General features: G+C 39.8%; 1 protein-coding gene across 1 annotated transcript; it reads right to left on the reverse strand.

The window, feature by feature from the left end:
* Positions 1–338: 338 nt before the first annotated feature.
* kitlga (kit ligand a) lies at positions 339–41,523 on the reverse strand. Its single transcript, XM_051952638.1, has 10 exons — positions 41,173–41,523; positions 14,844–14,954; positions 13,659–13,715; positions 13,282–13,434; positions 12,745–12,925; positions 8,697–8,750; positions 7,519–7,616; positions 7,233–7,342; positions 4,092–4,156; positions 339–3,970 (listed from the first exon to the last, which is right to left on the reverse strand). Exons 1-9 carry the CDS (start codon positions 41,185–41,187, stop codon positions 4,126–4,128), a joined length of 810 nt encoding a protein of 269 aa, XP_051808598.1. The 5' UTR covers positions 41,188–41,523; the 3' UTR covers positions 339–3,970; positions 4,092–4,125.
* Between the last annotated feature and the right edge of the window lie 30,566 nt (positions 41,524–72,089).

The raw sequence follows: 72,089 nt of genomic DNA on the forward strand, positions 1-72,089 counted from the left end.
GCAGCTTTAAATACTTTCATGACTGAATTTGATCTAGTAGTGACATGTGGCAAACATATATAACTGTGTGCAAGAAATGAGCAACCAAACAAATAAAGCTAAATACTGCTTTTTCTTGAAGGAATGTGAAATGGTTTGCCTTCAAATGTCTATGCAGTTTGAAACTTGTAAATTTCTTTTCCCCCGTGTAAGCCAATAATCATTCACAGCTAAGCTATTCCACCTGAAGCCAAGTTGCATCCCTCTGGGTCACATTTCTGCTGACACGCCCAGTTTTAAGAAACTATGCACAGAAGCTTCATTTGGATTCATGAACAAAAGCAAACAAAATCAATAAATAACAGTTGGATACGTGTACTTTATTCATATTTCATATATGTTTGTTTACATTTATACAAAAATACAGAATACAGTAGAGTTTTCACCCAGAATACCAACCGGGCAGTAATTACATTTGCTTTTTGGCACCCAGACTTATTTCCTGCCTAGAGCCATTTGATTCACCCACCGGAGTGGGATGGATTGGATCACTCGTGCCGGAAAGCACTGTTCAAAATGCAGCTCTGCTTATTCTGAGACCTAACAACCCACATAGGAACAGTATTTAAGGGCAGTCATTCTCTCGACTAATGCATGAAAATGCTTGTTGTCTGGCTTCCATGCATCCGACACACCAACTGCTTCTGGCTCTCGCACAGACAGGAAAATGGGAGACCATGTTATTTTTTTTGTTTTGTTCACAGCTTAGACCTGTTGCAGCTCATTATATTTATAGACTATGTATAAAAAGCAATCTTTGACATAGTATACCTTGTTTGTTAGTTTGTGGCTAACCTGTGACTCTGTCACAATACTGGGCACTGCATATAATAGTCTTCATGTAGAGAAGCACAACCTAAAGAGAAGTCTCAGGCCTAAACTGCCATAGATAGTATTTTTCAATATTGTTCAAAAATGCATCTTTGAATGGAAATAAATGCTTAAAAGCTTGGAAATTAAAGTACTTTGCCACATTACTAATTTGTGATATACCTGCTAAAAGTACTGTTGTGCTGGACCATATGGACACCAATAAGGTTTACTTACACAGATTAGCTCTAAACTGCCATAGAAATATGGCAAAAGTGATACGTCCCCATTATTAGTGTTCCCAAAAATGCATTTTTGAATGAATAAAGTTGTCTTGCAGTTCAACACAACAAACAATACTTCACCACACCAAAGAATGCCAGCTATTGATGCTGAAAGGTACTGTTGATCTGAACTATATGAACACCAATGTGGTATACGTTTTTTTTGTTTCATTTTTGCACAACATACTCTTGTCTTCTATAAAAAAATATCCCAACATATAATCCCCAATACACAGGAACTGTTTCCTAAAGGTTACAAAGGCTAGAATGTAACATGTGGAGAGAAATGTTGCAACCACTGCAGCTTTGTTTTGATATAAGTTTCACATACCGAAGCACTGCATTACCAGAAAACTGAGTTCCAAACCAAAACTGGGCACAAGTCAAGCCAAAAAAACTCTTACTCAAAAAGGAGAGCGACTAGGAATCGCGTCTATTGGGTTATTGAGGTGAGATTATTCTAAACTGCCCTGTAATGATCTCCCCACTTTCTGCTACCACACAGAAATATAGACAGGCCTTTGACATTTACACGAGTCAGTCACACTAATCAAACAAGGCACAAACCCAAAAAAAAGGACATTATACAACATAAGACCACAAATATGATAGAAATACTCCAACCAGACACAGAAACAGATGTTTCTGTCCTGTCACTTCTGTCGTGTTCAGCTAGTTGCCTGATGGGAAAGGTCACAGCCAGCGTGTCCTATTCACACTCCTACCTCTTTAGTGATTGTCATTAAGACTGATAAGCATCTTCATACCCCAAATCCAATAATGGTCTACTTTGTTAGACTGTTTGGGCCAGGCTTTGTGGGAGTCAACTGCCTTTTTAGATAGTGTTAACCCTGCCACCTTTCTCTTCATAGCCCCGATAAGACCTGTAATTACAGAGGAAGGGAGCACTTCCAGTTTGTAACTTATCCAGTCTCAGAGAGCAACAAGTTAAAGGAGTGCAGGGAGGAGCCCATTAGAATAGGCCTGAGGGCAACTACTAGAGCTAAATACATGTGCATTTAACAACCTCAATGTCAACTGTTTCCTACTGACCTCAAATATGTGAATGATTTCTGGCCCGTCACATGGATTTCAAACACTGGGAGAGACAGCTCTGTAACTTACCATATTTTTATTTAAAAAAGGAAAAACTTTTTGAAAGTCACACCATTGTGCTACAGTTCAGTATGTGAACGAGATGACATTGCACGTCCTTTAACGTGTGTTATGACGCAACTTTAAGGCAAAGTTGATGTTTAGGTTTGCATGGCATTCCCATGTGGCGAGCATTGTGGATTGTGAGGTAACCAAGGTGCATCGTCTGTAAATTTCATGAGCATCGGTGTCATCTTTCAGCATTTCTTAACCATCCAACCTTGATGAATGCACTAACTGTCTTTGTCAGATTGTCTATGAAAAGTTTTATTATGCAAGCACAACACTAATACTGGACAAAGACAAATTCATTAAGAACAGATTACACCCTGTGAGTGAACAGTCTAAGCTGGATGGGTTTGTGAGTACATTTGGTCATTGAATAAACAGTCAACAACAGAAATTTAAATATAAAATTATATTATATGATATTTGTTTGTTCAATTCTTTTTACAAACCGTGTCTCCTTTAGCGATTCAGTTTATTTTCCTTTGATGAAGGAAATGGCCATCAAAAATCTCTCCTGTAACAGTTTTTCTTTGCCTTGCAAACATAAAGGTGAGATAAGTAAAAAATAAAGGCAATGTTCAACTAACATTTACTATCGGAGGCCCACTAGTCTTATATGTGCCTGACACCCACGTTCTGCATAAATCACCTTTAAATAATAAAAAAAACAAAACAATCTTGATCCACAGAAGTCATCCCTGATACTCTTTAGCAGAATGTCACTGTGGATTTCAATAATCTAAATGTAAGTTAGTCGAAGCAGCTTATTTTGTATATATGTGTTTTTTTTCTCCATGTAATCCATTCTAAACCGGCCAAGTCAACAACAACTTACAGGATTATGTCACTTGTTTAGAAAGTTTGCGGCCCAATGATCTACGCAGAACAGGCGGACCTAAGTGCTAAGTAAGTAAGTCAGGAATGTGTTTTTGAGTTTATGATGTGTTAGTTTACAGATTGTTCTTTAAATGTGACCCACTAGTAAAGGTGCTCTTAAATGCTTGAAACATTTCAGTTGTACTGTATGAACAGCAGCATCTGAGTGCTGAAACCAATAAATAAATACATCGTACACCCCCATGGGTACACATCTAAACCAGACAACATGACTACACCTTGGAATTACAATGCTTAACATTATTAATCTTTGGGAAACCCCAGACAAAGAAGAAATGGCGGAGCTGTTGAGAATGTGGTTAACATGAGGGCCACTGGAGGTAGTAATTGATGCCTCAGTTCATACAAGAGATAACCAGCATCAGTCAGTAAATGCTTTGTTCTTTGTAAATGAACTGGTAGGGCCCAAAGATGTAGACAGACTGGAGCAACATGATGAGAGAGAGGCAAATTTTCCCCCAAAGAGTTGATGATGCAACAGGTTGCAATGAATGGATGGATGAATGGATGAGGGTTGCAGGGGTGGATGAGGGTCTTTCTATCAGCTAAAATCTCAGTCTTTTTTTCAAATGCATGGGGTTAATGCAGTCTTTTAAGAAAGGCAAGCTTATCCATACAGTATCAAGCATTACTTAACCAGAAGAATCTTGGTCACAGCAATCGTTAATATGCCATCATGGATCTGGAGAGCAGTCAAAAACAGAGATCTCACTATGGAATTCAGCCTCGTGTTTGTTTGTCACGTGTGGACACCAATGGGAGAGAAAAGTAGAGCCCTGTGAGAGAGAGGAGCGAGGAGAGGTTAGAGTTTAGTGTAAGGCAAGATTTCAAACAAGAATCTCTGGGTTTTCCAGATTGGTTGTTGCCCCCATTCAACTCAAATACGAAAAATCTCACCAGTTACACTGAAGAACATCGATGGATAGAAGCATTACACTGTCTCAATGACGCTCAGCTTGTCTCTGTGATTGAGCAGAAAGAAAAACATTAAAAACTATTCTTAAACAGAAAAACATCAGTGACAGCAGAAATTGCTTTCACGTAACAAGAGTCTGACACCACGTTTAGCATCTAGTCAGACAGCGTCTACATTAGCAACATAAATTCTCGGTTCTGGTAATTTGGCACCAAGAAAGTCACACGTGGTCCAAATTTAAATGATCTCAATTTGAAACTGTCTGAGTATGTACTTCAGCAGTTCTGCTCTGGAACAGGGCCGCGGTACTCCCTAATCAGATGATGCAATTTTTGGATTAAAATGTTATAGTTTATGTTATGTAAACTATTTGCAAAGTGGTTTGATGTACATCATGTGAAAGCAATATGACACTGTAACCAACACAATCAAAAGGTCTTTTCATTTCCTACACAGCTAATTGATCAGCAAACACTGGTTGACAAGCAGATGGTCTTATAAGCACGGCATTGCAATTCAAACCCTCAGGGTCAGTCAGCACAGTTAAGATGACAATGTGTTTTTGTTGATACCACATATCTGAACTCAACTTGGCCGATGTTGATACATGCTCACATTTTTTCCACCTAATTGCAGAGAACATTAGATCTCTCTTGGAACAGCATTAGCATATTATTTTGCCCACTGTCAGCTGCAGACATAACATACAATACTTATAAATGTACACATTCCCTGGGAAAAATAATATTAAAAAACCCTCAACTTTATGTAACATTCTCACATAGAACAGAAAACTTCAAGCCTGACAGGAAATTTGTGTCTGTCAGTGTAATTGTAAGCGGATGTTGGTATTTTATTTACAGCCCTTATTAGCTGCTGATGGTGCCGAACCATATGACCCCAACAGTAAGCCCTAATCATGTTTCTATGCCTGTTGTTTAACTTGTGGGTTTGCATAACACATGAAAAGTAAAGCTTGGTTTTGTTTGACTTCTGCTGTATTCCGGCAGTCTACAAACTGAAAAAGCAATCAGACAGCGCAGTACTTCGCCAAGGCTGTTCACTGCCCCATATGGCATTGTCAGAAATATATCTTTTTTTTAAAATGTAACATTTGTTTATTAGTTAGTGATGATTTGAAATCACAGCACTACAGAATGTGGCCATTTAATATAGATTTACTCACAAACAAAATGGTCTTGCACTGATCATAGGTGCAACAGGCGGATATTGAATTGCATCACCTAAATATGAAGTTGGCAGTGGGAATTGATGGGATTCAGAAACACCCCAAAAATTTAATCACTTGTTCCTTGCATAATGTCGGACGGATACGTCCACAGCGGTGGATTCGGAGTAGGATCGCAATCATGTGATCATTAGCAGGCAGGTGCTGTAGCGTTCACTTGTTGCCATAGTTGCCACAGTGACTGCTATCTTACAATGATACAGAAATCTCTAACAAATCCATTGATCCAGACTAGAAGCTGCATCACTCACAAAATCTAATCAATCTGTCCTTGTGACATGTTTGACCTTCCCTGAAAACTTCATCCAAATCCATTAATCAGTTTTTTAGTAATGTTGCACACAGGTAGAATAACAGACGGACAAACAAATATTCACGATCGTCACATAACTCCAGCGCATTTCTTGGTAGAGTACAAAGGATTGAGAATCTGTATACATAGAAATTGTGTCTATGAAGTCTAACTGCATTTCTTATTGTCCAGGCTGTGTTCCCAGCAGGTCACATGGTGCTGCCATGGTTTGCAATGTTGCCTCACAGCAAGAAGATTCTGGGTTTGAACCTGCTGGTCAACTGTGGCCTTTCTGTTTCTAATGCTTGTTCAATAGTGTCTGTGTGGGTGTTCTCCTGGTCCTCCTGATTCCTCCCACAATCCCCAGACATACTGTACATGTTGGGTTAACTGGTGATTCTAAATTGGCTGCAGGTATGAGTGTGAGCAAACATGGTTGTTCTTCTCTTTGTGTTCGCCTTCGCCTGATGTCAGGTGGGATAAGCATCGGCCCCCCACGACCCTCAACAGATAAGTGGATATAGTTAATGGATTACCAGCCACTGGGGAACAAATCAGCCTCTGTTGGACCCCTATTAAAGCAGTAAAACACTGATTTGGTGTTGCTAATGTTGTGTCATGGCGTTGGCCTATAAAAGACAGAACAGCAAAACAAGAAAAGCACTCAGAGAGCGCAGTACTCCACCAAGGCTGCTCAGTTGTTGTATCATTTCCGACGGATGAAATCTTGAAAAAAATCTGTGGCAGAAATCACAGCACCATAGATTGTGGCAATTTAATATAGATGTATCCACAAACAAAATGACTTTGCACCAAGCACAGGCATGTGTTATGCATATGTACGTTGTCTACGGATACCGAATCGTGTCACCTAAATATGTAGCGGGTAGTGGGAATTGATGGGACTCAGAAACACCCCCACAATTTAATCAATTATTATATCAGTTGTCTCATTTCTGGCGGATAAGTCCCGATATGTCTACAGCGGTTGATTTGTTGCATCACTGTAATCATGTAATCGTCAGCAGGCAGCTGACGTAGTGTTCACTTGTAGTCATAGTTACAGTGACGCCGTGCCGCTATTTTGCAATGATACAGAAATCTTTAACAAATCCATGGATCCAGACTACACGCCGCATCACTGCCAAAATCTAAGCAGTTGGTCCTTGTATTATTTCTGACCTTCCCTGGAAATTTCATCCAAAATTGTAATCCGTTTTTGAGTAATAGTGCTAGCATACAATGTACGCCGATCATCACATAACTCTGCTGTTCGCTGGCGGAGAAAAAATAATCATAAGTAACGCAGCAACAGGATGACATCCTTCTGTGTTCTGAATTCCTGCTTCCTTCAAAACTCACACAGCATTTCTAAGATAAGATAAACTTTATTGATCCCGCACTGGGGAAATTCTGGACTGTATTCATTGCTCCTTGACACACCTAATTTTCACCGGAAACAAGCTGTGAGGTAAAGAAAGCTGAGTTTTTTCCTACTGAAGTTTTGTAGTGACTGAAAAAATAGCAAACAATAATAATAAGAAGAATAAATAGAAGAAAAAAACAAGCAAAAAAACATACTTTTCTGATATGTCAGCATCTAGTGGAGGTGCAGTCCCTTCTGTTCCAGTGAAGAGTCCATCTTCTCCGTGATTTTGTGGAAGATCCTCCTCGTTTCTCCGTGATCTGACCTGTGTTGGGTCAAGAAATTCCTCATTTCCAAAGCCAATACACACCACTATAACTACAATCAAGAGTCGGCACAGCATTAACTGCAGGCTGAAAGGCTGCTGCCAGCTGTCATAAATTCTGTGGAACAATGCAGGAGGATTTATAGCTTCATGTCAGTGATCAAAGGTAAGCTCACCTTCCATACAAGCAGGAATACTAGGGCTAGGAGTGGAATGAGCAGTAAGGAGAGAAGGCTTCGCTCCACCACGTCAGGAAGGTATCTTGGTTCTGTATCTAAGATGAAAAACAAAAAGAGTCACAAAATTCCTTTAAAATAATTGTTAAATCTGTAACTCCTGGTCAATAATGGATTTGATCTGAAAAATATTAGGGTGACTACAATTTTAACCTCATTCTAGTGTTACTTTATTAACCAGTTATATTTAAGTGATTCTGTCTATGTCTTTCCCAGCTGACAGCGGAAATTAAAAACCAACAACAAAAACCTGAACAAGTGCATTACCATTCAAAAGTTTGGGGTCACTTAGAAATGTGCTTAGTTTTGAAAGAAAAGCATTTTTTTTTCAATGAATATAACATTGAATTTATCAGAAATACAGTCTAGACATTGTTAATGTAGTAAATGACTATTCTAGCTGGAAATGGCAGATTTTTAATGGAATATGGGGGTGCACAGGCCCATTTTCAGCAACCATCACTCCTGTGTTCTAATGCTACATTGTGTTAGCTAATGGTGTTGAAAGGCTCATTGATGATTAGAAAACCCTTGTGCAATTATGTTAGCACAGGAAAAAAAGTGTGATTTTTCTTGGGAAACATGAAATTGCCTCGGTGACCCTAAACTTTTGAACGGTAGTGTATATGACACCCGATCCATTACAGATTGAGGTGAAGAATTTTTTGTCCTTTCAGTGTTACTGCCGTGGTACTATAACCAGTCAACATTTTGGTTTCTCTAAGTTTATCAACTTTCATTCAAGTCTTTTGACATTATTATAGTCTTTCTTTCTATACTAAGAGTTAAAATGTACTTTCTCTTCATCTCACATCCAGTCCCTCAAACAAAAACAGATAACCAACTTTTGAAGATGGAGAACTCTGCAAGGATTTTCTTTAGAGCAAGGTAGATACAAGCCTAAAAGGCAGCACACAAGATAAGGCATGGGACAAAAGATGTTATGTGGAATTTTCCCTTAAGTGACAGCAGCTTGGGGTGGGGGAAATGGGCGTACTTGCTATGGAATGTGGTAAAATACTCTAGCTGCAAAAGTTGCCAATTTGACACACCAGCTGGGCTGGTTTTTCGACTGAACTTGACACTTTTCTCAGATACACTGAGAATTGCAAACTTACGTGCTGTGCAGTCAGTCGAACACTGTGGGCCTTTACTGCTGGGAGTGGGTGATTCTAGGGGAGACACACAAACAAAACGATTAAAAGAGAGAGAGAGAGAGAGAGAAGAGTTGGCAATGGATTATGAGGAGACAAGACAAAATGAGTGGAGGAATAAAAACAATTTCAGGTGCTAAAAAGTCACCTCAACACCACATTTTCTATCCTCACCTCACCACACACACACACACACACACACACACACACACACACACACACACACACACACACACACACACACACACACACACACACACACACACACACACACACACACACACACACACACACGCACACACACAAAAGACCTGATCCGACCACTCCTACAAAGAAAAGCCAAGCGCTTGGGAAGATTGGGAGATTGCTCTGTAATCAACACGTATACAATCTGGTTTCGGCCCTTTTCTTCCTTTTCACATGCGCTACCTTGGGACATCTTCCCTCAGTCCTGTGACTCACCTCTGTCTCAATGGACCGTCTAAGCGCTGAGACCATTTTCAGTTTTTATCTTGCAAAGTTCTTGTGAGGAAACAATGGTTCCTGGATTAAAAGCTTCTCCACAAGAGATCTGTCCTAAATAGAGGCTGCTCACAATAGTCCAAAGAGGGTAGCGGTAGTTTTAGGAGCACAAGGGAGCTTGTGAGTGGAATGTTGCTGGTTATAATTTGTAGACCAGCTTCAGAAAATGTGTGTGGGAAGAGTGACCTACATTGTCACCTGCAACTAATGTTGACTACAATAAAAGGCCTGAAACGCTGTGCCTAAAGTAACGGTTAAGCAGGATCATAAAAACACACATTTTCTTACTTATCTTGAGCAGTATTGAGCAATGCAGACAGTCTGGAATTATTTGGTGAGGTTTTGAGATATCCACGAGATTTCTCCCTAATTACAGTGGCAAAGTAGAGAACATTGATTGCGATGCAGAACGCTTTGAGGACATGACTTTTGGGTAAAAACAGCCATGTAACCTGAAGTAGTGCTTTTATTATAAAGGAAAGTTCAAAAGCTTTGACGTCAATCACTTGAGATGAAAGTAGTTGTTTTTGAGGAAATGGTGACTGATACATGATTTTGTTAATGTGAAAAACTAGTGAACAAATGTTCCTGGGATTACGTCTTCAACAACACCCTCACAAATCACACACAGGATGTGTGGCTAGCAGCTGTTCCAGTCATCTAAGATTTCTGCTGACATGGATGAGATTTGAAATATATCTGATTTTTGAAACTGAAACTCAATGGCACTGAGAAATCTTTTCATGAATATGAGTAATGGAATCAGTTTTCCTCATCTGTGTATTTAAACCAGTAACAGGCGTTATTGATGTGCTCTCAGCAGTTGGATTAGCCCCCATAAAACAAACAAAAGAAAAAAAAAAACCACAACTGCTTCATCACTCAGATATCACATGGGTACTTTATCTCATTCCACTTATCAAGCCCCAGACGTGCGGTTGGATTTCCAAATAAAAATGTTGGGTGCTAGGAGACTTGGTTGGTGTTACACTCTTCTCATGTTACAGCCTCAAAAACATCAGCTTCATCCAGAGAAGGCTGGACTGTCAGATCTTTCGCCAGTCTTGTGATTTTATTGCACTGTGCTTTTGCTTCTCGCCCAACATACCAGATGGGATGAACATGAGTGTGCAGCATGTAGATCATTGTGGGGATGTCATAACTTTTCCTTTTTAAAAAAGTATAACACCCATTATATGTAAGCTCAAACTTTTTGCGTCACAGTTTTTTCTCTGAAATAGACAGAAGTTGCAGCTGTGTGTCATTTCTCTTGGAATTCTATCCTTGTTTTTTGTCTTTCTGGATTCATAAGACTCAGTGAGGGAAAAGATTTACATCATTTATGACTTCAAAGAAAATATGTTTCTACGTAGTTTGCTATTTGTTTGACAAAAATTTTGTGTGAGGATAAAAAAAAACAAGTATGCATAAATTGCCAATGACAGGTTTTATATGAAAGATGGAAATCTCTGGAAAAGTGCTGCAGAGTAAGCAAGACTTGCCAAGCGACAGTGAAATGTTTTTTTCTTTTCTGTGAAATACTCAGCTGCTGATTCTGAAAGAGCTTTGGACTCAGTTGCCCTTTGATAGAGGTAGCAGCTCAAACCCCAAATCCCATGAAAACAGCAATAAATGTGCACATACGCACAGTAGAGCTGACTAAACTGGATTCGTTATCAATTATTTTCAAAGTGCTGTGGAAAAAGAACTTTGCAGTTCTCAAAGCCCAAGATGGTAAATTGCTAATTTTGTTGAACAAACAGTCCGAAGCTTAATCACCACTTTAATGTAAAACAGAAAAACAACAACAAAATGTAAATGCTCAAGTTAGAACCAGCTGCCTTTTGGTATTTTACCTCAATAGAGACCTAAACTATGAATGAACTGATTCATAGGAAATGTTTTATCTTCCCGCAACCAGTGGCCTAATGGTTATAATACACTGCCCGTCCAAAAAAAAAGTTGCACACTGTAATATTTTGCTGGACTGCCTTTAGCTTTGAGTACGGCACTTAAAGCTAAAGACTCCCCTGTGCCATCATTTCAGTAAGCTTCTGCAATGTCACAGCATTTATTTCTGGCCAGAGTTGCATTAATTTTCTACCAAGATCTTATATTGATGATGGGAGAGTCAGACCAATGTGCAAAGTCTTCTCCAACACATCCCAAAGATTCTCAATGGGGTTGAGGTCTGGACTCTAGGGAGGCAAATTTATGTGTGAAAATGATGTCTCATGCTCCCTGATCCACTCGTTCACAATGTGAGGCCCATGAATCCTGGCATTGTCAGAGCAGAATATGCCCGTGCCATCAGGAAAGAATAACTCCATTGATGGAAAGACCTGGTCATTCAGTATGTTTAGGTAGTCAGCTGACCTCATTCTTTGGGAACATAACATTGTCAAACCTGACCAACCTGAGATAACCCTAACCCCTTTTGATTTTGATAACACCCACAGGCTTGCAGGCCCTTGGCATGATGAATGCATCACTTCTTCAGCCTCTCATTACCCTGATGGGTCCATCACTTTGGAACAGGATAAATCTGGACTCAGACCACATGACCTTCTTCAGTGCTGCAGAGTCCAGATTTTTTTTCTATTTTTCCTCACTGATCAGGGGTTTTCTTAGAGCTACACAGGTGTTAGTCCCAATCCCTTGAGTTCCCTTTGCACTGTGCGTGTGGAAATGCTCCTACTTTCACGAGCAAACATAACCATGAGTTCTACTGTTGATTCCCTACGATCATCTAAGAGTTTGTTTCAACCACACTTTTTTTGGTCAAAGATAATGGTTCACCACTATCCTTCCAGGCTTTAGTAATACGGTGGATGGTTCTTAACCCGATTTTAGTAGTTTCAGCACTCTTAGTTGTTTGCTTTACACAAGCCACTATTTTGACCCTTCTGAGACAGATTAACATCTTTTTTTAAAAATATTTTTATAGCCTTTTCTTGGCTTTATTGGATAGGCAAAGTGAGACAGAGACAGGAAATGGGGAAGAAGAACATGCAGCAAAGGGCCACAGGCGGGAATCGAACCTGGGCCCCTGCTTCAGAGACCAGCCCTTATACATGCTTCACCTGCTTAACCTGTTGAGCTATACAGGGGCCCCCCCAGATTGACATCTTTTCCACGACAAGATACGTCTTCCAACACTGTTGTTTAAGGAATGAGAAGCTTCTCACTGCATCGACTATGGTTAAATAGGTTGTTGCCAGCTGAAACATATTCATCACTGCAGTAATTATCCAATGGAAGGCTTAGTTAAATCCAGGTGCAAACTTTCATTTTTGATTTTTTTTGGACAGGCAGTGCAATAGTCATGGTTCCACATCAAGATGCCCACCAGATACAAACCTGCTGTAGATCACTAACATCTCACATGTCAAGCTGTCTACTAAACTTCAACAGTCACACCGTCCTTCTAAACAGGTACCCTGAACATGCCACATACACATTCTAGATGAAATACTTTATTTTAATTCACCTTTTGAATATTCTTCTGTTATTACTGTGTATGGTGTGGTGGGACAAGGAGGAGGATCACAGTCATCCGAGTCTTCTTTGTTCTGTGCAGCTGTAAGAAAGTCTTTAACAAAGTCAAAGTATTGCTCTGTGGGCCATCTCTCTTCCCTGTAGTGGCACTCAAACTCGAACATGATCGGCTCCTGTAGACAAAACCACAGTTCACATAGAATGCAAATTTTCTTTCATTTTGACAGATGACCTGCAAGTTAGTAAAGAAATCTGTGAGTAGCTGGTTTAATAAAAGCTCAGCAAGGTATGAGTAATTATTGAAATCTGAATGACTATTCCTGGTGGCTGTACCAGATGTTCATAAGACATGGCTGTAAAACAGTAAAGTTTTAAACATAAATTACAAACACATACTAAGTGGCAACAACAGAAGTTTTTTGAGAATATACAAAAACATGTTCAGTACAGTGGTTTATTGAGACGCAGTTAAGAGGTGTCTGGTTTCCATCTATTCAGTAGATCTGTGATGGAATCACAATGAACTTACCACTGAACCCATTCTGAGTCGCAAGTCTTGGAGTATTAGGATGAAAATCCTAATGTCGTTTCTGTTAGATGAAATGTTTCCAAACTTATGTGCTAAATCTTGTAAACTCGCCTCCAAAGGGTAGATATTTAATTTCACCCAACACATCCCACACTGGAAAAGTAAGAGAAGAGGTACGGCATTAAATGCAATGCATGTTGTGTGTTACAGTGCACCAATCCTATTTATTATAGTGTTACCAAAAAACAAACAAACAAAAAAAAACACAGTGACTAGGTTTCTTTGTCTTGGGAGAAGTAAGGAGGTCATTTCAAAATTCAAAGGTTTTTGCTGAAAACCTAAAGGTTGCATGTGTGAATATGCTGGATTTCACATACCTCTTGTTTTGGAATGTAGCGCACAGGAATTTTGTAATCTTTAGGAATGTTTTGCTTCTGTAAAGAGAAACATTAAACTGCAAATTACATCCATATCAAAACAAGCAGCAGGACTTTAATTTTGAATAAAGAAAGCTACAAACACTAAGACTTAGTCGTGCAATACCTGTTAGTTATAGTGCTGCAGGTTTGCTTCCAGTACGTTTATATACCTTTTCATTTTGTCTCTTTTCTGACAAAATGCCAATTCACTTGTTGACCCATTTCCACAGCTGCTTTAGTAATGACAATTGTGAAATATGGGCGAAAGTGACAATAGAGAACCATATGTCTGCCATTCCAGACTGGTAACCACGTCTCACTTGAAATTACGCTCTACATCAGTTACGTACTTGTAGGAGTGCTTTTATTTTCATACTGTGTAAATATACTACTGTTCAAAAGTTTGGGGTCACTAAGAAATGTCCTTTATTAATGTCCTAATGAATCGGAAATCCAGTCTATACATTGTTAATGTGGTAAATTACTACTCTAGCTGGAAATGGTTTATTTTTAATCGAATATCTACATAGGGGTACAGAGGAACATTTCCAGCAACCATCACTCCTGTATTCTAATGCTACATTGTGTTAACTAATGGTGTTGAAAGGCTAATTGATGATTAGAAAACCCTTGTGTTAGCACATGAATAAAAATGTGAGTTTTCATGGAAGACATGAAATTGTCTGGGTGATGCCAAACTGTTGAACAGCAGTGTATATAAATGGTTGTATTTATATACATGATACATCACATTCACACACTGATGGTGGAAGCTGCCATGCAAGGCGCCAACCACGACCCACCAGGAGCAATTAAGGGTTCAGTGTCTTGCTCAGGGACACCTAGACATGAGCTCGACAGGCTGAGGATCGAACCAGCAACCTTCCAGTTGCAAGACAGCCACTCTACCCACTGATCCATCCCGCCCCATCCATTTTATCTTTATATTTATATATATATATATATTTATATATATATATATATATATATATATAAAAACAAAATTAATACTCAAACAGCAGAAAGCAGGGACACAATTCTATGCTGCTGTAGATCACTTACATACTATCTTATGTGCATTTGATACACAGTGCATGTGGTTTCTCATCGTTTAGTGGTTTAAAATTGCAGTGACGTGCTTACCAAAGTATAGAGTTTGGAGATGTCATCGGTCACTGGGCTGACGTCAAATGTATTTGAATGCACCCCAAGCGTGATGAACAGCAGGAAACGGACACAGACGTGTATCCAACTCTGCATCGAGAAAGACAAATGAGTTTTAACAGGCAATCACGTCTTCTACATAAAACACTCATTGTGACCAGCATCTCACTCGGAGACACACTGGACACATTATCACAGTATATCACAAAACAGCAGCCTTTGCAGTCAACCATGTATTTGATAGACCTAAAAAGCCCGATAGTCCTAAGTGTTGCAACGCCTAACAGCCACAGCCTCCACAAGCCACAGATCAGATTTACAATCAGTTATGACTAGCACCGAGCGTTCTCTCCCATTATGAAATTCAACAGAAAACAACAAGCCACTGTGCAATGATTTTACAGCCACTTAAAGGTGCAGTGGCAATAAAGGCGCTAAGAACAAGAGGAAGCCATTATTTGGAACACCGACATTAGGTTTGCACATTTCATAGCTGTGGTCAGAGCGCATGTCATAAACCGGCTGCACAGCCATGACAAACAAAGGGAAGATGTACACAAAAAAATGATGGCCAAAACCTTTATTAGATAGCAAAAGATTAACTTAAAACTAACAATGTGATGAATCATCAGTAAAATCAGCAGTGTAGGTGAGTGTATGAGTGGAAAGATGGTGTATGCAGTGTTGAACGGTGCAAGAAAGCAAATCATACCAACACAAAGCAAGTGGCCATCTCAGGAGAGAGGCAGAATGAGTACCAGGAAGGTTTTATAAAGGCCCTGACGCACACCGGGCCCAGGTGTGGCCAATGTCTGATTATCAGGCACACCTGCTCCTCAACTACCTGCAGGGAGAGGACCACACACACAACTACAGGCAGGATAGGGGAAGGGTCGTCAGAGCGACCTCCGGGATGAACAGCCAACCTATCGCCATTGTCAGTGTGTACTGTTGTTTCCCTTACCATCTCACCAAGATGAGACTTATGTATGAGCACATACTCATCCACCAGTTCTGCAGCCTCCATGACAGTTCCAACTTTGCGTTCTGTTAAATAGGTGGTCACTTGACCTGGCAAAGAGTTTTTAAACTGCTCTAAGATTATAAGATTGCTCAGAGTGTCAAACCGCTGGCGATACGCTTCAGGAACTAACTCGTAAGCCTTTAACACAGCTGCGTTTACAGATTTATAATTTAAACTAGAAAAGCACTCAGAGTGCAGACCTCTGCCAAGGATAGAGGAAAGCAGGAAACCCATGCAGTAAAGGATCATGAACTGGAATTGAACCTGTGTCTCTGACACAGTTCTGTTTACAAATCACCTTCTTAACCAGTTGAGCTATCAGGACACCTTGCTCCAATTTGTTGGACGACATACTAACCTATGATGTTTTTGTCATATTTTGGACCACATACTTGAACATACTAAAAAATTCAAAGTGATCCAGAATCCAGGATTCTTTCCGGATTGCCACCAAAATTAAATCAGCTCTTCCTCTTACCATAGTCTAAATCCCCTCAAAATTTCATGTGAATCTGCCCAGGTGGTTTTGAGTTATCTTGCTAACAGACAGAGACACACAAACGCCGGGTGTCACATAACCTCCTTGGAGGTAATTATCACTGACTAACGATGCATAAGCCTCCTGTGCTTTTCCTGACAGCACATATTACAACAGCAATACTTGGTCCGAATCTGACCACTTCCTTTCCTCTGCAATGCGCTCAAACAGGACAACAAAAAAACACATCTGGATCCCTCTCATTGAATTTAGGCAAAAGTCGTAAACTACTCATTACATCTGAGGACCCACAATAGAGAGAAGAGGAATTCCCTTCCTCTTGCAACCCATCTCTTATTAACCCCAACTTTGAAGCCTGCAAGGCTATCTGTGCTTGCTCTGTCTCACACAGCAGTCGTTGGATTTGCACTTCTTTATCAAGTTCCATTTTGTATTTTTCCATTTCAAACCTTTGCTTCTCCTTATCATGGGTTAATTGCAATAAAAGCAATTATTTCTGCTGCTCAAATGTTAAGTTTCCTGTTGCAGAAACAATTGGCTGTGCTAACAGTGACTGACCTCATTTCTGTTGCTTTACCACCAGCACGCCACCTTCTACCAACTGTTCTTTAACCACAGCCTTTATACTGTCCTTACGCTGTTTATCACCAAGATCAATCTTATATTCTTCTGCAATTTGAAGAAGTTGATCCTTAGTGCAGCAATCCAAAAAGGCTTCAGATGGACCTCTTCTATCCCTGCCATTGTGGTTACTCCCTAGACCCAGTAACCAGAACAAAACAAGCCAGAACCAACAGACAGTGACACTTTAAGTCCACCAGGGCCCAAAAATGACAATAAATGTGTCCCACAGACAAAATGCGGAAGTCTCCCTCTATCTGACCTACTTAAATAAAACTAATCCATCTACCTGGTCCCTAGTCTTCATGTGGGTCAGCGGTGGGATAGTTAAACACCAAGTCTAGTAGTCCAGTTAGGCCCCCAGCAAGTTGGTTACCCACCTGATAACTCTAGAGGTGTACCGCTCTAGCCGCACCCCACACAAAAATAACAAACGAAAAAAAACCAAAAAACAATGAGCCCAGATGGAACACGTTGCTATACCTGCAGGGAAACTCCACAACATTGAAAAATACCACAATAGAGGACCATACAATCACTGCTGATAGCTCAGGCCTGCACAAAAATAATCTCACAACTAAATGCAGGACCAGCCTCACCTAATTGAAACAGCCACCAAACAAAACCATCAAAGCAACATTTTAACAAAAATGCATCTTCCGCCCAGGACACACTCAATACAAACTGCAGCCCAAATTCAATCCAAACCTCACAAAAGTCTCCAACAGTGACAAAACAATCAAATTAAGGTGGATGAGCCCCACTTGTCATAGACAAGGCAATGACAAAAAAAGGGAAGATGCACACAAAACAGTTATGGCCAAAACTTTTATTAGATAGCAAAAGATTAACTTAAACTAGTGAGTCATCAGTAAAATCAGTAGTGTAGGTGAGTGCATAGATGGTGTATGCAGTGTTTAACGGTGCAAGAAAGCAAATCATACCAACGCAAAGCGAGTGCCAGAATGATTACCAGGAAGGTTTTATAAAGGCCCTGATGCACACCGGGCCCAGGTGTGGCCAATGGCTGATTATCAGGCACACCTGCTCCTCAACTACCTGCAGGGAGAGGACCACACACACAACTACAGGCAGGATAGGGGAAGGGTCGTCACAGCGCCCTTCACAACATTAGTTTTTATCAATTGATGATCAATTGTTGGGTGAATGATCAGCATGATGTTAGTTGTGGACACACTGATCCAAGTCACATATGTCCTAAATTTCTCTCATAAATCTGCATGTCAAAATTTGACCTGATGTAACCAATCAGGGATGCAATAAAGAATCGAATAGCTTGAAATATGAAATATGCAGAATCAATAGGCAATTTGACAAATTTCTAAGGTTAATGCGAATTTTTAGATACACTACATTGACGCCACAGCAAAGAGAAATGCCATTGTTCAAAGAGGGAACCATCAAACTCCTGTAATCCTGACAAGAGCCAGTTAAAAGTTTGAAAGCACCAGTGAAGAGACAGTCTACCTTTATTCCAGGAGACACTTTGTGAAATGTTCAGTACTTTTAATCACATTAAGAGTGTCTCTGTTCTGTTCAAATGTCCAAGTAAGCCATTACAGAACTCATGCTAAATGAAAAATGGAACTTAGCATTTATAGAGATCTTTATCCAAAATTTCGACCACCAATTGCTTTTCTGGACTTGAGTTCTGTTCACACGCATGTCAGATTTTTTCAAACAGGCCACCATTTAGAGCAACAGAGCTGCTCGCAGGTCTTGAAACTGGCAATCCGCCAACTTTGAGTGCAGTGCTCCTCAAAAAGCTCATGTTGAAATAGTTGATGTTGTTGTGAAATGTAAGTCATCTGCAATTATTGAATGTTATCAATTGTGTTGACATTGGATAAACTGTCCGATAAAAAACAAAGATATTATCATGATCTGCATGTCAAGCTGTGTGATGTTTAGTAATCTGGTACCCTTTTTTTCCATCACCATTTTAGTGCCTTTGTAAGCTGCTCTATGACAGAGCACATCATTCGTCTACAATGAAAGTCATTTTGTTTGTGGGTGCATCTATATTAAATGGCCACATTCCATGTGGCAGTGATTTTTAATCTTCAATAACTGCTAAATAAACAAATGTCGCTTTTTTTTTTAATTAAAAATGCTTTAATTCTGACAATGCCATATAGGGGAATGAACAGCCTTGGTAGATACTGTGCTCTCTGAGTGCTTTTTTACTTGTGTTATTTGTTAAATTGTATTCCATGAGTTAATGCCATGTTCTGTAGGATAATGTGCCGTGTTCAGATGCAACAACACAAAGTTCCACAGATTTCAGTGGTGTTTAAATTATGATTTGGTTACTGAAGAATGTAATTAATACATTTTAGATTACTCTAAATTAGTTTCATGTAATATTTTTCTGGAAAATGTTTAACTTTTTTTTCAAAAATTATGCACACTCTTGGTGTTTTTCTGAGTGTTTTAATACTGTCAGATGAGTTGACAAATGTAAATTTAAATTTCTTCTTAACTTATTGAGAATTTAGTTGTGAACATTTTACTCATTCTTGTTGCTGTGAGAATTAATTAGTAGGTTCCTGAACTAATGACAGTGCCCTATTTAAATTGTTCTCTAGATGTTTGCTGAAGAAATAACGTTAGATAAAAGTCCAAGCATCAGGCTAAGACAGCACATAGATTTTTAGTGAACAACTGAGTGAATCAGCTGCTGAAATCTGCTGTTGTGTGTAGCCAGATCAGACAGCGGCTCTAATGCTAATGCTAGGTGAGCAGGCCAGACAGAGAGAGTGGTTCAGGGTCTGGAAATGATCATGTTTACTGCATTTACTGAGAAGTGATGAGAAACACAGACAGTGAGCTTTTCCCATTAAATTCACAGCACATAAAATAACAGCTATAACCATGGTAATTGTATCTAAATTCAAAGTCAGCTTTAGCCTCCGAGTGCTTAGAAGAAAACTTTAAAAAGACTAAAATGTCACTGATGAAAAGCAGACTAAAATGATGGTAACTCTTGTCTAAAACTAAGAAAAATCGAAATACTACCACCAATATGAGTTTTTGCCCAAAGTCTAAAACTAAATCACTATCAGATGCTAACTAGCCACCTAATGAGAAGCACTACAGTGTTTTTCTTAAATGCAAAAAAAGATGTTGAGGAGGTAGAGTTTTTGTACTTATGAAAAAGCCTCAATTGATCATTGTATAGCTTTAACAGCACTGCAGATCACTGATTTTACAAGCAACAAGACTTCTACCATGATTTTACAAAGACTTGAAGGATAAATAGTGAGGATAATGAGGAAACAGATGACTGTTGGGAAGCAAATAATGGGCACCATTTCAAAAATATTTCGAAACAGGTTTTGCTGTGAGGATCAAAAGTCCTTTCAGTTAGGACTTAATATAAACATAACTTCCAAGGTTACTTTACAGGATTGTGAGCTGACAGTTGTCATCATTTTCATGGACCTCGTAGCTCTTCTCTGTGCCAATCTGACTATGTTATGTAATGGAATTTCTATTCTTTTAATATAGATGGGGGCCAGCCGGAGCCCAGCCTAAAACAACTCTGTAACATTGAATGTGAACCTCCTGTTTGGTGAATAAAGCCTCTGAGTGTTTCACAAGATGTGGGATCAAGATATCATAGTGAACTGAGCCATCTCTGATCTTTAGGCACTTCAACCAGTACAGCAGGATTTAGTCCTATAGTTTACTTTTCCCAGCGTTCATTGGCCATGCTTGCTCTTTTGCAGTTACTTATTGTTCTCATTCACAGTTGCAGACATCCATACTTGCTGCATCTACATTTTCCCTGCCAGTTTGGCAATTCAGATCTGTAATTTTCAAATGTTCAAGGCAGACTTGGCCACCCACGGTCCTCCTGTTACTATATATTAGTCAAACTGAGCCACAACAGGAAGAGAGTGGAACAATGATCCATCAGCAGCAGGAAAGGCTGAAGGAAAAGCACCATGTAAAGGGCAGATGGGATGTAATTCAATTCTGCCGCAGCTTCTACAGCCCACCAAAACTAATCGTTTCTTAAATGGCAGGCAAGGACAGTCGGCAAGCAATGTTTTTGAGGAGATTAACCAAACACAAATGTGTGGGACATTTTATAATTCATCAGTTAGGCTTCAACCTCCGCATGTCATGAACCACATTTATGCAGCGCATAAAATGAGAGATGCCCAGATATAACTACAGTACAAAAGGTCAGGGATTTTGCAAGTTGTTCAGTAAAGCAGAACTTGATGTTTGCCCCACAACATCTTTGATCAGCCCACGGCTTGTCTGCTTTTAAAGATATAGAAGAGATAGTGCAGATATGAGATGAAATCAGACTGTCTTTTGCAAAACTCATTTGCTCAAAAAATGTTATTTTGAAACATCCAGACATTGTTTGATCATGATCGCGCCTGTGTGACAGTGAACTCCAGTCGCTTGTTCCAATATTTGCTCCGCCTTTAGAGAATCGCTGCTCCACATCTGTAACGCCTGAGTGAGAAAAAAGTGCACTGACTGGTTTGGTCTAAGCTGAGCTGATGCGTTTCTTCACACAACACAGCAATTGAAATTATTCATAAGCGAAAACCTACTTAGCATTAAAATGGTTTCTGAGTTCAGATTTTTTTTTCGCTGCTTCTGCATCAGTAGAAAATCTTGTCATGGATGCATGGAAGGTGGAAAAATTGTGTCTGAATTCATTAGGTCAAAATTCTTGTTTTTACTATTTAAGGGAAGATGCAGGTTTGCAGATTTTAGAAAAAGTAACTTTTAAAATTCCTCTACAGGGTGACCCAAAAAAAGTTTACACTGGCAGAATACAACTTTAATACCATGTTTATTCAACTTAGAATTAGAATTTATTCACAAATTATACATAATTGTAAAGAGCATGTACAGTAGATTCTACTTTTCAATGTGTCCCCCCTTAAGTGTCACAACAGCCTGCAGGCGCCTGCAGAATGCTTGACCGGTCTTCTTTATGTAGGATGCCGTCATCTTCTCCCAACATCTAAGAATGGACCTCTCCAAGGCTGGCACAGAAGGGTGCGGCTTCTTACAGGCACTGTCCTCCACAGTTGCTCATATGCTATAATCCAGTGGATTGAGATCTGGACTCTGGGGTGGCCACATATCCTTGGACCAGAATGCATGCAAGTTGGCATCCAACCATTCCTGAGTCCTTTTGGAGGTGTGTGCTGGTGCTCCGTCCTGCGACCAGACCCAGGCTTTCTTGAGGCTGTTCCAGTATCTTTCAGCTTCTTTTTAATTTTGTAGACTGCACATCTGGATATTCCCAGATGTGCTGCAATCTCAGTAGGTGTCAGACCGGCACGCAGCAATTCAAACACATGAATTTGAGAAGAGAGATTACCAGCTGCATTGAGAGACTTTAAGGAATCATTGGAACATGAAAACCTATTTCGAGATGCTTAAATGGCTTTTAAACAAGCAATCAACTGAGTGTCAACTTTTCTTGGGGTCACCCTGTACAAACTGCAACAAAGCTCCAGAGCTCTGTTTATCTTCAATTTACACCTTAATATATATGGTAAGTGTAACTGAAAGGGGAAGTTAATTCAACTTCTTTGTTTAAATGACGAATCAGAATGCAAACAAGTGGTGGCCGCTAATTCCTTCATGTCAAACAATAAATTGGATTTTATTGATATTCATTTTAGACATGTTGGAAAAAAATCCATCAAATGTGAGTCAATTATGGGGAAAAAATGAGAGAAATGTAAAATTTCGGTTTTGTGCAGAAAGGCCTCTGTCATCTCGAAAACAGAATGCCTGGTCTGCCACTCCTAAAACAGACTCACTTATATTGTGTGCAACCAACTACCACAAATCAAGGTTGCTTCACTCTACATGTGTGTCCAATATGCACAATAAAGCCAGTGTGGAGACGTGTTTGTCTGCACATCTGCGCACGTCATGCTGAGAGCAGCTTTGACTGGCTCGCAGAAATCATCATTGCTAATATGCGTCATCTGCTGTTTTTCCGTTCCATAACCAATGGTCATGCCTGACAGCGAATACGGCTAAGTAAACAGTGGTATATGTAGCAGGAAGAGATGATGTGTGAGTGGTGACAGCAGCATTAGCCATCATCTCCTGGGTCTTTATGAGACACATTCACAGTCCATTAAAACTACCAATGTTAAAGGAGCTGCGAGATTTGACAGTGATCCAGATGTTCAAATCTTGTGGTACTTTCTAGCACTGAGAATTTATGCAGTGGATTTAAAGGATTTAAAGTATTGTGGCCAGACAGACTTTGGGTAATGCAGCAGCTAATTCAGTTTTGATGTTTTATTTGGCACTTTACATGGCATTGGTTCCATTTTCCAAGGTCGTAACATTTTATGATATATGAGTTTATAAAAGGGACAAAGAATTAAATATGAACACCCTTTATGTGGGAGTCCAAATGGGGAATTCTGTTTTTCTACATCACAACATCACGCAATGCAACATTTTGTCTTACTGACAATGTCAGCAATGACTGTGATTTGCGATGCTTAAAAATTACTGTCTGATGGCTCCATTCCCAGATCTGCCTCACAATTTGAGCATAATTATTGGTCTCCTTGCTTCAATCTGTTTCACAAGGATTTGGAAAATCAGTCCTGATGTTTTTACAGTGTTGACAGATGAAATTAGAGGCAAAACCGTAACGCAAAATCCTATTCAAACTGAATTGTTATTTTTTTGTTTTATATAAAGAATCTCTTATTTCATTTGTTGAAGTTTCCTTTTCTTAGTGCCTTTGTGTTTTTTCCTGCTATTTTTTTCCCCCATCACTCGTGCCTCATTATCCAATCAGGCCTCTCAGTGTATATATAGCCTGGCTTCTCTGCTACTTGTTTTGAAACTCACTTTGAAAGATTGAAAGTCAAGCATTTCAGCTGTTCCTCCTCTTTGTGTATTCCTTAGTGTATTCCTGATTTCCTTGGACTTTTGCCTTTTTCTGGTTTTCAGATTTTGCCTGCATTCTTGGTCGTTTTGTCACACTGACAACCTTTGTGACCATTGGCTTGTGAAAAAAGACTTTGATTTTCACATGGTTTGCTATGTGATCCCTAAATTTGAGTCCTTTTGTGCTTGTAAGATTGTTACACTGTTAGAAGGACTTAACAATTTTCATTTACATTCACTGTTCACCTCTAGAAAGGTCTGTCCTTTTGACTTTTGCTCAGTGGAGGTTTAAGAGGAAACATACTGCCAAGCACTTCATGTAAATTGCACATACACACTACTGTTCAAACGTTTAGGGTCACCTAGGCAATTTCCTGTTTTCTATGAAAACTCACACTTTTATTCATGTGCTAACATAATTGCACAGGGGTTTTCTAATCGTCAATTAGCTTTCAACATGATTAGCTATCACAATGTAAATGGACCTCTGTAACCCAATGTAGATATTCCATTAAAAATCAACAGCTTCCAGCTCGAATAGTCATTTACCACATTATCAATGTCTAGACTATATTTATGATTAATTTAACACTGTCTTTGTTGAAAAAAAAGTTTTTCTTTCAAAAATAAGGACAATTCTTGACATCAGACTTTTGAACTGTAAAGTACGTCTGCTGATTCAGCACCTCCTTGCAAAACTTTGGCTCACAGTGTTGATCTGTCCAGATTGCTGCTGATGGAGTTTGTAAAACTTTCCCCGTCATGTAAATCACCATGTTCTCATTCTCATGTGCAGTCATTTGCAGCACTAAAGTGTAGTTCTGTGACTACATCTGCAGCTTAGTTATTTTTCACAATGCTGCTGATTGACATGTCATGTCTCTATTGCAAAGTGCTCTGGCTCTGTGAGTGTTGTTATAAATGTACTATAGAAATAACAGCTACTTGACTTGACATTTGGGGACAAAGGTGAAATCAGACTGATTCTGAAGCAAATCCTAGAGAGAGTACGATTGCCATGATTATCAGTGGAAAACAAGGAAATAATGAAGGCAGTGAGCTGGGAATGATTACTGTGAAGGAGCTATTGGCTAAAGGCAGAGTACAGATTTAGTCATGGAGATTATTGCTCATTGTCTCATAGGAAAAAAAGACATGGGCATTTTCTAATCTAATGCCTATGTGTCATTGGATTATATGTGACCATTTCAAGGAAGTACACAGTAAAACTGCACTGTGAGCTGTGAGGGTTTTCAGTACAAGTTAATGTATTAATCATTAACATGCAACCTATCATCAAGAACAAAGCTGTGTTACTTTTTGCATCTAAAAACTGCTGGCAACAGGAAAAGACCAGTGAAGTGCATTATGTCACAAACTCTTTCCGTTTAAGCAGAAACCTTCACTACAGTGTTGCATATAAGTCATCATGTAGTACAAATGCCTGATTACACCCGGATTTCAGTGGCACTAGTGAATGCTTTATCGAATTACGGGACGCACTGTATGCTAGTGTCTTCTGATTAGCTGCCCAGTGAGCTTCAGTCTGTGACCATATTCCTGACCAGTGACAGTTTTGTTTTGTGTTTGTAATATTTGATGAGGTGAACAGAACATTTCTGGGACTCGTGAGCATTTGCCTGGACGTTGTGTGGCAAGACTTCATTTGCAGAATTTTATTAATGTTTTAAACTACCTTAGCTGTGAAAATATCTTCTATGGATCTTTTCGGATGGTTCTGATTGTTAAAATGTGTCTTTAATCAAACTTGTCGACAACAAACAGTGACAGAGCCAGACAACTTTTATAAGTGTGGACAGACTGAGACTATTAGTCACACATGGGTGGCAAGAACCTGATATCTCATTAATTTCATAGTTTTTTTTTCTTTGTGGTAAATCATTGCAAGCCTGATAGCCTTTCTTTCTCGCCACTTACTTTTATTTCTTGTCTATGCAGGAATGACTCCCCTGCAAAAGCACACCATATACATTTTTTTAATGTAACCCTCAGTTGATATTAAAAGAAAATCTGTCTGCAATAGTTGTCCCGAGTTATTGATTTAAAATTGTTGATATTACAAGTTAAATTACATTAGGATGTACACTACTACTCAAAAGCTTGGGGTCAATGAGAAATGTGCTTATTTTTGAAAGAAAAACATTTTTATTTCTATGACGATAATATTATTCAGAAATACAGTCTAGACATTGTTAATGTGGTCATGACTATTCTAGCTGGAAATGGTTGGTTTTTAATGAAATATCCGCATAGGGGTGTACAGGCCCATTTCCAGCAACCATCACTCCTGTGTTCTAATGGTACATTGTGTTAGATAATGGAGTTGAAAGCTAATTGATGATTATAAAAACCTTTGTGCAATTATGTTAGCACATGAAAAAAAGCGTGAGTTTTCATGGAAAGCATGAAATTGCTTGGGTGACCCCAAACGTTTGAACGGTAGTGTACATGAATAAAATAACACATTTTCTGGAATATGTCAAAGTATCTGTCATTATGTATCATTGAGATTGATAGCAAAATGGTAGCTGATAGAACGGTAGTGTACCTACAATTCTATGAGAATATGTAGGCCTCTAATGGGCTTAATTATTAATTTTGTGCAGTTGGCAGGCTATAGCCTGAGGTGGGTGTGGCCCACAACCATAATGCCCACATCTCACAAGTCAAAAGCTGCAGTTGTAAAAGCAGTATTATTAAGAATGCTTCACGGATGACTGATTCATGCATAAATTCTGTTTGCATAAAGCGTTCCCTTCATCATCCTTTGTGATGCAAGAGCTGCTCAGACTATAGCATTGCTTGTAATGGGTGGCTTCCAGGTGTAATGCTTAGTCTGTGGTGCAGGGAGAAACAATGCATTCTTAGTTAATGTGCTATGGAAAAAACAACATTTATAAGAAAACGTGTATTTCTACAAAGCAAAGGATTAAAAAATGAAGAAATTATTTAAAACATTCTGGATAGTGCTGCATCAACATTTACATTGCTTAAATGGTGGTCTGCATTATTGCAGTTGGGTTGCTCAGTCATGGCACTGAAGAAAATATGGATGTTTCCAAAACTGTTTGTATAGATCATTAGCTGCATGATGCTTTGATAAAAGTAGGTTTAAATTTTTTTTTTAAAGGCACAACAAGTTAAGTTTAGTTTTACTAAAATAAGTTACAGTTACTGAAATGTAATCTCCAACTCTAAATCTTCAAAGAATATAGTACACAAGGAGAATGTTTGACTTTGATTTATCTTATATTTGTTCTCACAGTATGTGAACATCTACACATTCTTATAAAAATATCGCAGTTTATGTTGTCATAATGTTGTGATGCAGCTCACAGCATATACAACATGCTTTGATCAACCTTATCTTATCATGAGCTGTCTTCCGGCAACAGTGAAATAGATGGGAAAACATCTTGGTTAAATACTACCCATGCAAAAACAAACAGATCTTGTTCCAAAAATGTTCATGGACACACAGATCGGGCCAAACACATCAATAAACAAGCCTTTAGTGAGAAAAGCGCTACGGCTTCAATTCACCCACTTCAGCATTTCCTAATGTTCTCTATGTGACCTTATGAGACTGAAGACCGCTGCACTGACAGAGAATTACTTTGTTTCCCATACTGAAAGTGGCCCCCATGTCTCTCAGCAGCAATATCTGCTGTTGACACTGTGTCGGAAATGAGGCAAATCATCCACTTTCACTGGTACAGCAGCAGAAATAACTGAGATCAGACCAAACGAGTTAAGGAGTCAGACAGCCCTCCAAACTAAAGCCCTCTTGTCCGTCATTGTCAGGTGCATTACAGCTTTCGAGGCCTGCTGCAGGCCTGCTCTTCCTCATCGTCATATTGATGCTGACTATGATTACCCCTTTCTCATTTTCCACCACTTTGAACCTGAGGTATCATTAGCTGAACAGGCTCTCCAGATCGCTGGCCTTGTGGCCCTCTTATCCACATAATCTCATAAAAGCGGAACACAGGAGCTTGCCTGACATTTGTCCACCGTAGCAATATGCAGCCTGTTTTGTAAGGGAGATGGATATTTCATCCTAATCTTGTGCCTACATCACTGTGTTGAATTCTGACACGAGACATTAGTGCCAATGTTTCATAATGAGGATTAAAGCAGAGCAGATGACAAAGGCTGCGCAGAGGAAATACCAGGCTGCTGTTGCTGTCCAGATGTTCTAAAGTTGATCCAGGCTCAGTTTAACCGAGGGGTTTCAAATGAATGCTTTATTTGAAGTTTTTGTGCCTTTGATTGAATTTTAGAGGTATTTCTGCTGTTTTTCTCCCACGTCATGTGTTGAAGAATTGCCAGCTGCTCTCAGCTCACCAGGAAGTATCTTAGTCAGATTCACGTGTTAATATTTAACATTTCGATGAATACAGTGCACAAAAGGGACGCCTCAATATTCTGGAGGCGTTTTTTTCCCATCGAGATGACATCATAGTTAGAGTTGTGGTTCTTTTCAAAATATGTTTAGTGATTTTTGTGTTTAGGAATGAGTCAGGCTGTAATGGTAACAAAAATGCAGTAATCACCCAGTCCATTACCTTAGTTATAAAACTAAATCTTCAAATGATTGAACCGTAGAACAAAGAGGACAAAATAACAAAGACTAACCAAAAAAAAAGACTGTGCCCACTGGATTTCCAAGCGACTTGAGCTCACTTACTTCATGTGTAAATTAAATTAGCATCTAAGAACATTCAATTTGCGTCTGCTTCTGTCTGCTGAGATGCACTTACAGCTGCTAACATTACCTATATAAACGACGGTAATAGAGAGCAGACAATTACATTGAGTCATATAGAAGCAAACTGAGGGGCACTTGTCTTACAAGTCTGGGGAAGTTCTTGGCACAGTTGTACGCTTTTTACAGTGTATTATCTCCGGATGAACCCGGTGATTACTGTGGATTAGAAAAACATACTGAAATATAAGTAGTCTGTCAGAACCTGTCAGATTGACTGTCTGAAGTGTCAAACAGCAAAAACTGCCTTCCTAAAAGACAAAAGCAGACTCTGTTGGCATTACAACCAGTGCATAGCTCAGGATGACAACCATTGTTTAGCTGCATTTGGAAGAAAATTTTCTTTCTGTTCAATTTGACAGCTGCTAGTAAACAGGAGTGCATTCGCAGGGCGATTTACTATATCCTTTTGTTCCTTTTCCTTTTTCTGCTGAAATATTAAGCCAAAATATAGTATGGGGCTGTCATGTGGTATAATAAAGAGCCAGGCTACACATGTTGTTCCATTTAAAAGAAGTCACTTAAATGACTACAAGTAAACAAATGAAACCCTGTGACATAACTTCTGGGCATTATCATTTTTTAGATTAACTCTGTAGTGATGGAGGGATACAGAGAGACCATCAGGAAGTTCCTTTCTTTAAGGGCAGTGAATGCAGTACGTGACATCTGAGCAGCTGTTACACTGAAACTTAGGCCTCTCTGGATATGCTACTTCTGTTTACAGTAACTTAATCACCCCTGTCGGCAAGCAGTTGACAGCGGTTGCATCTACAGTCTGGTAAAGCAGGTACAGTAGGTTCCCTGTAACGTACAGCAGCTACTTATGTAGTATTGCCTTGTCGTAATGTTGTGTTTTGACCACATCGTCCATATATCCATTGCAGCCTGTAGTGTGAAAGATGCTGTCTGTGCATAGAGCTTGTTTATACACTGTGATATATAGTATGTGATATATGGCTCGCTGTGCAAAACATTGTGGGTCAGAATGCCGGGAAAGCATGATGGCTTGCACACTGCAAAATGTAATAGGTAAACTGGGACATACTATAACCCTTGTAGCATATTGCATAGTTATTTGTATTGGAACACCCCCATTACTTCTCACACTCTGCTGTTGCTCACTTCCCTCAACACTGCACCTGTGTCAGGCAGTGGACAGAAAAAAGGTCAGCTTTTAAAGAGGAAGATTCTGCCCATAACAACAGCACAGCAAGTCCTCGACTTACACTCAACAAAAATATAAACGCAACACTTTTGTTTTTGCTCCCATTTTTCACGAGATGAACTCAAAGATCTAAAACTTTTTCCACATACACAATATCACCATTTCTCTCATATATTGTTGACAAATCTGTGATAGTGAGCACTTCTCCTTTGCTGAGTTAATCCATCCCACCTCACAGGTGTGCCATATCAAGATGCTGATTAGACACCATGATCAGGGTTCTCGCCAGCGCATTTCAATGTAACGGCCCGTTACGCTGTCATAACGGCCCGTTACGCTGTCTAACGGGCCGTTACGCTGTCAGTTTAAAAGATTATGCTGTGATTAGGGCCGCTACGCCAGCGCATTTCAAAGATTACGCTGTTGTTATGAGAGTGTGTGGCTCCGTCATGAGAGAGGGAGAGAGCAGCGTGTGTGTGTGTGGGAGAGAGGGGGAGAAGGAGATGTCCAAGCGACCTTGAATGCAGCGCAAGCGAGAGAGAGTTGTCGGTTCAGTCGGTTCAGTAGAGGAGGAGAGAAGGTGTGTAGTTGCTGGGTTGGCGGTACTGTGCGGTTCAGCCACTGTTTATAGACAATAAAGGCTGCAGTGTTCTTCGATACGGCTGGGCTCCTGTGTCTTTGCCTCTACGGCTGCTGATGAAGTGAAGGGGGTTAACCCCGGGCTTCCTGACCACGGTCGGGGGCCGAACAGGAAGGGTTAACACTGTGATTAGGGCCCCTGCACTGTTATTTTGACAGATAACGCCATGTGCATTTGTTTTTATCGACTGGGTGCCTATCTAGGTTAATTTATGTCTCCCCACCTCAGCCGTACTTTCCTTCCAATTGACCTGTTCCCGTCTATTGCGCATGCGCGTGCAGGAGGACCTGCCGTTACGCTGAAAGAAAATCCTGGTGAGAACCCTGATGATTAGTGCACAGTTGTGCCTTAGACTGTCCACAATAAAAGGCCACTCTGAAATGTGCAGTTTTATTACACAGCACAATGTCACAGATGTGGCAAGATTTGAGGGAGCGTGCAATTGGCATGCTGACTGCAGGAAAAAGAAATTGATAAAGAATATTTTCAGAACACTTGTCAAAAATTTGTTCGCTTTGCTTCAGCTATTTTTTGAAATAAATGGATAGAGATGTGGAATTGATTTGATTTCCAGTGAGTAGTAGAAATTCTCATGCGAACTTTGGGCCACCAGTTGTAAACTTAGTTTAACCCCATTCCAGACAGTATTAGTTTCAAAAAAAGTAAAGTTATTTTAAAATGTCATTCATGTGTTTGTGACTATAGAAACCCGTATGGCGTGGCATGAATTTATACAAAAAAACCCACTAGAATTCAAAAGTTTGGGGTCACTTAGAAATGTGTTCATTTTGGCAGAAATTTTTTTCAATGAAGATAACATTGAATGAATCAGAAATACAGTCTAGACATTGATAATGTGGTAAATGACTATTCTAGCTGGAAAAAGCTAGAATAGTCCAGCAACCATCACTCCTGTGTACTAATGCTACATTGTGTTACCTAATGGTGTTGAAAGGCTAATTGATGATTAGAAAACCCTTGAGGAATTATGTTAGCACATGAATGAAAGTGAGAGTTTTCATGGAAAACATGAAATTGTCTGGGTGACACAAATGTAAATATTCCATTAAAAATCAGCAATTTTTAAGTGACCCCAAACTTTTGAAAGGTTGTGTATATATATATATATATATAAATATTTATGGCATCCCTTCCTCTTAAACAAGATAAAAAAAAATCTTCATCCTCATTCTTATATTTGTGACTCATGAGAAAATTGTGTTTGAAAGTCAAACTATAAATAAATATGAGAAGGACCTCTCACACAAAAATTAACCCCTGCAAGCATCTCTGACTCCCCAGCAACACTGTACAGGTTTGAAGAAAAGGGTTAACAACTTATTGGTTGACTTGTGTCAAGCTTTTATGAGGCATCTGAAAACAGTTTTATTCCAACGGGCTTTTGGTTGACCTGTAACTGCTTTATTTATTTTATTGTTTCTGATGCACTGTATTTCAGCTGCTGTTTCTTAGTTTTAACAATTTAACAAATACCTTTATCTTCATTTGTTTGTTTTTGTTTTTATCCTTGTTTTATTATTGCTGTAAAGCACTTTGTGATTTTGTATCTGTGAAACGTGCTATAGAAATAAACTTTACCTACTTACTTACTTATTATTTCGAACCAGCTACCAGAAGCTAACAGACCAAGACCATGCAGGTGACTAAAAGGTTGGCAAGAACAAGTGGAATGCCACTCAGAACAATGGATAAAACATTTATGTATTTCTGGCTCATTTTGGACAACATGAAAATAATTTATTTTGTCGTTTATGTGTCTCAGCACATGTTGCAGATACAAAGAGGAAACAGACTTCCTTTTCGAGCATCTAATGAGAAGAAAACCCACCGTAGGCTTTTTCAGGAAACCAGAGCCCCTGCTGTTTTAAAATGGGAGGTTTAACACCAATGTGCCAGCTTTTTCACCATTATTATCAAAGTGTGAGTAATCTGGAGAGAATCAGAGGTTTTAAAGATGAAAAAACAAATAATAATGGGGCTAAAGGAACACTGGAGTCCGAGAGGAATACACAGTCCACACAGTGCTCTGTGGAGTTAGCTGGCTTAATGAGATCATGTTACATCACTTCTTCTTTGATGAATCCTTCCAGACATATGTTAATGAATCAGATTACAGTCTCTGGGACTTGTCTATCTTGTGCAGATCTTTATTTAAAGAATTATGGCCCTTATTAAGCCTATAAACCTAATGGGTGGAAAATAGTTCTGGCTTTGTTTTGGTGTTTTCTTCTCTCAAAGTTGCCGGGTTTTTAAATATATCCAAGAGCAGATCTGAAGACACATGTAAAACCCTGAACCCAGTCATAGTATACCTAAAGAAATTTCTGTTTCTGTAAAGAACATTTGGACCTGAACTACAAATGCTCTGATTACAGTCGCACTGTCCTACTGGGTTCCAGCAGGGAATCTAAGCTCACTCAATCTGAGCTACTGAGAACAAAATTGAATAAAGGGTCAGAGGGAGGTTTGACATGAGATGAATTTGATGATAGTATGCTCTGTGTTGTTTTCCTTGGAGAGCAAAAGCGCCATTTTATGATCTCCGTGATATAGCCACATCACTTACTGTGTCAACAAACAACTGGTAGGACGGATCCAGTTAATAAGCACTTCTAGGAGGGGCATTTGGCTTTAGCAACAAGGAAGAAAGTTGAGTTGTGCAACTATACTTATCAGAGTCTCTTCTGAATGTCCTGCCAAGTTTATACCTTCACAAGTCTCACCCACAGCTCAGCTACATTCTAGCATTATTTTCCACCTGAGTCATTAAACTATTAAACAAACAAACAAAAAAAAAAAAAACAGCTACATTTTGGCTTGTGGTTTATCTTCAGATGTGCATGATGGTGGTCGGTAATGACTGCCATTTCGGTGATAACTAAGTCATTATGGACCAATTATTAAAATTCAATTCCTCTATTATGCTGCCTTCTTTGATCACAACTTTATCTTTTTTTATTTGATCTTTCTCCTGCTTTGGTAATGAATTCAACCATGACTGAGATAAGAGCAAGTGAAAGAAAGGGAACTAATGTGCCGCTCACTTAAACATTTTTAACCCTTAACGTTTGCATCAAGGTTAAAATTCGGACTTATAAGAAGCAGAAAGTGAGCAAAAGATTTCTGAAGGAAAGAGGCTATCCAGTACTACTGGGACTAAAACAAACATAGCATTGTTTTACTTCACTATTGCTGCATCAAATCTTGCTGCTGATGAGGCTGTTCTCAAAGATGTTCAACCACTCCAGTGTCATTGCTATAAGGATGTTATGTGTCACTCTCTAATTTTCAACTGTAATTGGATAAAAGTGAAAATGTCAGTTTTCGCAGCAATTTTTCAACTTTCACTCTAGCTTGGTGATAAGAACAAGGCAGCTTTTTATATTTCAAAATTCCCTCAAGTGTCTCTTGACCGTAGAGTCCAAGCTTATCCATTTTGACCCTACAATTGTGGAACTGTTACCAACTGAAATGGGGGATATTTTTTCAGTTGGAAATTCCTAAAGATTGCCTTGGGCTTAAAGGGTTGAGGAAATAACATCAAATCCAGAAGACCAGTCATGCCAAAACTGACAACATTTGAAAGTAGCAGCTTCTAAAACCACAGAGAGCAGTTGGATTTATCTCACAATGTGTCAAGTTTAAAACACTGCGGCTTTGATAATGCACACACATACACTTCTTTCATGTTTCTTAAACATCGCAGATGGCTGATACCATTTCTAATTTCCCTATCAATTGTCCTTTGTGGTTTCTCATCCTAACTTGAGGGCAAACTGATCATGTGGGAACTTCAATTTTCAAGCTAGTAGATCCACAAACACGGGACAAAGCAGACCCATCTAAATGCCCTCCAGCGGCTGGTCTGAGTCAGATGTACTCTCAGGCCGCTCAATAGTGGAGACTATTCACTTACTCAATGATGGAGAATATTCACATTCACAATATTCACATGACTTTGCTCTTCTAAAAACACCCAGAGGTCCTTCTTGTGTAAGGTATGTCGAGCTTCTGTTGACTATGGGAGTTCAAGACGAAAAGACCTTTAAAGGCGCCTGAACACACACATATGCACAACCACAGCATGGTTAGTGAGCCAACTGCATAAAATGTAGCTTGTAGAAAATATGGACTGGTCCATAAATCCTGTCCCAATCTGCTTCAGATGTCACCAGATGTTGTGGCTGCACTCGTTGTATGACAGCAGATTGCTCCTGCATAGAAGACAAACCACACCAAGCCTGGTTTTGCACAGCAGATGAAACTGAACAAAGAAGGTCCTGTTTGAAGTTAACATGATAAAGCGTTTTACCAGATATTGGCATCAGATTGGTTCAATCTCTGCTCTTCGTTTCATTTCATTATATCCAAATTCCTAATTATAAGCCAAATTGACTGCAGGAGAGTTAAAATTCCTACTTTTTCATAATTTCTAGTAATCGTCAACAAAAGTGACATGATGTGGCTAGTCTGCAAAACCTTCTATCCACCAAATGCCAGCTGAGAACAGACCTTGCCTGACTGCAACAAATTTGAGCTTATGATGGTGAGCAACCAATCCTTACCCCAAAATGTGCTTTGATGTCTCCAAAATATTCACAAAGAATGGTGAAAAGAGACTGAGAGGTGGAAAAAAAGAAAGACATTTGTTCTGAAACACAGCTTTGGGTTAGAGCTGGTTCATGTTATTCACTTGTGTCTCTTGGCCAAAGCAAAAACCACAGTAAGACATTTTATCTAGTGTTTTGTACCACTTCAAGACACAACAAAGGAGAATATTTAAATGAACATTGAATGCACCTCCTGAACAGTCTCCACAGTCAGTGAGTGGATCCAATTTAAATGAAGGCGGTCTCTGACAGACTTCTCTGCAGATATAGATTGTTCTATTAGAGACTGCTTTCATCAGATGAAAGCTGGAAAAGCATAGTGTTTTCTAAATCGCTGCATTTTTTTTGTTTTGTTTTGATTTGTCCTCCAGAGCTACTGTGGGAACAAGTCAATATTTCAACTTAAAATTATAGACTTTGTGTTGGCCAGAGCAGCAGCAATCCTTGATCTTTTAATCATCTTTTACAAGAAATTTATTTCTGGTTTCCTCTATAAAATGTCAGAAAATAGTATTAAATGTGCACTGCACTTTCTCAAATCCCACAGCGACCAACACTCCAAAACCCAAAGATAATTCATTTGCAATGACATGAAAACTAGAAAATCATGTTTGAGAGGCTGCAGCCAGCAAATGTTTAGTGCTCTTTTATTTCTTAACTTCATTTTCAGTGTTGTTTGTTTGTCATGCTTATAGAAAACAGTACAATCAGAAAGGGCTGGACACAGAACTGTCTTCCTTTTTCGTTACTTACTACATAAAGTTGCAAGCAGTTTAAATTGTCCTCTCTAGTGAGAAATTAAAGGGGCATCAGATTCTATACCAGACTAAACAGCAAATTAGGAGCAACTGGAGGCACATTTTCAGACTTCAGAGGAGAGAAAATTAACATTTGCTATGTTAAGTGCTACTAAATGCTCTGACAAATTTATCACTGTGGCTTCTGGCTCAAAGTTTCTGCCAAACTACAGACCCATCAGCTTGACTCGGGTCGTGTACCACATCCATGTGATAGTGATTTCCGCTAATGTTCGCATTCACATGACAGCAAGTCACGGTGGCTTTTGTACAAAGACAAGACTGAACCCAGGTCTGATAAATTGTTGAACTGATCCAACCAGTCATTTAAAGCTTGCACGTCAGCTTGAAAAGGCCTGCAGGGATTCCTAACTGACAGACTTCAGCGTGTAGTGGTTAATGGCTCTTAGTTCTATAAACATTGCTTTTGAAGCTCTCAAACTTCCTCAAGTGTGCTTTCTGGCACCTGGCTGGTTTTTATGAGTACATTATGAAAACTCTTCCTCTCCCCTCTCTTGTACAAAGACAAACACACTTCAAGCCATCTGACCGTCTTAGAAGATGACTCCAAGGGGAGAGTCATCCCCTTGGAGTCAGTTTTATATTCCAAACATCACAGAAATCAATGGCAGGAATTCCATGCAGGCACTCTTGCAACATATGCTCGCTCATAAATATGCCTCCCGTAAGTCTGGGGAAAGGTGAGACTGGTACATAGACGAGTCCTTGTCTGGATTGGGGGACATCACCCTAAACAGCTTGTTGCTGCAGAAATAAAACATCAATCACTGAGACACGAGGCCTGGGCTCTGTGACAGGAGAAAATCCTGTAACTCAAACCATGTTTGTAGTGTTGCTCTCATAGATTCGGTGTGCTTTCCAACCCCTTTTTTCCCCACACCAAGACCATGAGTGCACAAGCTGCAGAACTTCATACAAAACACTTTGGATAAACATGAGTTTTTTAGACTGTATGATTTAATATCTGCTCTCTTTCTTCGACAAAAATAAACTGTGCTGCATCACCAGAGAATCTAGGGTTCGGTTTATCGACTGCACCTTTTTAACAACCCTGACAAATTCTTTTTCTTCACACCTTACTTAGGCATTGAAAATCACTTTTACAGTGTGTATTTTTAAAATGTCCCTTTCAAGTGTGGCTAAGTGTATGGTATCCCCAAGCAAACCTCAGCTTCTGGGAAGCTATAAATTCCTCCTGTTTAGAGCTGAACAGTTCAAATGAGGTAAGCAGTTAAAACCTGACATCATCTTTAATTCACTTTTCCATAATGATGTTGAACTATGTAGGCTTTGTACTCTAAAATACCGCCGTTGGATATTTTTCTCGTGTTCATCAGAGATCTAAACTTTTTTTCTGATTCTTGTTGGTGAGAAGCAGTTTTAAGTGGATTTGAAAGAGATATAATATTTACACTACCGGTCAAAAGTTTGGGGTCACTTAGAAATGTCCGTATTTTTCAAAGAAAAGTATTCTTTAGATGAATATAACAATAAATTAATCAGAAATACAGTCTAGACATTGTTAATGTGGTAAATGACTATTCTAGCTGGAAACGGCTAGGGGTACAGAGGAACATTTCCAGCAACCATCACTCCTGTTTTCTAATGGTACATTGTGTTAGCTATTCATATTGAAAGGCTAATCGATGATTAGAAAACTCTTGTGCAATTAATTGCTAGCACATGAATAAAAGTGTGAGTTTTCATGGAAAACATGAAATTGCCTGGGTGATCCCAAACTTTTGAACGGTAGCGGGTGTGATTCTGGACTTTAACCTCAATAATATTCTAATATGTAACAATACTAATTTACATTCAGTCAGTTATTTAAACCTTTCCCTGAAGGCATAGGAAACAAATTGTATAGCCAAACCAAATTACTTTCAGTTCAGTCCTTTCAGTACTTTCACAAACATCATCTAACTTTGAAGGTCAATGAACCATCTCAACTCCACATGAGTTGGGGTCAGGTGGGTCAATCATCGCAAGGTGTACAGAACAATACATTGAACTAAGCCTAAAATAACAGAGCTTTAAAATACGTCACAGAAAAATATGCATGGACTATTAGCAAAGAAATCAATTTCCTTTAATGTTGCAATCATTAGAAAACTATACCACAAGAGGGGAATCTGGAAATGTACGGAAGCAGTTAGGTTTGGTTTCCTTAAGCCGACACACCATAATGTGGCAGTGACGGATCGCATTTAAACACAAAGGGAACAATTTGTGGAAAGATGTGCAGCCAAGCATGATTAAATCATGAGTCATAAGTTCTACTTGATATGCACTGACAAACCAACATTCATCACCAATTTGAGTTGTGTCTGTTGACACCAAAAGAACGTTGGAGACGGCCCGCATTCTGGGGAAATTCATTGGCTGTGTACTTCCTTCAGTAGGGTGTAATTAAACACCTCTTGGAGTGCTTGTTCACACAGAAATGATTAACCAGGAATATGCAGTATAGATTGAACAACATTTCAGTGTGGTTTTGTAGTCATCACATCCACTTTAGAAGAACTAAGTATTTGTTTTAACAGCTGCAAAACCAGTGTGGCTCAACTCCCCCAGCCCACCATTCTGGATCCAATTTAATATTCCTTTCCTACTGTTACTATAACCTCATTACTACTTTAACAGATTTGTTTAGCTGTGATTATTGGAGAGTGTAATTCTGACACATTAGCACCCTCTTTGCTATGACGCCCACCTCCTGTATGCATTCTAGAAAATGTGACATAATGAATGTAACGATGCAGAGCAGTCTGGCATTTCACGTGTTGCCTTCTAGTCGACTCTTTAGAAAAATTAATATTTCCTGCTTGGGGGGATTTTGATGTTGTGCCGCGGTCCTCAGCAGTGCAGAGATCGCAACAATAAAGCAGAAGCAAACTGGGCCTGGATTATGTGAGCCGGTCTGTGGATTTACAGCCTGTGTTGGAGCTGAGCTCCATCGGCCAGGCCATGTGTGCGTCTAAATCATCACGGTGCCAAAATACTGCGGCACCTCTTCACCTGCCTTCCCCCGGATGTGAACATGTCATGGGGGGAGATAAAGCTCAGCCGGTCCGTAAACAGTGAGCTGTATATCATCGCACAGATCTGCCTCTGGGGAGGAAGCGCTGGAGGAGAAGACGTGTTGAATGTCACTCGACTTATCTGGCTGTTTATCTTGAATTACTACCACTAAATTAACAGTAAATAAGGCCAAATTTCTTTTTGTGTCAGTGAGGACACAGGGGGCACAACATATGATTGCTCCCTTCACCTCCCACAGCCCAAGGTGTCAAAAGGCGACTAGCATCAGGGAACTAGCGCTCCCTACTGGTGCTCAAAGTCCCGTTAGGTTCAACATTTTTTCTCTTACACCTCATGTGCTACAAGGAAGCTTCACTTAGATTAGGTTTGCTGTTCAGAACTTCCTCAGTCTGCTATAAATCTACTATTACATGCATTAATCCTCTACAGAAATAGAAAAAGAATGAATGGGGAGTAACTATCTAAGGACTTCAAGTATTAAAAAAAAAACCTTGGACACCTTCGCCTATTTTCTATCTGTGATTATGTGACAGGGGAACGCACCGTCAGCGGGCAATATCAGGACATAAATAAGTAAGGTTTGTGTTGATGCAGCCAGGCACACGGCACAACTTATGTTCATTGAAAAACCATAAAGGAAAGTGAGCTGAGAATATGATTAACAGTGGAAGAGATGTACACCCTTCTGCCAGGAAACTTCAAAAGACTTATTCCCTGATGCACAGGCAAACACACACCAGCAAACCCTGTTATATCCATATTAATATGTTTCATGTCCTTTTATGTTTTATCAGATTTAGTGATTAAAATGGCTTTGAGTTGCCACAAGCAGAGGGGGGCTTAGGATTAGTCAAAAACCTGAAATGCACGGGGTTCAATTTCACAGCCTGGGGATGAGTTGCAGGTTAAACCTTCCAAAGATTAGTTGAGACAGCCTCCTGTGTGCACCATAAGAAATCTGCGTTATCTCTTCAACATTGCACTGAGAGGTTGACGGGGAATTAATTAGAGTCTTAAAATTAGCGTTCACTCAAAAGGCATTACAAAGACGTTTCAGTTTATTTACAATTGCTTTTGAGGTGATCTCCAGCCGGTGTAGAAGGAAAAATCCAACCTTTCATGTAACTGTGTCCTGACAAAAATGGCAACTTCTGGTGGAACAGGGATGAATAAATTGAATCTATTCGCCAAAAATAGCAACGCGTAACCTTAAAATAAGTCTTTCTTTTTCAATTTGCACATTTTTAGGTCAGCCATGTCATAGGCCACAGATTACGGTGTCAGGGCTTGCAGACACACAGCCTAAGCTGGCCCTGCAGCGCTCTTAAAGCAGACCGAGCGGCTGATGAATAACCTGGAGAAGGCAGATAAACTGTCATCGGAGGATTAGACACAATCAGACAAAGAAGTCCTCATATTTACAGGCATACAGAGAGAGCTGGGCGTCGCTGTGGTCCCACACCATGTCCGTTTACCTGTTTAGAAAGTGTGAGCTGGATAAATTATGGCGCACAAATAAAGTCGTAACCCGTGAAGAAATAAAGCAGCTGGCTACGCTTTTTGCTCAATTTGCTGTTCATTTGTCATTTAACAAATGCACTGAAAGCCTAATTAACTCGAGAAGGGCGTGTAAAGTGAATTTATCATGCTGCGCTACATTCGTGAAAGAGAATGCTGTCATTTGGAGAACGACTGAAGTGACAGCGAAAGGCGCAAGCCGTCCTCAGATTTGACGACTGGTGCCGCTCCACGAACAGTTCGCGGGGGCTTTTGGAGCTGCTCTCCACACGGATTCTACCAGACAGAAGAGACGCGGATGGACAAACAACAGGCAAAGGACTTTAGTAACCGCGCATTTGAGGAGGAAAACATGTTTGGCACGTTGTCACCACATGAAGACACACAACAGCTATGGAAGCGCTGCTGTCACTTTTATATCACAATAAATACAACTACTGCGAGCCCCGCCGTCTTATAAAAGTAGGCTACTTTCTTCATACTGGCAGGAATTACATACTGTGCCAAATCAACAGCTTTCCGATTACTCGAGAGCCGCAGGAACGCGTCCCGCTGCTCCGCGTCAACTGTTTATTCCATCAAGTGAGCAAACAAACAAACAAACAAACAAGAAAGGAACGCAGTCACTTACTTTTGACTTCTTCATATGGAACGACAGGAGTAAATCCAGTGTGTGCGAAAGCCTATTTTATTTTACTTCTACGGGAAGGAAAGGGGTTGTCATCATCTTGTGTGCACATATCCAATGCGTAAGTCAGCTGTATCCAAGCAGAGGAGAAAAAAACCCAAAGAAGAAGAAGGAGAAGAAGAGGCAGAACGGCGAAAAACTTTGAATCTTTGCAACCTGTAGGCTGGCGGCGTGTGGCACATAGCCTATCTATCTATACAACATAGATTCCGGCTGTGAGGCTCGCAGCGGAGGAGCGGTACAGCGCGCAGAGGGAGGGAGCTAAGCCTTTATAATGATGCGTAAAAAGCACTCAAAGAGCCGCCCTCTGACGAGCCGCAGTATGGAGAGGTTCACTACAAAACCACGACTGCCAATATAAACAGAGCACATACATAACAGGTTCAGAACCTCTTGCTCAATAGTGATTTGAATCCCTACTAAGTAGTGGTTTTTTTTGTTGTTGTTTTTTTTTTTTACTGGATATTTAGGCAATTCCTAGTTCAGTTTTGATTCTTTGGCCTTTGACCTCCTCTATGACAGTAAAATGACATTAGTGGTTAATACAATTAATCACAATTCAAAGGAGTAAAACTTTAAATGAGTCACATTTGTACATTTGGTTTGATGTTTTTTTTTTTTTTTTGCTTTAATATATGCCGTGTTCTCTCTCACGATCTTTTACACCAAAATATCTGCCTTTTTCCACCACTGAGTTCTGCATTTGAGTTGTTTAAAGAAGGGCTGTGTCTTGCAGTTTTTCCAGAAATACGGTGATTCAGAAAATCATTCAACCCTTACATATACTGCTCATATGTTATGCATTCACAGAGTCAATTTTGACAAGAAATCCCTCATACAGGGATATCTGCAAGGTACCCAAAGCGCTTTGCAAGATACGCCACATTCACCCATACATTCACACACTGATGGCGGAAGCTGCCATGCAAGGCGCTAACCACGACCCATCAGGAGCAATTAGGGGTTAGGTGTCTTGCTCAGGGCCACTCTACCCACTGAGCCATGCCGCCCCGTATATACCAAATTTTAAACGACAGATCTGTTTAGAATGTCTAACTAGCTTATGTCACATTGAGAAATGTGAGATTTTTCCTTTACAAATGTTTCAGAGAGCAGGGAGAGTGTAGTTTTTAAATCTTACAACACTCTTTTTTGGAGAAAAACATCTATTATACAGTATCATTCCCCTTTTTACTTAAGACATAAAGACATGGAAACCACAATGATTTAAATATATTTTATTGAATTTGAAAATGGCACGAACATTTGAAATCGTAATTGTTGGAATTTATAATATAAGCATGTTTAACAAGAAAAAAAGCCCTTTGATCTGTGGACCTTGGTGAATGAGTGACTCAGTAACTGAGTGAGTCAGTCTGAAGCGATCACAATAAAGTGCAAAAATTCACTTTGCTGGTTCAACGACAAGCGGAAACAGACGGAAATAAACGCATTAAAAACCTACAGCGATGAGCATTTAGAAAACAGGGTGGCAGACGTTTCAAGCAGTGCAAGTCTGTTCTCTCTTGAACACAAGTGCTTTTATAATGCACTCACTTTCAGTATCTCGCCTGCTGTGTAGATTGTTATCAATAATGTCAACAGGCGCAGCTATTTTTGTTTTCACAGGAAATAAAGCTGGGGAAACTTGTGTTAACACTTCAGCCCGGAGCTTACTTTATTCTGTGACATAGTTTTTGTTAAATAAGAAACCTGACAAGCTAAAGGTGAGGTTTGTGGGCTGTTTGACATCTTCTTTACTCTGTATTATCTTTGCATGGAAACTAAATTTAGAGTGACCTAAAGGCATTTAATGGCATTTCCTGCTGGTGTCCTCTGTGATTATTTGTGGGATATTTTTATCCAGTGGTCTGTGTGAACCAGTTTAGTGCAGTCATGTCTGTGTTCAAAGTTCCTACTCCACAGCTTCAACAGCAGCAAACATACAATCAGTAATTCTGTGCAGTCCCATCTGAACTTCTACAATTCTGCAATTTCATTTAGCAGATTCTTATATACAAAGTGATGCACAGCTGAGAGTAGATACAACACAAGCATCCAGTCTGGAGAAAAGAGTGTGGATAAGAGCCATAAAACAAGTTCAAGTGTGATAATGGGACCTTGGTGTCTATAAGCAGTGCAGATGTAATAGGATTATTATTATTATTATTATTATTCAGTCTGTAAATTCCAAAGGTGTTCAGTGAAGAGCTGGATTTTTAGTCTTGATCGAACAGAGTTTGGTAACTCGTTCCGCCACCAGGAAACCACAGAGGAAAAGAACTAGCTGGGGACCGGCCCTGTTGTGGTGGTTGTATGAGGTGTCTTTTGTTGGCTGAGTGTAGTGAGCGTGAGGGAGTGTAGGCCTGAAGGAGAGAGTTCAGGCAGGAGGGCGCTGTTGTCTTTGTAATTTTGAATGCAAGTTTCAGAGTTTTGAATTTTATACAGCAGTAACTGGAAGCCGGTGAAGCCGTCTGTACAGCGGAGCGATGTGCTGTTTTTGGCTGGTTGAAATCCAGACGTGCTGCTGCATCCTGGATCATCTGCGGACGGTCAACTGTACATGTGGGGAGGCCTGCCGGTAAGGAGTTGCAGCATTCGATGTGTGATATTGTGAGAGCCTGTACTAGGAGTTGTGCTGCATGTTCAGACAGGAAAGGGTCTGATCCTTCCGATTGTTGCACAGGATGAGTCAGCATGATCGAACAGCAGAGGTCACATGAGCTTTGAAGGTTAGCTGGTCATCAATCGTGACACTCAGGTTTCTGACAGACTTTGTGGGTTTTAGTTGGGTTGATTCAAGTTGGATATTGATTTCTTGTTGCATAGAGGGACAGGCTGGGATGACAAGGAGCTCAGTCTTGGAGAGGTTGAGTTGAAAGTGATGTTTTTTCATCCATGCCGAGATATCAAGACAGTGATCGTGTGGTCGTCCGGGGGTAATGACAGGAAGAGGTGGATATCATCATAACTTAACATTCTGCTTATCGAAGTCTTGTTTGGAAGCTAAACTGCAGGGGAGCACATTTTTTATTTCCACGTGTTGTCTTACAGAAGATTTATGTTCAGATGTTTACATCTTTAGACAATTAAAAGGATTAAAGCAGTTTTTTGTTTCGAGGCCTGAGTTTATCGTCATCGACGAGTCCTCCCTCTGCAGCAGTTTGGCACACAGAAAAACAATTTGAAACATTTCTCAAGCTTGTCTGACTCCAAACTGTCCCTGTAGGTGCTTTGGATGGAAATATGGACTCTTGCCAAGTCCTTACCAAAAGAACAAGCTGAATCTTCTTGAAAAGCTGCTGCAGCAATGGTTTGGTAATCATCACGGCTGTGTCAAAGTTTACTTGTTTTTCTTTTCACTGTTGTAACACTGTCAGCAAATCATGTTTTTAGTGTGACATGTTAACAGATGACATTTATTGATCAAAGAGAGTGCATTCAATTATTACAGAATCAGCTGTTGTAAAAGTTGGAAGGAAATGGCCCATAAAATGTGCTTTAAAAGGGTTGGAGACAGCAATGCAATCTGGGAAGTCTCATTACTTAGAAGTGAATGTAACGGTTGTCATGCACTGCACAAGGAACTGTGTTCATATTTTTGCCCAGTCTTTCATATTTTTTCTAAAATTACATACTTAGCATTTTTCTCATGACAAATTACAGTTTTGTGCAACTTGTTTCCAACATTCTGTGTTCTATTGTGACTTTTACCTCCATTACTGAGCAGTCAAATTTGTACAGAGGACACTGGGAAGGACGGAAGAATAATAGGCCCTAGTAAAGCATAATTTATAGTTGTAGTATTTATAATCATTTTTTCAGCTAAATGTAAATAACATATTGCATTACAGCAAACCATAAGTTTCTGCTTAAGTTTCTCAGAGCTGCTATGTTGTCTCAGTTTTTCCAGCAGATGAAAACAATACTGTAAGCCTGTATTTCCGTGGTGCTGCACAAAAATAAACACATAATTTACCCAGGTCATATTTGTAGCTGTATAACAGTGCCATAATATAAAATAAATTACTAATTCAAATGCATTAAAAAAAAAGTATGAAAAAGCCCCCTCAAAACTGACATCATGCTGTTTTTAAATGAATTGGCTGCTCTTCTGTTTTACTTTCAAGGATCAGGTGAGTTTACTGTGCCTGAGGAAAACGCTTTAATTGCAGGATTTCTAGCCAAAACTGTTGGCAGAGTTCCATCCATTGCTTCTGGGGAGGAACAAATAATTTTAATTCTTGGTAATTCTTGTGAATGTGTAACATGTAAGACCTTCCAGCATAGATCTCTCCCCACCTGCTTGTCAGAAGCTTAGACAAAAATGAGGTATGGTGTGCTGGCTGAGATGATCTGCACATATTTCATTGTCACTTTTCAAAATCTTTTGTGGTGTCGATTGAGAATTTTCAAAAGACCTTGGCTCTATTGCAGAGAGATAATGAGATTACAAATTGAAGGTATTTACTGAAAGACCACTGCCAAAATTGAGAAATGCAGCGCGCCTTAATCTCACGTAGAGAGGCCGTCTGTGTGGCTGAATTACATAATGTGCTTATTTTGCAAATCTGTCTGTGAAACACTATGACTTCATGGATATTCATTAGTGAATAAAATCCAGACTTGCAAATAACAGGATTTCCTGTATTTACGATGGAAGCCTCCTGGGGAAAGTCTTGAGAATCTGGAGACTGTATCAATCGATTTTTGGCCATTAGGGGCAACAAACAAGAAGTTACACACAGTCTAGAACTTTTATGTTCTTGTAAAGCTAATGTACCTGAACTATTACTGACACGTTACCATGCATTGCTGAGCAGATAGCACACAGTATATTCAGTTAAAAAAAAGAAAAAAAAATCCCATTGAAATTCTTGACTTTTAAAAAAAAAGATATTTACACAAGTAAACATTTGACTCTTTTAGATATAGTGCCCAAATATAAACCAGATGTAGCTGAACAGATCATTAACATATAGAACTGGAGGACATTTCTATCCCACCTATCAAATTTCAAATAATCCATGTACAAAGTACTAAAACAAGCAGTTGTGTAAATTTATTTGTCCTGAGACCATGTCTAAAAAAAAAAGAAAACTACGATTAAAGAAGGTTTGAAAATATTTTCAAAAACACCAAATAGGTCTGGAGTTCTCCCTAAAATGCCACTTTTCTATTGTCCCACTCCCCTGATGACCAAATTGAATCTCAAATAAAACTGTTAAAATTAAATTTAAATCTCCTTTTCATTGTATTGTTTTTTTTTCATTGATGTCTCTTGTAATTGTGGGAACATGTTTTTAATCAACATAATATTTTAAATAATCATTATTATGTATGGAACATGTGTCCCACAACAATCCTGTTACCATAACTTTTTTTTTAGCTGGTTGAAGAAGAAGAAAGCAGGTACTCACGTGATACACTGAAATTAACATCATCAAACAGTTTTCCAAAAGAATGGGTAGAGCAAAGCTATGTCCTTTCTTCTATCTTTCATATGAAGAATTCATTTGCAAAAACAGGTAAATCCGTTTTCAGAAAACTATTTTTTATTGTTTACTTGAGATAATAATAATAATAACAACAACACTCATAATTTATTTTTTCTCTATTTTGTCACTCTTCATATTTTCATTACATTGTCAGCCTTGATTGAATGTCTCACTCTACCTCATGCAACCCTGTTATGCATATTATCAGGATAAAACAAAGTCTTTTTACTTTTTTTTTAATGTCTTTACATCCTCTTGGTCAGCAGTAACAGCTCGCTAAATTTCTAGCTTCTGCTCCTGAGAAAAAGCTAAAATTAGCATAAATTAGCAACCCTGTTACTTTGATTAAAGTAGGGTTAGCAAACAAAAAACAAAAAATGGAATAAAAATGGTACCATTGATGTGTAAGCTGAGCCAGTCAAGGCTTTGATAGTTTATTACCCATTTCTGATGAATATACAGCAAAAAAAAAAAAAAAAAAAAAAAAAAAAAATGTAAAAGAGAAGGTTCATTTTTCAAAAATTTCGAAGCTCAAATATCCTCTAATTGTGGAATGACTTATGCAACACTGCTTTTTTTTGTGACACTCTTCAGGTATAAAAACATCATGAAACATGATTTGCTTCCATTCAGTTGAACAACAATTTTTGTGTAATAACATCATATTAACACTGGACTTATCTCTTGAAAACTTTCTGACTTCAATAGCAGAATTGTAGCACTACTCTTCTGTATAAAATTACCATTATACACACCAAGTGCCCTTCTGTTGGGTACATCATCCATCATGCCAAACCTGTACATACATGTAAATTCGTCAATCTGCATCTGTACATGTATATCATATCTTATGTTGTCTTATCTGGTTTTATCTGAACCACACCACTAGGAAAATGGCTTTTTAAATAATTTACCGAACAAAAGTATCAACAGATGTAATATAGTTATGTGGAAAAAGTATGCATACTCTTGGAACCAGAATCTCGCATTGTCCAATTCAGCTGATGTTTCAGCTTTTTCTTGCATGTACAGTCTGTTTCAAATTCTCTCACAACATTATAATGTGATTCCTTTCTGGGCTTTGACCAGGGCCTTCCTTAACTCTCCATTTCTCCTTTTTTAGCCATTCCTTGGTGGATTTTCTTGTGTGCTTTAGAGAAATTATTAAAGTAATTCAGCCAGTGACTGCAAATGAGCCATAAACCATAACATTTCCAGCGCCATGTTTCTCAGTCGGCTTGAGGTTCTTCTCTTGTAAAGCAGCCTTTGGTTTGCCTTTAACACCTCTACTGTTCCTGTGGCCAAACTATTTTATCTTTGATTCTTCTGTCCAGAGTACATTGCTCTAAAAGGCTTGTTCTTAACTTTTACTTTCATTGGCAAACTGTAGTTTGTTCTTTTTGGACAGCAAAGGCCTTTTTCTCGTATGCCATCCATGGAGGTCAGATTTGTTCAATCAAAAAACGCAGACACTGACGTCCACAGATGCAAGAGTTGCCTGCAGATCCTGGGAGGAAATTCTGGAGTTCTTATAGGCATCTTTGAAAAGACTCATAGGAATCAATAACCTCTCATTCTGAAGACATTAGAGAGTCCTTTATATCTTTGGATGATTACACCACACACTTGAACAGCAAAGAGGGCAGCAGATTTTAGAAGTCAGAAGTCTAAGTGAGACAAGTTTCACCTGTCACTGTACAAACACTATTGATGTACACCTAATCTGGAACCCCTGATTCTAATATTACTGATACGATATTGTGATAAATTTAGGATTGTACTTACTCTATCCATGTGACAGTGTGTGTGTGTTTTGTAATTTTAAGAAAGTCACTAATTACCATGGGATGCTGTTATGTATTCACCTGACTTTATATCCGATGTTTTTTGTTTTTGTTTTTCTTAAATGAAAACTGCTGCCTGCCTCGAAACAAGGAGAAGGAGAAACTGAATCATACCACACAGCAGCGGAAGTGCTGTTAATTCTCTGCAGGTTTGTGTCTTCTATTACTAGCAGTTGTTTGATTTACTGTAATGTTCTTGTTATTTTTATGGGCAAGAGGAACAAAGAATATGCTGGAAAACATCCCCAGTCTGGTTGTGAACCAGATGTTACTGCTGTCACGTATGTATTTTAGACTTGCAGGCTGCAGTGACACAATTGAATATATTCACAGAGCTTAAATAATGCTGAGAAATACCTTAGGGATAGTGAGTGGAATTTTAAAAGAGGAATTTCTGTAGAGAACTGTAAACTACTGGATTTTTACTGCAAGCTTGATGTTACACCTACTTCTACTCAAGTTCCTGAGTACTGCTTCTGCCGCTGCACATTTCATTGCTTTTCATCACCCTTACCTCCTTTCAGTGTCTTAAATTTTGATTGATATGCTGTAGCACCCCCAAGTTGAGCACATTCCTTCAAATGAAATGCTTGAAAACACAGCTTCTGTCAAGTCAGTGTTAATAGCAAGGTTCAGTGTGCAGTAGCCCCAAAACTGTTTCAGAAATTCTGACTACACCTGCACAATGAAAAATATTTCGACATCTGTCAAGCTTCAATATTCTTGAGCACAGAACATAAAACTTTTAAGGTAACCGGTGTGGTGTTAAGCAAATTTGGAGATTCCTGCAAGTTGAAGTGACGTTTGAGATCCAGTGCTGGGTCACAACTATCCAAAAGATAATCTATGAGCTTTAAACTTTGACGATTAGTCAAGGAGTGCAAGAGTACTTCATTTTGATGCAGGAAGTGGTATCTTAAACAGTATTTCTCATCGAATATCCATTTATTTTTCTAGATTAAGGTGCCGCTTGAGTGACATGACTTTCCTGTAAAGCATTTGATTAGAATGCAGCAGTGATACAAAATTGTGCAAAGAGAAGAAAACTACAAGTGAGGAGTATCATTCTTCCGTATAATTGTAGGAGGCTTCGCTTGTGCAGTGATCCACTTATTGGGCAGCTGAGAAAGCAAGAAAAGCACTCAGAGAGTGCAGTACTCCACCAAAGCTGTTCATTTTATTAGTTACCGATGATCAGAATTCCCGGCAACATAGAATGTGGCCAAATAATATAAACGTAACCTCTTGCTGAGCAGAGGCATGTATTATGCATGTGTACGTTATGTACGGATAATGAATTGTGTGACCTAAATTTGTAACGGGCGACAGGAATTGATGGGACTCAGAAACACCCCCACGATTTAATGAATTGTTTCTTGTGTCATTTCTGACAGATAGGTCCGCACTGGTTGATTTGTAGTAGGATCGCAATCATGTGATCATCAGCAGGCAGCTGAGATAGTGTTCACTTGTTGTCATAGTTACAGTGACGCCATGCTGCTATCTCACGATGATACAGAAATCTTGAACAAGTCCGTGGTTCCAGACTATAAGTCACATCACTGCCAAAATCTAATCAGTTGGTCCTTGTGTCATTTCTTACCTTCCCTGAGAATTTCATCCAAATCAGTTGGTCTGTTTTAGAGTAATTTTGCTAATAGACAGACAGACAGACAAATCAATGCCGATCATCACATAATTCCGCTGCGTTCCTTGGCGGAGTAATAATGTCTTTGCCAGCTCTGCTCTATAACACTTTACTTTTAATTTTGAATGTCACCTTTAGTCTGTAAGTCTTTCCCTGACTTTCCCCAACTGTGCACTAAGAGCACCGGATACATAATATAAATGTGCCAGATGACAACCGCTAACATAAACTGACAGATTCTACTCAGACATCTTCAGGATTAAGCTGCAGTTCATTGAATTCATTATTTAGCCGCTGGCCTGCATCACGTAAAATAAGCTTAAAAATGTAAAATACCCAATCCTGCAACACTTGATGATGAATTGCATAATTTTATTTGTTTTGAAATCTTTTGCACAGTTAGAAATGATACTAAATTTATAATGCAAGTTCTAGCCAGTCAGTTGATATAACTTCTGCTTACTGTACATTTATTTATTGTTACGGTTATTAAAATTTCTGAAAGTCTTTGACATTTTAGGTATTTTTTTTAGTTCATTCATTGAAAAAACTGAATTACTTCTTGTCATTGCTGAACCTTTACACTTTTTTGTGAGGATGCTTTTACTGTGTGTACAGCAGCTCTGAAACTCAGTGTGGCTGTAGGTCTGACACCCAGACGAATGTTCAGATATACTTTGACCTGTGGTATTTGAGGACATCCAGTATATGATGCGGCTGCTTAACATCTAGTCAGATAAATGATGAACGTCAGAATAAAATTGTTGTGTTTCAGAAGGTGAATCTGATCTGTCAAACTCTTTGGCAGTGGAAAAAACAAACCAGAAGCTTTTGAACAACTCTGTCTGGATTCTGTTTCACAGAATACTGAGGCCAATAACACACACACAAATTTAAGAAAATTACAATGTCATGTTTAGGGAAGATTAAAAGTCTTTTGGAAACAAGACTAAATAATCATTTCCAGCATGAGATGCACTTAGTTATTACATGAAAGGAGCTCATCTTGATTTATCTCAGTGAGAAACTTAGTATTTTTTTCAGCTCAGGCTGGCAGTACAGAAACAAATATTTGATCATGCTGACATATGACATTATGATGTAATTATTAATTATTATAATATTTTAAATTTATGTTTGCTGTGTTTAAGAGTAATGGCCAATTCATACTGCATCTCTCATTTATCAAATATGATCACTGGGCAAATTTAAAACTTCTGCAGTCGATAAAACTGGTCCTATTGGACTCACATAACTCATAATGTCAAAATCAAAAATTTGTACTTTTTGGAAGCAGAATGAAATTTTTCCAGAGAAGAACAAAGGGCACTTGAGGATTATAAAACTGTGAATAGACAATCAAAATGGGTAATTTGTGTCACATGTAGTGTGACTTCAGTGACCGCAGTCGTCTTCTTCTTTTCCTTTCGGCTTTTCCCTTCATAGTGGGGCAGATTGCTGTAACAATATTTCACTTGGTGATACAAGCACCATATTTGGCACACAGGTGCTTCAGAACTTACTCTCTTGGAAAAGTACGTTATCCACTTGAAAATACAAAATGGCCACCATTGTTAAAGATGGCCGCCATTCAAAGCGGTTTAAACGGTGTTTGAACTATTTTTTGATTAAATAGTCCTATTTTGATGGTCTATACATCAAAATATATGTTTTTGAGTGTGAGAAGTCCGATTCTGCATTTAGAATATCAAAATTACTGAATACTATGATGATACAATGGGGATTACACTTTACTGATATATAGGGTAATGTCGGTGGAATGGCATCATAAGACCTTTGCTTCCGAGCAAACAAGTCCAGTCTTGCCTCGTCCAGCTTGCCTGTAGTACTGTGCTTGTCATACATGGTGATGACAAACTTTTCAAGGATGTTGATGTCTGCATCATTTATGATAGGTGGGTATTGACTGAGCTTTTTGAAGACAGGGCTCACTTCAGGGCAAACCTCCCATGCTTGCCATGCAGTTTTCTTGCCTTTACCACGAAAAGCTGACACAACATCGCAGCCAGTGAAGGCCTGAAAGAACAACATGCCACTGGATTTCTCTGGGCCAAGATTCACCACCATATCATGAATTGGCAACCACCTAATGGACAGACCCTGGCCAAATTCTATCCAAATAATTTCTAAGCCTGCATCCTGAAGAGTCGCAAAAACACTGACTGCAACAACAAGGATATCTGTGTCGCATGCCTTAATCAACACAGATTTCACCTCTTGATTGGCTGCATGAAGAGCATGTGTGAAGATTCTGGAGTCAGCTTCTTCGTGGTTGCAAGGACTTAAGTTTTCAAGGTTGATGGGTTTATTTGAAAGCACCTGCTCTCCTTTGGTCACAACTACGACATTGTTGGGACACAGGGTTACTATCTTATCAGCTAGGAACCCAAAGAGCTCAGTCTTGTTGTCGCTGTCTCGCAGGAAGCTTTTCCAGTTGGGTGGTACTTTGTTTTTTTCTGTCACTCTACGTCGACCTCCCTTACCTCTCTTTGACCTTGTTTCAGCCTTGAGGCTTGAAGTCCAATAGGCATCAAAAACGACGTCTGTTCGCCCATACTTTGACGAGTATGTCTGGATCTTTGGAACTACATCTTGAACAGCATATTCCTCATTCCTCATTTTGACCTGAGATGCCAACTCATACTGGTTGACTAACTGGCTAACTTCTGGTCCAGACACCATCCACCGCCTCAGTGCAGATGGATCCTCAGTAAGTCCAATGGCACCACCATCACCTTTAACAACTGCATTGGCCTGTCCGTGAGCTTGATCAATGGCTAAGCCTGAGAACTCCCTGTGAGTCTTGTGGACCACAAACTTTCCCAGCTGAAATTCATTAAACACCTGAGGGTGAGTTTGCTCCAAAGAAACCATGTCTCTGAGGTGGATGGGTAACCATCGAGCATTGTTATTTGCAAAGAAGAAGGGGATTAAGGCAGATAGTGCTTGGCAATACAAGGTGAAGTCTCTCTGAAAGATCTGACCAACGAGAAAACCGTCAATTCCATTGACAACACAAGCTCCCAGAATTGAAACTGAGGACTCTCCTGTCTGCGTGTCTCACACCAGTCATTGAAATTCAGGGTTCCTTCATTCTCCTCTGCACAATGATACTCATATGCCTCCTTTTGGAGCATGTGGAGACAGCATGCTGTAACTTGGTGCATGTGGCATGTTCTTGTGACACTTGAAGCAGAAAGAAAGGAGTCAGCTGTTCCAGAAGAAGCCACCCCAGCCTCCACAAGAGCACCTGTCCACCCACTACTCTGAAGCATGGTCCCAAGTGATCTGAATGCAGCCATCTCTATGTGGAGACCCCCAAACATTACCACAAATTTGTCCTCACCATACAGGTCAGGCCAGTGCCACTGGACTTGTTTAGCAAGAGCATAAATGGGCTGGTCTGCAGTCATCACGGGAACTTGGTCTGGGTTGAGGTGTGCAATAGCATCCCTGATTTTGTTCATGGAATGCCTCACTGTGGCAACAGAATGGGCCTCATCACGAAGAAGGGGCAATAGTGAGGTAATGCTCACTTCAAAGTCAAGACCTCGCTTCTTCCCTGTGTGGTGGGCTGACCAAGTGATGTTAACCTCATCACCCACTTCTTGTGTGAGGCTAACCTTATGTAGCCATTCGTATTCATTTGTCAGGGGGAGACTTGACAGAGAGTCATATGTGACATTGCCCTTGGGTGGGGATGGATTCTTTTTTGTAAAGAAAGCAGGATGGACGTTTGTGTAGGAATCAGGAAGTTCCGGGACTTTCTTTACATTGCTGTTCTTAATTAGAATTGGTTCTCGACCTTTACCTTGATTTTCTGATGTTGTATGTTGGAAGATGGGTTGGAAGATGGAGATGCTGGTTCCATGAAATGATGAAGTCGCAGTTGTTGATGAAGGATTATGATCGATGTTGTCCATTGCACTTGTGCAGAAGAGGCCTTTCCTCAGTTTGGGGGGACAAACCACACCTTCTTCAATGTATCTGTTTACAACTGCATCTCCCAACTGAGCTGATATGTCAAGTACTCGATCATATGGAATACTAAGACCATGTTCATGAAGCATTTCCACAAGATGTCTCTTTCTGGTCTTAGCATGAACAGACATCCCTATGTAGACTGGAAATGGGGTTTCTCTGTCTCTGGAATGTCTTTGTGTGGCAGCACCTTCTTTGTACTTGGCGAAGCAGTTGTACTGAAGGAGCTGAGCCATTGCCAGGTCAGTTGTAGTCGCTCCAAACCTAAGCTGAGATTTTATGTCAGCCCCATGCTCAATCATAGATACAAACTGAAGCAAAGCTGGAGGCAAGGAATCATACACTGAACTCTCATAGATATTGCCCTCAAACTTATACTTGTGTTTGACCATGTGCCTGCGCAATATCTCAGCAGCTTTGGCGAGAATAATGGCGTCAGTATAGTATGATGCTTCTGACAAGACTGGACCAACATCTTTTTCAAATGCCAGAAGTATATCTCACCCTTTCTTGTAGGCTACCAGTCCAGGTATCTCTGCCAAAAGCTGCCAGAAGTTCAGAGAACACCAAAGGAAAGGCTTCCTTTTCTTGAGACGACTGAAGTCTTTCTTTGTTTTCCGCTGCAGTATGTGCCCTCTCTCTGTTATACAGGGCTATTAAGCAAGAGCAGTGGTATTTAAGTTCCAGGGCCACCACATCTCCACCACTCAATAAAGCCAGAAGCTTACCATCATTAAGTTTACGAGCGGATTCATTGAGCCTCTCATTTAGCTGCATGGTCATGGCTTGTCGCAGCTCTGATGTTGGTTCCATTTTTTCACATAACAAACACTGCTGCTTTTCAATGCTAGTCCTTCGCATTTTTGAGTGTCCTTGACCTGGATCATTCTGAATTTGAGCTGCTCTTTTTGTGGCACGCTCGAGTTTGCAGTTGCTAAACATTTGGCGACAATTTTGGTGATACTTGGCACTGTTTCGCCTCAATGTATCCTCAATACCACCTCCATCATCCAATCTGGATGGGTCTAACCTGATGGGTAAGAGGTTGATTGCCTGAAATTGTGGTATGTTTTTGGCTATCATTGAATACCCATCAGAACTGAAGTCATAATGGGTAGGGGGCGACTTCAACTCCTCTTTTGTATCTGTCTGACAGAGGCAACACTTCTTCCAGTCAGTTTTTGTAGCGCAACTCAATGGATTGTTGGCGGACATCGTGTTATATGGTTAAAGGCCGAGGGGTTATCCTTTTACCACCCAACCATACAAGACATCAAAGCACATTGAACTATGGGATGCAACTAGGTTCAAGCATCTGGTGCCCTACACCTAGCCCGATCGTTCATCCAGTACCATTTAAGTCCCGTGCGATCTGTACACCATCCAGGTAACTGAAGCCCCCGTTACCCTTGGCTCGGTTCTCCTTTACTGGCACATCCTGTAAATTCAGGTGCGGCTATCTAACTACAAAACTACAATTAACTAAACTTCTAGTTGAGATATATACAGGGGCTTATTAGATAGCATTTGGGACACTCAAGTATACTAAAACTACAGTGAGTACACCACGACAACGGTTAGTAAACTACAACTACAGCTAGTACACTACAAGCTGACACTGAACCCCATGCTGAGTCTCACAGCAGTGATGTCACCAGTGTGCCCTGGTTGTGCTTTGACATGGCTCATAAAATATTACACACCAATAGAGCCTGACCACAGCATTTCAATGAATGATCATGGATGTCTGCCTTCAACTTAATGCAATATCTGTTATCAAACAGCTTCTGAAACCCCTAATTTTCAGTCACGTTATTGCCACCATTTTAAAACGGGTGGCCATATTGGAACTTAATTTACACCATTGAGTTTTTCCAGTCAGAATACATTCATTTTGATGTTTGGATCATGAACACGTTTCTGTTCATTAAAGTTCTACTTCGAAAACCATTTCTTTGCATTTAAGGAGGCGGCCATCTTGAAAACTGGTGGCCATCTTGGATTTTCAGCTGGATAACGTACTTTTCTTAAAATGCACATCCTAAACATCATTTGTGTCAAATTTGGTGCTTGTATCACCAAGTAAAAGATTCTTATGGAATACTGAATTAATCTGCCCCACTATCAGGGGTCGCCACAGTGAATCAGTTGCCTCCATCTAACCCTGTCTGCTGCATCCTCTTTTCTCACACCATCTACCTTCATGTCCTCTTTAACCACATCCATAAACCTCCTCTTTGGTCTTCCTCTAGGCCTCCTGCCTGGCAGTGGGAAACTCAGCATCCTTCTACCAATATATTTACTTTCTCTCCTCTGGACATGTCCGAACCTCAGTCTGGCCTCTCTGACTTTATCTCCAAAGCCTCTAACATGTGCTGTCCCTCTGATGTACTCATTCTTGATCCTATCCATCCTGGTCACTCCCAAAGAGAGCCTCAGCATCTTCAGTTCTGCTACCTCCAGCTCTGCCTCCTGTCTTTTCCCCAGGGACACTGTCTCCAGACCAAACAACATGGCTGGTCTCAGTGAATCCCACAATATAACTTGTGAAACACTAGATCCTGCTCTGAAGACTTATATGGTATGCAGCTCTTTGCACTTATCAGTTGCTCATTGTGTCACGCCCTTCTTGATGCAGCGAGCCGGCTCGTTAACTTCATGACGAGCAGCTGCGCTCTCAGTAATCATTAATCAGTGCTGCATAAAGTCTAACTCTGAACTCTACTCAGCGCTGCATCATTCGACCACTCACCCTGCCAATGACTGACTCCACCATATCCTGCAATCTGTTCTTCGTCTCCTGCACGTTGCTCCCTGAACTCTGTTTCCTCCATGGATTACCTTGTCGGTTCCCCTGCCATCATCTCACTCCCCTCCTCGGCTCTGTCTGTTCTGCCCCTCTTCCGCCCGTCAGACACTGGACAACCTCTGGACATTCTGTAAGTCACCTTTCCCCGTAGTTTAGTTTAGTTTTATGTTTGTTTACCTCGGCCTTTGGGTCCGCCCTTGGTTTAGTTTAGTTTATTTTCTCCTCCCCGTTGATTTCCTCCTGCCTCCGTTATTAAGAGTTCTCCTGTTCATACATTCTTATTTTAATTAAATCATTATTAATTTCACCCACCTGTCTGTGCCTGCTGCTTGGGTTCTACACGCCAGTTCGTGACACATTGCTGGAAGAAGTGATGGATGTGCTTGTAGCTGAACCACCATCTTGATCTGATTTTTCAGTAGAATAAAATGATGAAGTGCATTTCACATCTTATGACACCTTCAGCTTTCAGTCATCAGAGCCAAGATAACTGACATTATTGAAACAGGCCATAAGAGTGATGTTTCTAGTTTAGATTTCCCACTGATGTAGTATGTTTAGGGTATTTTGTTTTTAGATTTTGCATTTGTTAGTCATGGTTAATGTGCACAGCACATAAATTTAATATCCGAGATTCACTGGAACTTTGGTTATGATACTCCCATGTGGTCTAATCCATACTGCATGGGATTTTTTGTTTTGTTTTTTCAAACAGGGGGTTTCCTGTTTGGTTCTAAAAAAAACCAAAAAAAACAAATCGACTAGAAAATGTTTGAACACAACTGAAGCTCTGTTCAGAAGATACCAAAGTGACTGGCAGATATATAACCTTGATATTAAAGCCATGCTGGGTGAATTAGAAGCTTGGAAAAAAAGTTATTAATGGCTACAAACAATGGCTCATTGAGGAAGGGGGAAATCATACTCGTGAAGTGATTCTGACCCATTTGTTCTCCAGTATAGTGAAATAGTAATGAGTCAACTTTTAAAAATCCTTATTAGCAATGGTGTCCGCAACACTATTTTGGCCATGTCTACCGTTGCACAAAAATCAGATAAATGCAATGACAGCTCACGCTATGATGTCAAAGCCAAAGACTTCATTTTGCCTTGATAACCTGTCAAGACTGCCACTAGAGTTTCTGAATATCTCCAGTCTGGAAGGAGTTTTAAAAAAAAAATAATCAAAAAACAAAACTAGTCAGTGGCCTCAAACTGTGTTTGCATGTGGGTGGAAGTTTAAAAGACAAAACGATGAATATCATGGGACAGAAAGATCAAATTAAAGGCAATGTGTGTGTATGGCTGATTGCAACTCTAAAAATGGCATCAAAGAAAGGAACAAAAATGCTCTCCATATGTAATATTTGCCACATACAGTGGTCCCTTATCTATCACGAGGGTTAGGTTCCAGACCTCTCTGCAATAGGTGAAAATCCGCAATGTAGCAACCTTAGATTTATTTTATATATTTATTTATATGTATTTTAAGGCTTTATAAACCCTCCGCACACTCTTCTAAACCTTTCCCCCACTCTTATAAATGCTTCCTATGCTCTTAACCTCTTAAGCCCGGTCGGCCCATGGGTGGGCCGAAGAAATCCCGGCATTTTTTTCTGAAAATATGGCCAGGGCTTAAGAGGTGAAACACTTTCTACGCTGTTAAAATGTTTACTTTAGCGCAAAATAATAAATGTATAATAATACCTTTACACTGCAAAATCCCACGATATAGTGAAAAATCTGTGATTAAAAAATTGCATTTATACAATTTAAAAATCCGTGATACAATGAGACCGCAAAAACTGAACTGCAATATGACGAGGGACGATTGTACGGCAAAAATGTACCTGAGACAGGTTTTACAGTTCTTTGTGAGAGATTAGTGGGTGGACAGGACATTGTGTAAACTGTTTCACTTTAAGCTTCCAGAACCGTTAGAAATAAATCTTGATCAAATTTGACATCTAATCAAATTACCGATTGAACAGAAATTAAACTGTCCCTTCCATCCACAGAACATAGCACAGGTTTTGCGACCACAACGCTTATTAAGTGACCTTTTTATGGAAGCATTTCCAACAAGTTTTTTTCTTGTTAAAAATGGCTCTGTGACACAGCTGTAGACTGAAATATATCCACAGCTCGTCGACAAACTAGATAAGGTAAAAGTGTTGTGCTTCAAAGACGAGCTCAAAAGGGAAGTCAGTGCAGGCAATCAAAATCACAAGGGTAAAACAGGCAAGAGGCCCAAAATAGCAGACAATGGGCCATTACAGAGCAGGCAGGAAGAAGAGCACTACAGGATTGGATTGCCAAAGATGAGGCGAGACTGGATTTTGCTTCCTACTAGTCCAGCAACAATTCACTTTCAGTCGTAAATCTACTGCTTTGAAAGAAGACAATGATGCCGCCTGGCCTCAGTGGTGGAATGAGAGAGTCAAAGGTTAAAAATGTAACCTTATAATTAGAAAAATGTGTGTAGAAGTTTAGTTTTTTACAACTTAATGGAATGCTACAATTCTACACTTTCATTTAGCAGATGCTTTTACCTAAAGTGACGTACATCTGAGAGAAGATACAATGCAAGCGAGGATCTAGTCAGGAGAAAACAACCTGGATAAGAGTCATAAAACAAGTTCAAGTGTGGTAATGGGACCGTGGTGCCTACTGGCAGTGCAGGAACGAAGAGATGAGAGAGTTTAAGTAGGGGGGAGCCGTTTTCATTGCAGTTTTAAAGGCAAATTTCAGAGTTTTGAATTTTATAGGGGAAGCAACTGGAAGCCAGTGAAACGATCTGTTTTTGGCTGGATCACCTGGAAAGGTTTGACCGTGCATGTGCCAAAAAGGAGTTGCAGTTGTTGATGCGTGATATTACGAGAGCCTGGATCAGGAGCTGTGCTGCATATTCAGACAGGAAAGGTCTGATCTTCCTGATGCTGTACAAGGAGAATTGGCACAACTGAGCAACAGAGACCACATGAGCCTTGAAGGTTAGCTGGTCATCCATCGTGACACCCAAGTTTCTGCTAGACTTTGTGGGTTTTAGTTAGGTTGATTCAAACTGGACTGAGTTGAAAGAAGAGAATTTTTCTCAAGTATCTGATGTACCACTGATTTTGTTCTGATAGAACTCGGTCTTAGTAGTTTTTAAACTGGAGGAGAATAATGTTAGTAGACTTTGAAAGTCGATCGCTTAGGTCAGTGGGCTCTCTGGACAGCATTTTCTTTCTGTCACTCAAAGCCCCACCCTTTGCCTTCTGGTGACTTCACACAGTCATGGACAAGGGTGGGTGGGTGGGGATGGCGGTGCGGCGGGGTATGAGCAGGTTTGAATGTTAGAGGGAAGAGACAGCTCAGAGAGGAGGCTAGTGAGGAAGAAAGATTGTCTGTGGCCTGCACTTAATGCTAAAAGGCCCACAATGCTACTTCATACTCCACCAGTTTTCTTGCCATACTATAAGACTAAACCTTACATGGAGCAATCTGGTCTGACAGCACCTTAAGACTGGCTGGCTTAACCGATGATCTCCACAGTGGCTGAAGGATATAGAGATGATGAGGGAATTACAGGTGTGCATGTCGCTGTGGAGGTCAGGTGATAGTAAAAGACTGCATGCTCTGAAAGCAACTCCAGGACGGAGACAGGGAGATTTCAGTGGCAGACGTCAGGAGAAAAAGGCTGCAAAGAGTCACATTATTCAAAAGTTTCTATTTTTCTGGGAACCTACCATATATACACTAGCATTCAAAAATTTGTGGTCACTTAGATATGTCTTTATTTTTTGAAAGAAAAGCTTTTTTTAAAAAAAATGAAGATAACAATTATATTAATCAGAAATACATTCTAGACATTGTTTACATGGTAAATGACTATTCTAGCTGGAGATGACTGATTTTTAATGAAATATCTACAGAGGAGCACAGAGGTCCATTTCCAGCAACCATCACTCCTGTGTTCTAATGCTACATTTTGTTAGCTAATGGTATTAAAAGGCTAAGTGATGATTAGAAACCCCTTGTGCAATTACATGAATAAAAATGTGAATTTTCATGGAAAACATGAAATTCCCAAGGTGAGCCCAATTTTTTGAATGGTAGTGTATGTACACATAGCATACAAATAAGTCCAGATATCTGACATTTTTTGTAGCATCAGTCTATAATACCAGTCAGTACTGTATGTCTATACACTAAAGCTAGATTTATGATCTATCCAAACTGCATGTTGGACTGTCAAATATAATAATATTAATAATGATGCATTTTATTTGTAATACACTTTTCACTTGTTTGAATCTCGTAGCGCAACTGGCTAAAAACAAAGAGAATTTAAACTAGGCTTTAAAAGAATTCACTCATGAGATAAAAAATTCAGCAGATTAAAGCTTATTTAAACAAGTAGCTTTTTAGTCCTGCTTTCAAAGTTTCCAGGCTCTGTGCTGCCCTCAGCTGGATGGGAATACTGTTCCACAGGCTTGGAGCAGCTCAGCAAAATTCTCTGTCCCCCATGGTGCAGATTCTGATGGTGGGGACAGGGAGAAGCAGTTTATCTGTTGTCCGGAGTGTATGGGCAGAGGATTGGGGAATGATCAGTTCTTGGAGACAGAGAGGTTCATGGCCAGTGATGCATTTATAGGTGAGTAGCAGGATTTCGAAACCATCTTGGGATGACACAGGGACTGAATGTAGGGTGTGGAGAATGGGGGTTATGAGGGCATATTTATGGGCTCTCATCAGGATTCTGGCTGTGCACTTATGGATGAAATGAAGCTTCCGGATATTTTTGCCAGGAATCCTGAAGACGATCTCATTGCATTAGTTGAACCTTGAGGAGATAAAGGCATGGATAAGTTTCTCTGCGTCTGAGTTAGGGTTGGATGAAGTTTGGAGATGTTTCTCAGATGATGGAATGAGGTCCTGCACAGCTGGGTTATGTGATTTGTAAAGGTCAGCTGAGGATCAAACATGACCCCCAGATTAGTGGCTGAGAAGAAGAGGATGGTCTGGTGGACAAAGCTGAGCTGGGATATGGGAGACCTGGTGAGGGGTGCCAACAAGAAGGGTCTCGGTTTTGTGGATATTTAACTGTAGGAAATTGCTGTTTATCCATGCCTTTATCTCCTCAAGGCATTCTCTAATGCTCAAGAGAGCAGATGCGTTTCATCAGCATAACAGTGAAATGACAACCCATGTTTGGTGATGACACGGCCAAGGAGGAGCATATTTGTAAGGAACATAATATTGCCAAGAACCGACCCTTGTAGAAAACCATAGGCTTCAGGGAGTGGCCTAGGCTTGCACTGTCCCATTGCAACATATTCCATTCTGCCGGAGTGGTAGGACTGGAACCACTTCAGTGCACGGTCTGTGAGTCCAACGGTGGAGTGCAGATGGCCCAGGAGGATGGTGTGGTCCACAGTATCAAAGGCCGCTGTCAGGTGTAGAAGGATGAGGAGTGATGGTGATCCTTCATCAGCTGTCAACAGTAAGTCATTCGTCACCTTTAGCAAAACTGTTACAGTAATGTGGGCTGAGCAAAAGCCTGACTGTAATTTTTCAAACAAAAAAAAAGGTTTAGCTTGAGGTATTCCTGTAGCTTAGAGGCAACCACTTTCTCCGGAACTTTGGACATGAAGGCCAGGTTGGAGATAGGCCACTAGTTGGCAAAAACTTTTGAGTCCAGATTGGACTTCTCGAGGAGGGAGCAGATGACGTCAACTTTGAGAGCAGGTGGAACACAGTTGGTTTGGAGGAAGAGCTTGATAGCTTGAGTGATGATTGGGCTGATGGTGGGGATAAATGATTTGAGCAAAGCAGTTGGAATGGGATCCAGGGTGCAGGGTTCCTTCAGTAAGGCTCTGCTGAACCCCACTAAAACATGGCAGGAATGGCAAACTCCCTGGTAGGGAGCTTGAAATAGGGGGAGGCAAAGAGTTATCGGGCAACAGAGAGCGGATGTCTTGGACTTTGGATTTAAAGAAGTCCATGAAGCCTTTACAACACTCCTCTGTAGCATCAGTGGAGGGGGTAGATTGTGGTTATAGAAGATGAATATGGTGAAAAAAAGTTCTTTGGAGTTGCCAGTGTTGTTATAAATCAGGTTAGAGTAAAATTGTAACACTGTGAGCACTTTCCAGAGGCTTGGAGTAGGCCTTCCAGTGCTCACGGAAGGCCAGTTTGTGGATAGTGAGTCCAGAGTGTCTGAGTTGGTGTTCCAGGAAATAGCCAGCAGTTTTCATAGTCCACCATTCTTGTGTAAAGTAGGGGGCAGAGTGCTCATACTGGAGCACACGCAGCTTGACCTGGGCATAAATGTCAAAAACACAGCTTAGGGATGTGTTCTTGTGCTCTACTAGCTCATGCCATGATGCAGGGGTTGGACAGGTGATGTTCTGGAGGTCGGTGGCCATGATGGTTGTGTCAGTGTATTTCCAGTTCCAGAAGGATATTTAATGCTTAGGTCTGGTAGAGGGCAGCAGGAAGGTCAAGGACATTGGGCCTCATTCATGAAGCGTTCTTAAGAATAAATCTGTTCTTAGAGCCTTTTTAAGAAGATTTTTGGCATTCACGAACGTGTTCTTAACTGACCTGTTCTTAAAAGTAAGAACAAATTCTAAGAACACTCAGGAGGACTCTTACACACATAAAATCTGTTCTTTTAGAATTTTGTTACAGTCAAAACTGATCCAAAAATTTGAATTTCTTTCTTAAAATGATTCAGATATTACCACAAATTATTTAATTTAAAACTAGATTTATTCAAGTGAATTTTAGTGATCAATGGTTTTATAGTTCAGTGCCAGTTAAACTCAAAATCAGATTTTAGATCTGAAGCTGTACTTGGTCACATTAACGTGTTTGGAGGTCTGTGGGAGGTACAAGCGCAATGACCACTATGACGTGCATGCGCGATGACCGCCGCCACGTGCACACGCAATAACTATTGTAACGTGCGCACGTAATATCCACCACGCTGACCGCCGCCACGTGCACACGCCCCAGTGTGCACGTGCGCGCACGCCCCAGTGTGCACGCGCGCGCTGACCGGGGAGACAAGGCGGACATGGCCTGGGCAGTTTTACCTGTCACTGCAGCAGAGGCAGAGGGTGTTTTATTACGACACACGCCCTTTCTGAGTATAAAAGTTTAGCTGTCTCAGGTCAGACTTTATTGGCTGTTTGAAGCTCTGTCATCTGCAGAAATGACCATCACTCTGGTGGGCGGAGTTTCACCTGCACTCCAGTGCTCACGTGTCTCAAACACTCTCTTGCTGCTGCCTTATAAGGAAGTTTAGAGGGTGTACCTTTTACATTTACAAGTCAATACAATGTAAATGTCATGTTAATGAGAGGGGAGGGTGTTCGTAGAGACTGTTCTTGAATCCGGCGCATCTCCCTCCTAAGAACAGATTTGGCTTGTCAAGAACGCTTCGTGAATCCAACGTACTTTTCTCTTGGGAGTTCTTAAAGCCGTTCTTACGAACGCTTTTCTACGAACGTGTTCATGAATGAGGCCCATTGAGAGCACCTTGTGGTCTGACAGACTTAAATCATACACCTCTAAGCTGGTGACAGGGGCTGAGGTAGTAATGACCAGATCTAGGGTGTAGACCTCAACACGCTGCTGCAGACCAAGACAGTCCAGTAGGCTCAGGAACTCTGATGCAAGGTGGATGGATGGGTTGTCAACGTGGATATTTAGGTCAGCAATGATGACAATATTAGCTGACGTGGAGCAGAGTGTTGTGAGGAAATCGTGTATTTCAGGAAGAAATGATTGATTTGATTTGGGTGTCTGGTATACGAGAAGTACTGTTATGGGGTATGGAGGTTGACATTTGAAAGCGAGACACTCCATGGAGTTTCAGGTCAGCCCAATGAATAATGATTAAGCTACTGCCACAGCTGAGGTTGTGGGCTTTCTCTGTGTAGTGGTAAGCCGGAGGCCAGGACTCATTTAAGACCGAACCATGGTTTATACCATGACTCAGTTAAGCACATGACGTCAAGTTTTTTGTTCAGTATATGTTCATGTATAAGGAGGGATTTTTTTGTAAGATATTGCACGTTAAACAGTGGCAGGAGAGTGATCTGATGCTAGAAGTCACGGTAAACTCTGTAGTGCATTGTGATCCACTCTATTTCACTCAGTGTTGTGTTTTCCCTGAAGGCGGGGGTCGGTACTACAAATCCCAAACTCGCTTGTGCTCTGTTGTCTGAAACCACCTCCACATACTACCTCTGCATACTTATCTCCAAGGTCACATCAAGGGTGCCAGTGTCATTCATTATCTCTAACTTTCTAAAGCCAGTCATCTGACATTCAAGCTGATTAACCAGCTGGAGTTATGCACAGTACTTAAACATTCAAGTTCTGTTTCTTATTTATTACTTTTAGCTATCTGAGGCACATTTCATGTGTACAGTCAAATACACACTGTAAATACTTCCCACCTCTCCACTTTCCTATATGGCCCTTCATAATGAAATGCATTTGATTTCTCAAGTGGTCCAAAGTGAACAGTGCTTCTGAGGAATTATTTGTAAGAGATTATAATCAGGCTCTAATAGCAGTGAGCTAATGCACGGATTGCCTCGGTTATTTGCCTTTATTACCTGCATGTTGCTAGGACAAAACGATGATTAAGCACTGACTATTCTGATACAGAAAACTTCATCTACAGCACAGCACAGCAGCAGCAGAGCAGGGTCAGTGTAGAGGGGGTGACATCTTCAGTCTGATGGTCAGATATGAATTATATCCAATCCACAGTGAAGTTGGGTTCTAATTAAAAGAGTTGTCACATCAAGTTATAATGTGTTTTATGAAATCTTTCATTCCAAAAACACATTTTAAAAAACCCAGTGAAAACTCACCATATGAAGTAAAAGCTCCCAAGCTGCAAAGCAGGAAGACTTTCACATGTGCATACTGGATCTGCAGACTTGTGCCAAAAAGAATCTGGCCAATTAGGATTTTGTTAATCCTCAAAAGCAGCTGGCAACACGATATGCAGAGCTACAATGTAACCGGCCTCCGGGAAACAACATACTTTAAAAAAAACACAGACAAATCTCTCTTACACAAACATCCATTCATAAATACAGCATTTATTTCGTTTGAGCCTCATTGTGGTTCAGGAAAATGAAACAACTGAAACAGCGATGGAGCCTTTCACCACTAACAAGGTGTTAGAATCAGGCGTGAACTAACCGTTACATTGGTTTCAACGCCGAGAAAATGAAGCCCGGATTTTTCTACTTCCTGGTCGCCATTTTGGATTTTTTGGAGCCAGTGACGTAAAAAGCGTCATCAAACAGGCTGGACCGGAGAGCAACTAGGGGCAGGACCAGTCTATGGGCGGGCCAGACTGAGAGCTGAAGACTCTCTTATCCCACCCACATTTTACCGCAGAGGCTTCTCTGCCCTAAAGGATCTGTCAATCATTTCAGACAAGACTGTCTATCAAGTATAGCCACGCCCCTGGCTCCGCCAACTTTAACGATTTATTTAAAATTCAGTATTGATTTATTTTAAGATCGGCCACCTGATCTCTCATTTTGACCATGAAAACTAACTGGAAAAAAACCTGAGCTGTAGAAAATCAGGTTGGAGCCAACCCTAGCGGACGGAGTGATATTGCAAGTTTGTGACACTTCCAGGTAGCCAGATGCTACGTCCATCTTTATATACAGTCTATGGTTAGAATTAGAAATTAAACATGATTTATACATCAGAAGGGAAAAATGGACTTGGTTTGTAAGACGCAATCTCAAAAAACTCTTAGGTTTTCAAAAACTAATCTTGCAGGGCTTGTGAATCCGTGTATGGTTCGCTCACTCGTTTTTACGTTTCAAAATAAAATGAGAAAAAACAAATAATCGGTTTGTTTTTTTTAAAAATGAAATTCGAGAAACTAAAAGCAGAGAAAGAAAAAAATGCTTAGTTTTTACAAATTTTAAGGTTTAAACAAACAAAGAAAGCCTTTTCCCATTTGGAAGCTACTGGCAAAACCGGAAGTCAAAGTGAGAATTCGTGGCGACTTGACTTGACTTCCCTGTCTCAAACTCTGCACCACGTACTGTGAAAACAAGACCTGTTTGTCTTATTTAGATCGAGTAGACGCGTCACTCTGAGAATTCATGATCTCAGTGTGAACAAAATTGCTTTTATGGTTAATGGTTTAATAATTACCGGTATCTAGTATCTTAATTTCACACACAGCCAGGTCTGGTCTGGTCAAACCTGCTACGAAACATCTGGAGACGGAAACTATCACTAGTTAAACTGGAACACCAGCACCAATAAATAACATCCTGTCATAAACTTTCATCCATACGTTGGACCTGTCTATAAAACACACAAACATGAAACATAACATTCTACAGTTAATAAAGTATGGCACTGAAAATATCATATCTGGTTAATAGAACAAATGACAGCTCTCTCCAAATCAGCATTAGACACGACTGCGTGTTCTTAAATTGTTCTCCATGCAGAACCTCCTGACTCTCATTATGCACTCTATAATATAATATAATATAATATAATATAATATAATATAATATAATATAATATAATATAATATAACAGAGCAGAATATAATATAATATAATATAATATAATATAATATAATATAATATAATATAATATAGAGCAATGTGGAGCTCCATGATTTCTGCGTGGGTTTTGCCACTCTCAAAGAGAATGAAATTGGAAAAGTGCTCCAGTACAGCCATTCTAGATGTGTTCACGAGCCAGACCAGCTTTAAACTGTTCTTAATCAGCGACTTCCGGTGTTGCAACAAATTAAAACCACAGCCGTATTTTGTATTTCGGGTTAAAAAGCAAGAGCAAAAATCCAACACTGTGGTTTTTCCATTAGTTAAATAATACGTTTCTATATTTAGGTTTTTAAAACTGACAAACAAAAAAACAACATGGTTTTGTTGGTTTTTTAGATTTTATTTTGAAACGGAAAAACGAATGAGCGAACCATACACAGATTCTTGTGCCTTTCTGCATACTAATTTATCACCTCAAAATCTTTTTTTTTTTCATTTTTCTTCAGGTCAGACGTTGAATTTCAAGCCTAAATTTGTGCATTACTCACATTACGGCATGGTGCCTGGGAAGATAGAGACAGATTTTCACCAAACAATTAAATGTCTAAAATTGTGACAGATTATAACCTCCTTTCTCTTGTCAACAGGAAGGTGAACTGCTCATGGAGCCAATAGTAGACGAGTAACAGGATTAACAGCACAAAAATAAACCTCACTACCATCAGGGCAAAGGCGGGTAAACTCAGTATCAGGGTGCACACCTACAATTGACCCCCAGTGATTGAGATTAAACATTTAGGTGCATGATTGATTCCCCCAAACTGACAATGCATTATTATTGTGCCCATATTAAACAGTTGGTGCTAATGTGCCGGAATTAGTAAAACTACATTCTTAGTGAGATTGGATTTGCTGGATTTAGAGTTACTTGAACCAATGCTGTCACAAATATTTAACTATTACACTGTAATGAGCTATTTGCTGTGAAGAACTAATTGTTATATAGTGGTGGCTCAGGGAAGCAATCAAAACATGAGATAGAGATTTGTCTGACTAAAAGTTTGACTAAATTTCTGGAATGATTTGGAAACAGCTGACTGAAATAGTTGAATGAGTAATAGCATCTGGAGTTATTACATCATTAAATCAGGTTATATCCAGCAACTTCGCACAGCCATTGAAGAGGAGTGGACGAACCCCTTTGAATTCATCTCATAAAAAATGGGAGCAAAAACAAGTATTGCGTTTATATTTTTGTTGAGTGTATATATATGAGTGTGTGTGTGTGTGTGTGTGTGTGTGTGTGTGTGTGTGTGTGTGTGTGTGTGTGTGTGTGTGTGTGTGTGTGTGTGTGTGAATTGGTGCTATATAAATAAAACTGAATTAAAATATACTGACTTGAGATGAGCGGTGGCTTTTACCTGTGTCCTTCATCCAGTGAGTCATCCTATGAAGAGTCAGGGAGAAGGCAACAGTCAGACCCACCACAATAAGCTTTAAAACCACTGTTTAGAAAACCAGGGATAACATCACAGTGGGTTCATCAATCTTTATACACACTCTGTGTCTAAAACACATGAAGTGGCACTATCTGAAGACATCTGGAGGAGTGATCCATGAGAGAGAGTGACGGTGGTTAGCAGAGCATGGCACATTCTCCATCATGGCTAACTGACTGCAACCCATGACCCTCATCCCACCAAAAAAAAAAAAAAAAAAAAATACAACAAACCAGATACTTACTGTCCAACAGAAAAGATTGATTGACTTGGTCAATCTTGTTAACTCTTGCTTTATTCAAACTTCTTTCTGTTTTTTTGTTTTTTTTTTGGTCATAGTCTTTTCGGTATTGTAGTCTTGGTTTGTGTAGCAGTGCAAGAAGCTGTAGCTTTAGGTGGAACTGAGAAATGTGCCATTCTTGTGCCCCCTTTGCTCTATGCAGTAGAGTGTATGCATGAATGCAGGTAAATAGTTATGCAGACAGATTTGCCATCCTGTCGCTTCATGCAAATTATATGCGGCAATCAAACCGGCTTCTTCCAAGTCTGTGACTGCTACAGATAGCAGATCTTTTTTTTCCTTTATCAGAGCATGTTATTTATTGATTGTGAAAAGTATGTAAAGAGATTTAAAACAAATATTTTTTTAGTTGGCTTGATCCTAATCCAGGCATGGTAAAGACAAACACAATGTGATTAAGATAATACCACAAACATTCACAATTATAATCTTTGGTTTATTTGCTGAACACACCCAGTAACCTTTCACAATGCTCCAGGAAAAAGGAAGTTAACCTTTCCATTTCATAGCAAACCTCTGTTTGCAGCAATAAGCTCAGTCATTACCATTGAACCTGCACAACACTCGGGAATTTAAAAAAAAAATCTTTTCTAGCTCACAGCTCTGCTGAAGTGCAGCCATACTCAGGATGCCTGGTGTGAACTGCCCTCTTGAGGTTGCTCCACTTCATCTCTGCTTGGTTAAGGTCTTTCAAGGCCATTCTGTAATTTGAAATTTAGGGTCATTGTCCTGCTGCATCACCCAACTTCTACCGAGCATGATCTGGACAGCCACTCTGACTTATGTGAGGTACCTTCATGAACTTGGGCATTCAGTTTACCTTTACTGATGACATGCTGTCTATACCCAAAAGCTGCTAAGCAGCCCAAAAAATTATGATTCCATCTCCACCATTCTTCACTTCTTGGATGTTTTTATGCTGGTAAACAGCTTTGTTACGCCCCGTTTAGTGCTGCCTGTTTTGGAGGAATCTTTGCATTCTGTACTTTGCCTTTGCAGTCATCTTAGCTGGGATCAATGTCTCTGCTCTTTGACATTACTTAGTAGTAATTTCTGAATTGACAAAATAATGTTGCAGGGGGACTTAAAGTCCTCCTGTGATATATTTCAAGTCAGTAGATGCTTTCTGCACATCAAACACATCTCCAACCTTGTTACACTGACTGGACTCCAGGTTTCCTAACTCCTGATTGCAGTTTTCTTCATGTCTTCAGCTTACAGGTTCACCCACACTGTTTAAGGGACGTTTTCACAATAGAGAAGACTAGTACATCATGCACTTGATATAATTACGATAGATATTGTGTGTTTATACAGTAATTGTTACTTAAGTGAAGCTCTGATCATATTTTAAGATGAATTAAATAAATACAGTGAAATTTAATAAATGTTTAAATCAAGTTTAAAATATAATATACAGGTTAAAACAGTTAATTGTCAAATGTGAACAGAAATTTATTATAAAGATGAATAAGCTTCCCTCAAGTTAGTTTCTTAATGATCTTGTTTTTATTAAATTTCATTTTTACCACTGCTTCTAAGATAGTTACCAGTGTCTTTAGAGATACTTTGTCACATTTATGTACTGTATGTCTTATGTTTCCCCCTCTTCTGCCCCAGACTCATCCTGTCTTTGTCCCTCCTGTGTGTTTTGAACTTTCCTAGATCCGGTCATTGCTCCTTTGTAATGTCTTCTAGTTGCTCTCAGTGAGTTTTTCTTCTTTAGAGATCACTTGCCCATTCACTTGCCTTCGCTTCCTCCACTTGTCAAGATTCCCAATGGTAACATACTACTTGTCACTGTCCAGCTATTTTTGCCTGGTTCCTAAAACCTGCCAGATGCAGGCCCCTGTTCTCATTTGTCAATTTTGTACATCCTTGATTCTCTTCCTCACCTTCTCTTCTTGACTCTTAGACCCTCTGTGACATAAGCAGATATTTGTTTTTCCTTAACCTCGCGTGTTTCCTATCTTCCCTCATTCACGTCTCTTCCTCGCACCTTACTCCTCTCAGTGAAGATGTGAGAGAAAGAGATGCAACACTGGAGGAGCAAAAGCTGCCAAATGAGAGACCCTACGCCTTATAGCATCAGTCTTAAGTGGCACCAATTACTTCTGATGTGCTGCACAGCTGTTACCTTGTGTTTATATGTCACGCAACTTGATTTGAGATTCTCTTCCAAAGGCTCCTGTCTCCTCGAGGTGCATTTAAATAGTTGTGAGATCCTCCATTGGCATAGGGGTAGTCTTTTGCAGAAAATTTGGATCATACAATAAGACAGGTCTGCTTGATTCTTTCATTGAATAACTATAAAGATCTACAAAGAATGTGGCTGCAACACTGGCTGTCTAACTGAGATGTTCTTGCTTGTACTTGCTTGAAATAGCAAGGACAGGCAAAAAAACTGAAAAAGGCATGGTTTTGGTTATGTAGTGTCCACAAGTGGACCAAGTGAAAATTACTCATTTGGTGTAGCTAAAGCTGAGCAAGATCTTGAGAAGAAAACAGCTGACGGCCTGTATTCTGCTGTATGCAGGTCACCTGAAATATTGGTTGGCAATTACAATATAAGCAGTGGTTCTCCCTGTAAACATCCACATTTTGAGACCAATTGGTGTGGATTGCTAAAAATAAAGTACATACAGTGGCATTGTGGAATCACTGAAGTTTGCTGAATTGCTGCAAGAGTCA

The sequence above is a fragment of the Acanthochromis polyacanthus genome, chromosome 8, assembly GCF_021347895.1.
Source record: "Acanthochromis polyacanthus isolate Apoly-LR-REF ecotype Palm Island chromosome 8, KAUST_Apoly_ChrSc, whole genome shotgun sequence".
Classification (NCBI taxonomy): Eukaryota; Metazoa; Chordata; class Actinopteri; family Pomacentridae; genus Acanthochromis; species Acanthochromis polyacanthus.

Excerpts from the sequence above, each read along its gene's own strand:
- kitlga (XM_051952638.1), bottom strand. Across the intron at positions 13,435-13,658 it reads GCTACATTCCAAAACAAGAG|TGTGGGATGTGTTGGGTGAA; the intron begins GTATGTGAAATC and ends TTACTTTTCCAG. Across the intron at positions 12,926-13,281 it reads GACTCAGAATGGGTTCAGTG|GAGCCGATCATGTTCGAGTT; the intron begins GTAAGTTCATTG and ends TTTTGTCTACAG.